This window comes from Lycium ferocissimum, chromosome 6 (genome assembly GCF_029784015.1).
Source record: "Lycium ferocissimum isolate CSIRO_LF1 chromosome 6, AGI_CSIRO_Lferr_CH_V1, whole genome shotgun sequence".
Classification (NCBI taxonomy): Eukaryota; Viridiplantae; Streptophyta; class Magnoliopsida; order Solanales; family Solanaceae; genus Lycium; species Lycium ferocissimum.
In genome coordinates this window covers 19454222-19526310 of record NC_081347.1, presented here as the reverse complement: position 1 = coordinate 19526310, position 72089 = coordinate 19454222, and the positions used below count along the sequence as shown (strand labels likewise).

The 72089-nt window shown below is 39.5% G+C and overlaps 1 protein-coding gene and 1 pseudogene across 1 annotated transcript; one reads left to right on the top strand and one right to left on the bottom strand.

Annotated features, from left to right (window-relative positions):
• The first annotated feature begins 17251 nt into the window (after window positions 1-17251).
• Window positions 17252-48612, top strand: LOC132061189 (uncharacterized). Its single transcript, XM_059454046.1, has 2 exons — window positions 17252-17365; window positions 48193-48612. The coding sequence occupies exons 1-2, from the start codon at window positions 17252-17254 to the stop codon at window positions 48610-48612; spliced, it is 534 nt and encodes a 177-aa protein (XP_059310029.1).
• Window positions 46922-47038, bottom strand: LOC132061742 (5S ribosomal RNA; annotated as a pseudogene).
• Window positions 48613-72089: the final 23477 nt, after the last annotated feature.

Sequence of the window (72089 nt, the reverse complement as noted above, 5' to 3'; positions counted from 1 at the left end):
AAGAACACAAAGGAAATTGATGATCAATATCAAACCATTCAAGTGAATCAAGAGTGTGAAACCCATTAAAGTCATCTAAGTCAAGAAATTCAAGAGAAGTGAACTAGGGTTTTGGTGCAAGAAGAGTATTCCACTCAAGGCTTGTTCTACACTATCTAAGGTAAGTTTTATGATCTTTTCATGTTGTTTGAAGTATTGAAAAGTTGAAACACTTGGATTGTAGAAGAAATAGAAAATGGGTCATAAATGTATGAATAGTGTCATTGTTGAGTAGTAGTTTGGAATGAATCATGAGTATGGATATGTAGTGATTATGAATATGTTATGAATGACATTTAGAACATGGAATGAGTATTATATGTGAAAGAACATGATAGTGAACTATGATCATGATTATGGAGAATTTGAAGTGAAATTGTGAAATGTGGATAATGCAAATGAATGATGATTGTTGTTTATGATATTGTGATTGTTGTTATGAATGTTTGGGAGTTGATATGGAATATGGAGGAAGTCGTATAAACAAAGGAAATGCTGCCCAATTTTCTCTAGCTTTAGTAAGCACGTTCTTATAATTGTTTAGCTAATGTCGATACGAATTCTCTTGAAGGTAGAACGTGTGCATTAAAGGAGAACGAGCAAGCGATAGAATAGTTAAACGACAAAGGTATGTGAGGCTAGTCCTTTCTTTCTAAGGCATGAATCTTATGGCATGAATTTCCTCCTTCTTCATGAATTTCCTATCTTCAAGAAAACTAAGAGTTGAATAGCCATATGAGATAAGAGATACACTATGAGTACGATAATGATGATGATAAGCTTAAGTCTAAAGATTCTAGAGTCCATGATATGATGTTCCTATAAAGCTAATGATGCTATCTATAATCTATTGATGTTGATCATTATATACACTCACCTTATATGCTAATTCCTTCAAGGTGAGGCAGAATGTTTATGAATGCTCCATAATGGAATCGGGGGTTCACGACCTTATGTCACCCCGATAAAGTATAGTTGTCTTGAATTTCCATGCATGCACTATGATGACTACATTATGATGGGTTATGATAAGTATATTATGATGAGTATATGATGATGATATTACACCGCGCCTATATGGCCGGGCAGTCACCGCTAAGGCGGGCAGCGTATACACCATGGCCAGATGGCATGGGCAGACACCACTAGTGGGCGGCATGAGATGGTACCCCGGACGCGGGAGGCCTGGACGCAGGCTAATGCTAATGATTATCACACCGTACCTATATGGTCGGGCAGCTTATACATTTATGCATACATGATATGATGATGATTATGAAAGTAAGCTAGCATGCATTATTTCTTTTATGATTCAGTCAGTTACAGATTGCTCCTCATTTGATGCCTCCTCATTTCATTGATGTTTCATTATTGTTTATGCCTTACATACTCAGTACAATGTTCGTACTGACGTCCGTTTTCTTTGGACGCTGTGTTCATGCCCACAGGTAGACAGGGAGGTGATCCAGACTCGTAGGAGCTATTAGCTGATTTGAGAGCACTCCATTTTTTCGGAGGTGCCATTGATTATTCTTTTGGTATATATGTATATATATGTTTTGGGCATGACGGGGTCCTGTCCCGTCTATATGTCTAGTACTCTAGTAGAGGCTCGTAGATACGCAGTGTGGGTAGTATGGTCTATATATATATATATATATATATATATATATATATATATATATATATATTTTATATAAGGGCTCTTATGTATATAAAGTAAATATGTTTCAAATGAAAAATAGTTTTCTATGATTATGAGCATAAGAAGTATGAATGAAAGCAGATGAGTAATAGAATGAGTGGTGCTCGGTGGTTAGCCCGGGTGCCCGTCATGGCCCTAGTCGGGTCGTGACAAAAGTGGTATCAGAGCGGTTCAGTCCTAGGAAGTGTCTACGAGCCGTGTCTAGTAGAGTCTTGTTTATGGTGTGTTGCGCGCCACGCTAATAAACAAGAGGCTACAGGGCATTTAGGAAAAATGACCATCTTTCTTCTTATGAGATCGTGCGATAGAGCCGTGTATAAGATTTTATCCTCCCTAATAGTGTGTTATGATTTCAGAAATGCCGCCAAAGGGAAAAGCTAAAGTCGCCCGAAGGGCAAGACTACGATGAAAAGGCGGGCGAAAGAGAGCCGCCAATGAATGTAGATGAGGGTGAATCACATAATGAGGCTCCATCTAATGCTTCTTCCACCCCGCCTATTACAGAAGAACAAGAAGGGGCTTCAGCTCCAGCTCCTATGCCTCCAGTTCCTCCACCGGCTACTTCGGGTCAACAAGTGACCGAAGCTATTCATTTATTGACGCAGTTAGTTGCCGCCCAGGCACAGCGGCAGAATGCGGGCCCAAGTGATCGGTCAGCTAGTACCAGAGCCCGTGATTTTATGAGTTTGAATCCTCCGGAGTTCTTTGGGTCAAAGCCGGATGAAGATCCGCAAGGCTTTATTGATGAGATGTTGAGGACATTAAAGATTATTCATGCCTCCGAGACCGAATCTGTGGAGTTGGCATCGTATAGACTCTGGGATGTGGCGGTCTTATGGTATAATAATTGGATAGCATCGAGAAAAGAGAATGCGCCTCCTCCCGTTTGGCAAGAATTTGTAGATGCTTTCATTCGCCATTATTTGCCACCCGAGGTCCGCCGAGCTAGAGCGGATAGATTTCTAAATTTGAAGCAAGGAAATATGAGTGCCCGGGAGTATAGCCTTCAATTTAATTCTTTGGCTAGATATGCCCGACTATGGTGGCCGACATAGAAGATCGGGTGCATAGATTGGTGAGTGGCTTAGGGCCACATTTGTTTAAGGATTGTTTGACGGCTTCATTGCCAGATGGGATGGATATTTCCCACATTCAAGCCCATGCCCAGAATCTAGAAGGACAACAACATCCGTAGAGGGGTGATCGTGATATTGATAGAGGGCAAAGCAAGAGGGCCAGATCTATGGGCACAGGTAGTGATTATAGAGGGGGATCAAGGCAGACATATTCTAGACACTCAGGCCAGTCGGTGACTAGTGCACCTCCCCGATTTACGGGTAGGAGATTTGATCGCTCCTTTCGTTCAGGACAGGGTCAGAGTTCGAGGGCCTCAGGTTCTCAGTTTGGGGGAGATTATAGCCAGAGGAGACCTCCGGTACCGCGATGCAGTCAGTGCGGTAGATTACATTCCGGACAGTGTCGCCAGGGTTCGGATGCTTGCTATACTTGTGGCCAGGTTGGGCACATGATGAGAGATTGTCCGTCGATGAGTGGTAGAGTTGGGGTCCAGCCCACAGGATCAGCGGCTGGTTCTTCTTCAGTGCGCCCGGTAGGGCAGACTCCCCAGATTCCAGCAGGCCGAGGTAGAGGCCGAGGGGGAGCATCTACTTCAGGTGCCACTCAGCCCCGCATATATGCTTTAGCCGGACGACAGGATCTTGAGTCCTCCCCAGATGTGGTTACAGGTACATTGTCCGTATTTTCTCATGATGTGTATGCATTGATAGATCCGGGTTCTACCTTATCTTATATTACTCCATATGTTGCTAATCGTATTGGGGTGAAACCCGAGCCAATTAAACCTTTTGAGGTATCTACTCCGGTTGGTGATCCCGTGATAGCTAGACAAGTATACAAAGATTGTATAATTGTGATATGTGACCGCCAAACTAAAGTTGATTTAGTTGAGCTGGAAATGTTAGATTTCGATGTGATTATGGGTATGGATTGGTTGGCCTCATGCTATGCTAATGTTGATTGCCGAATGAAAGTAGTTCGATTTCAATTTTCGGGAGAGCCCGTGCTTGAATGGAAGGGTAATATGGCAACTCCAAGAGGTAGGTTTATTTCCTACCTTAAGGCAAGAAAGATGATAGCTAAGGGCTATATTTATCACTTAGTCCGAGTTCATGACACCGAAGCAAAGTCGCCAACTTTCCAATCCGTTCCGGTAGTGAATGAATTTTCGGATGTATTTCCAGATGAACTTCCAGGCCTTCCTCGGAAAGAGAAATTGATTTCGCTATTGATGTGTTGCAAGATACCAAGCCTATTTCTATTCCTCCTTACCGAATGGCTCGGCGAAATTGAAAGAGCTAAAGGCACGGTTGAAAGATTTGCTCGAGAAGGGTTTATTAGACCCAGTTCATCACCGTGGGGAGCACCTTGTCTATTTGTAAGAAAGAAAGATGGCTCCTACGAATGTGCATTGATTATAGGCGTAGTTGAATAAGGTGACGATAAAGAACAAATATCCTCTTCTGAGAATTGATGATTTATTTGATCAGCTACAAGGTGCCAAGTGGTTTTCCAAAATAGACTTGAGGTCGGGTTATCATCAAGTGAGAGTTAGAGAAGAAGATATTCCCAAGACGGCTTTCAGAACGAGATATGGCCATTATGAATTTCGGGTGATGTCATTTGGGTTAACTAATGCCCCGGCCGTGTTCATGAATCTGATGAATAATGTATTCAGGCCTCTCTTGGATCTATTCGTAATAGTATTCATTGATGAAATTCTGGTGTACTCTCGCACGGAATCGGAACATGCCGATCATTTACGTATTGTTCTTGGAATTCTTCGAACTCGGGAATTGTATGCAAAATTTTCAAAGTGCGAGTTTTGGTTGAATTCTGTGACATTCTTGGGTCATGTTATTTCAGATGATGGCATTCGAGTTGACACTCAGAAAATTGAAGTTGTGAAGACTTGGCCAAGGCCTACGACGCCTACAGAAGTTCGTAGTTTTCTGGGATTGGCAGGTTATTATAGAAGGTTCGTAGAGGGCTTTTCATCTATTTCAGCCCCATTGACGAAGCTAACCCAGAAGTCAGCTAAATTTCAGTGGAATGATGCTTGTGAGCGTAGCTTCCAAGAGTTGAAGGACAGATTAACCTCAGCTCCAGTCTTAACACTCCCAGAAGGGCCAGATGGTTATGTTGTGTATTGTGATGCTTCTGGTGTTGGGTTAGGATGTGTATTGATGCAGCATGGTAAAGTCATTGCTTATGCTTCGAGGCAGTTGCGGAAACATGAAAAGAACTACCCAACTCATGATCTTGAATTGGCTGCGGTTATTCATGCATTAAAGATGTGGAGACATTACTTATATGGTGTTCATGTTGATATCTATACGGATCACAAGAGTCTTCAATACATTTTCAAACGAAGGAGTTGAATGCGGCAAAGGCGGTGGTTAGAATTATTGAAAGATTATGATGTGAATATTTTATACCACCCGGAAAGGCAAATGTAGTAGCGATGCGCTTAGCCGCCGATCAATGGGTAGCCTATGTGAAGTTCCTTCGGAGAAGAAAGAATTGATTCATGAGCTCCACCAACTAGCTAATCTTGGAGTACGTTTAATTGATTCAGGTGGTGCAGGAGTTAGTGTTAATAATCCCACAGTTTCGTCCTTGAACATGGAAGTAAAAGAGCGGCAATATGAAGATCCTCAATTGAGCCATTATAGAGATACATTTCATGAAAAAGAGAAGTCTCCATTTGAAACTTCTATAGATGGGATTCTTAGATACCGAGGCAGGCTATGTGTTTCGAATGTTGCAGAATTGCGTCGTCGAATTCTAGAAGAAGCTCATTATTCTCGGTATTCTATTCATCCAGGAGCGACAAAGATGTATCATGATCTCAAGTTGATATATTGGTGGGATGGCATGAAAAGAGACATAGCGGAATTTGTAGCTCAAAGCCCAAATTGCCAGCAAGCAAAGATCGAACATCAAAAGCCAGGAGGATTATTGCAAGCAATGGAAATTCCTACTTGGAAATGGGAAGTGATCAATATGGATTTTATTGTGGGATTACCTCGTTCCGAGGCAAGTATGATTCCATATGGGTGATCGTGGATAGACTGACGAAAGCGGCTCATTTTCTTCTGTCGAACCACATACTCGGCGAGAAGATTATGCAAGGTTGTATCTCAAGGAGATTGTGAGACTTCATGGTATTCCGATATCTATTATCACAGACAGAGAAGCACAATTTACAGCTAAGTTCTGGAAATCCTTTCAAGAAGGTTTGGGTACTCAAGTAAAGCTTAGCACGGCATTTCATCCGCAGACCGATGGACAGGCCGAACGTACTATTCAGACCTTGGAGGATATGCTACGAGCATGTGTTCTAGATTTTGGTGGTAGTTGGGATGACCACTTACCCCTAATTGAGTTTGCATATAATAATAGCTACCATTCCAGTATTCAAATGGCTCCGTATGAAGCTTTATATGGAAGGAAGTGCAGATCTCCAATTGGATGGTTTGAAATCGGAGAAGTACAACTAATAGGCCCCGAGTTGATTCAACAAGCAGTAGAAAAAGTCAAGGTGATCCGAGATCGATTGTTGACAACCCAAAGTCGCCAAAAATCTTATGCGGACAACCGCCGGCGAGACTTAGAATTTCAAGTTGATGATTGGGTATTTTTGAAGGTGTCGCCAATGAAAGGTGTGATGAGATTTGGTAAGAAAGGAAAGTTAAGTCCTCGATATATTGGACCCTATAAGATTATCCGCAAGGTGGGTCAAGTAGCTTATGAATTGGACTTGCCTTCAGAACTTGAATTAGTCCATCCAGTTTTCCATGTCTCAATGCTCCGCAAGTGTGTTGGAGATCCTACGAAGATTGTGCCAATAGATGATGTTCAAGTGACAGAAAAGCTAGTTTATGAAGAAGTGCCCATTGCCATATTAGATAGGCAAGTACGAAGACTTCGAAACAAGGAAGTGGCCTCAGTTAAAGTCTTGTGGCGAAATAACAATCGAGAAGAGATGACTTGGGAAGCGGAAGAGAAGATGAAATCCACATATCCGCATTTATTTCAGTCCCCGGAAGAGATCTATGATGAGACATCGAGATTATGAGGTATGTATGTTTTCTTTTTATGCATATGGGTCGTGTGTGGCCAATTTATATTGCTATTGTGTTGTGGCCCTGTGAGGCAATGTTATTATGGGTTGTTGTGATAGGATGGTAGTGCCATATTACAGGGGAGACTCTGGCAAAATTTTTATAGAATCCCCGATGACTTAACATTCGAGGACGAATGTTCCAAAGGGGGGAAGAATGTTACACCTCAAAAATTTCCCGTTAGCGTACAGTGAATAGACTAACGAAGGGCATGATGTATACGATGTTTTGATAAGTAAGAAATAGCCTTTAATGGTCCTAATTAAGATTTCCAAAGACATTCGAGGTAAGAGAAGAAAGTTGTTAAGGAAAGCAAGTCATATGTTGTGTGTCGGACAAGAATTACGAGTATCGAGTTAATGATGTTCTAATGATGCTTTGGGAAAGAGTTATAATGTCCCTTAGATTGATGTTGAAGTGTTAAACAAGTGTTAAGAAGGTTCCATAAGGATTGGAGATCAAACGAACGACGGAGAACATTTCTGGGAGAAGGAGTTATACGGCCGATTTATACGGTCTGTATAACATTATACGGTCCGTATAAGGGGCCGTATAACACCCAGAAGAAATGATGTCTGGCTAGTGGTGAACCACGACCACTTATACGGGCCGTGAAATGTTCCACGGACCGTATAAGTGTCCGTATGTGGAAGTCCGACACTTATCGGAATAAGTTCGATTATATAAATGTGTCTCTCACTTCATTAATTCATTTCATTTCTTCATCTCTCTCTCAAGACCTCTAGAAGGTTCATATCTTCATCCACAAGAACACAAAGGAAATTGATGATCAACTTCATCAAACCAACAAAAATCAAGAGTGTGAAACACATTAAAGTCATCTAAGTCAAGAAATTTCAAGAGAAGTGAACTAGGGTTTTGGTGTAAGAAGAGTATTCCACTCAAGGCTTATTCTTCCTACACTATCTAAGGTAAGTTTTATGATATTTTCATGTTGTTTGAAGTATTGAAAAGTTGAAACACTTGGATTGTAGAAAGAATATAGAAAATGGGTCATAAATGTGGAATAGTGTCATTGTTGAGTAGTAGTTTGGATTGAATCATGAAATATGGATATGTTGTGATTATAAATAGGTTATGAATGACATTTAGAACATGGAATAAGTATTGTATGTGAAAGAACGCGATAGTGAACTATGATCATGATTATGGAGAATTGAAGTGAAATTGTGAAATGTGGATAATGCAAATGAATGATGATTGTTGTTTATGATATTGTGATTGTTGTTATGAATGTTTGGGAGTTGATATGGAATATGGAGGAAGTCGTATAAACAAAGGAAATGCTGCCCAATTTTCTCTAGCTTTAGTAAGCACGTTCTTATAATTGTTTAGCTAATGTCGATACGAATTCTCTTGAAGGTAGAACGTGTGCATTAAAGGAGAACGAGCAAGCGATAGAATAGTTAAACGACAAAGGTATGTGAGGCTAGTCCTTTCTTTCTAAGGCATGAATCTTATGGCATGATTTCCTCCTTCTTCATGAATCTCCTATCTTCAAGAAAACTAAGAGTCCTTGTTCATGAATAGCCATATGAGATAAGAGATACACTATGAGTACGATAATGATGATGATAAGCTTAAGTCTAAAGATTCTAGAGTCCATGATATGATGTTCCTATAAAGCTAATGATGCTATCTATAATCTATTGATGTTGATCATTATATACACTCACCTTATATGCTAATTCCTTCAAGGTGAGGCAGAATGTTTATGAATGCTCCATAATGGAATCGGGGGTTCACGACCTTATGTCACCCCGATAAAGTATAGTTGTCTTTGAGTTTCCATGCATGCATTATGATGAGTATATTATGATGAGTATATTATGATGAGTATATTATGATGAGCATATGATGATGATATTACACCGCGCCTATATGGTCGGGCAGTCACCGCTAAGGCGGGCAGCGTATACACCATGGCCAGATGGCATGGGCAGACACCACTAGTGGGCGGCATGAGATGGTACCCCGGACGCGGGAGGCCTGGACGCGAGCTAATGCTAATGATTATCACACCGTACCTATATGGTCGGGCAACTTATACATATATGCATACATGATATGATGATGATTATGAAAGTAAGCCAGCATGCATTATTTCTTTTATGATTCACAGTCAGTTACAGATTGCTCCTCATTTGATGCCTCCTCATTTCATTGATGTTTCATTATTGTTTATGCCTTACATACTCAGTACAATGTTCGTACGACGTCCGTTTTCTTTGGACGCGTGTTCATGCCCACGGGTAGACGGGGAGGTGATCCGGACTCGTAGGAGCTATTAGGCGATTTGAGAGCACTCCATTTTCCGGAGGTGCCATTGATTATTCTTTTGGTGTATATTATGTTTTGGGCATGACGGGGTCTGTCCCGTCTATATGTCTAGTACTCTAGTAGAGGCTCGTAGATACGCGGTTGTGGGTAGTATGGTCTCACAAGTTCTCTCATATATATATATATATATATATATATATATATATATATATATATATATATATATATATATTTGATAGCCGAAAGGGCTCATGTATATAAAGTGAATATGTTTCAAATGAAAATAGTTTTCTATGATTATGAGCATAAAATGTCATATGTATATATATTCTTATACTCAGATCATATAATCTTCATCCCTGACCCGAGCCTAAAATTTGCTCAGCGCGTTCGCACCCCGTGGTGGCGCGTTCGTGCTGAGTTGGCCCTTGGCCTTCTGCGCGTTCGCGCCACTCCCAGGCGCGTTCGCGCAGACCATTTTCCTGGCCTGCCAGCCCGACTTGTAATGTCCATATCTCCTTGCCCCAATGTCCTATTGAGGAGCGATTTGTTACGTTGGGAACTGGACTTCATGAACTTCACTCTGGGCTTTGCTTTGTCTCAAAACTCGCCATATACTAAAAGATATTCTTCCTCCAAGTTGGGCCAAGTTTGCTCATCATATTTTCTCCAAAGTCCGACAGACTTAATTTCCTTGATTCACTTGCCTGCCAATCCTTTCGGTACTTCTCATACATGATCTTAAACCCTTACAACCATAAAATAGGCACATATCACTTCAGCATTCACAATTAAGCAGTTAACACCTACGGAACTCAACGTCCGAACTGCGAAGTGTAACATTCTTCCCCCCTTAAAAACATTCATCCTCGAATGTTGTAGTTACAAATCCACGACGTTTTTACTGATGTCTTGAAGTGACTGTCCTTCTCTTATACTCCGATCGCCTTATTTTTAACATAGGTTGGTCAACCTCTTCTCTCGCAATCATTTAGAATCTCCAACCGTGAGGTTCACACGCTTCTAATTTCCCTCATCCTTCCTTTATGTCTAAACCTGTAGGTCTCCTTAGCACACCTCCCAGGGGGGTCACCCATCCTATTACTACTCTGGCCCAAGCACGCTTAACCTCGAAGTTCTGATGGGATCAGGTGCATTAGTGCTGGTATGATCACATCCATCCTACTGCGTGGCCTTTATCACGTGACCTAAAACAAGTTGAAGTTCTAACGGATCCCAAGAAAAATTCCGGTCATGCATCTCCCTCCGAATTGGAAAAGTTCCTCATGTTACTGACCATGCAAATGTTGTTGTAGTCTTTGGAACTCCCTATTACTTCTCGATTTTCCCATTGTCGGGTCTCATAGTTTCTCTAATACCTTAGTCAGTCCTTGTGCTCGTACTCAAGCTTACTTGCTTCGCCCCTTAAAGGCTTTACCTTATGGTGTTGTATTCCGTTGCCATTCTCGATCGAAATTTCATCCCATAATAATCCTTTCGTCCTCGCTTTTTATACTTTCCCAGTCACTTCCCCTTCCATTCATTGGCTGTACATTTCAATCATACTTGCAACACTCTTACCATATCTGACTTATAATCCTTTTAACCAATACTTACCTCTATGCTGATTTCTTTAACTGCCATTTTCCCTGCAATCCTAATATCACCATTCGCTTCCTTTGCCAGTACCATTCTTCGGCTGAATCAAGGGTTAGTGCAGGGAATTAAATTTCCTATGACTTGGCTCTCATCGCACGATCTTAGATATGAAAGAAGGGTAACCATCCTAAATGCACTGTAGCCTTCTGTTTATAAATGTGGCGCGCAACACATCATAAATAAGACTCTACCTGCAGGGAATTTCATTTCCTATGACTTGGCTCTCATCACACGATCTTAGATATGAAAGAAGGGTAACCATCCTAAATGCCCTGTAGCCTCCTGTTTATAAATGTGGCGCGCAACACACCATAAACAAGACTCTACTGGACACGACTTTGCAGACAACCCCTAGGACGAACTGCTTTGATACCACTTCTGTAACGACCCAAATCGGAGGGCAGCGACTGGCAGCGAAGACCCTACTCAGCTGGGTGCCATACTACTCTTCCATCCAGGAATCACAACTTTTCGTGAACCTTTAATCTACGAAATGACGTTTCTGTCAGGTAAAAAAAAAAACTTCTCAAGAAAACTCTTTCGTCAAATCAGGGACTTCTTCCTTATCATTAATTCAAAGAAAACCTTTAGTCACAATAAAATCTATCAAAATAAAATAAAGCATAAAAACACATCGGCCTATATGGTCGCTTTACATAACTGTCGACTCCTCGACGCCCTATCCACAGGACACTGTCTGCAAAAGTCTCTAACATACACGACATACCATAATATAAGTACTCTGACTCGGCAACACTCCGAACTGAGATGGAGCTCACCAATCCACCGATAGCCCGGAAACATCCTATAGCCAACGTCTTCTACTCATCCGTATACACCGCGTGGTACGAAACGCAGCCCCCGAAGAAAGGGGTCGGCACGATTTAATTGTGTGCGAGTATGTAAGGCATGAGTAACATCGTAGTAAGAAGTATAGAACATAACAGGGGATGAAAATGACCCGTACATTTGATTGCCTCTTAAGGCGGATACCATAAATGCAACTTTACCCTTTTTAAATCAATATGAACATAAAATCATGGAAGACATCTAAAACATTTTAATGAATGTGCAAAGATAAATTAAAACATCACCAAATAGGCCACAGCGTCACCCCCTGTCAACTGTGCCTTATATATATGTACATCCTGCAATAAAGTACACGAGCGTCCCCCGTCAACCGTGCCATATATATACATATCACAACAAAGGCCACAAAGACGCCACCGTCAACTGTGCCATATATATACATATCACAACAAAGGCCACAGCACACCCCTGTCAACTACGCCATATATATACACATCACAACAAAGGCCACAGTGTCACCCCCTGTCAACTGTGCCATATACACACACAACAAAGGTCACAGCGTCACCCTCTGTCAACTGTGCCTTATATATATACAACAAAGGTCACAGCATCACCCACTATCAACTGTGCCTTATATATATACAACAAAGATCACAGTGTCATCCCCTGTCAACTGTGCCTTATATATACAACAAAGGTCACAGCGTCACCCCTTGTCAACTGTGCCTTATATATACATAAAGAATGAAAATGAAATAATAGAACTCTGTAATGTCACAAAATAGCTATATACATATATTATACTCATGGCATGCATAGGAGTTCAAATAAAAACTATCGCTCTATCCCACCTTAAAGGAACAATTTATAAGGTGGGATCAACAACAATGAAATTAATCGAGAAAATCATGAAATAGCTTAACATTTTTATGTCATCGTTGAAATCATATTTGAGACCTTTAAGCATAAAATCATGCTCAACGTAATCCTCATAAAAAATATTCTCATTTTTAACATCATAAGAAGCTTTAAGAGTCATAAACTTCTAGCTTTTGAAATCAAGGAGGATGTGGAAATACTTATGGAATCAAACCATAGGAATCATGCCTTTGAAAGAAAGGGACGAGCCTTAACATACCTGTTCGACCTCCTATTAGCTACGCTTATTTGTCCATTAAGAGGATTTACACTAACGTTAGACTCATCATCGCATACTTGTACCAAGTTTCTCATCAAACTATTTTATATTCTGCCGAAAATCATGCAGCATCTCCCCTGTTTATATGCCTAGCCCGAATTCTCAATTAAACAACCAACAACGACAACAATAATGTCAACATCAATAAGATCATTTTCAACACCAAATTATTTCATAGAACAGCCCACACGCTGTTTTCCAACTTCCATAATCAACCAACCCATTATACAATCATTTAACCATTCTATCTTCGTGAATAAGTTGGTATTTACAAAAATAGGAGAAGATCCATACCTTTCTCCCTTTAATATTGTTGTATCTTCACTTCTCCACCCTAAGTTTAGGCCGCAACACGCCCCTACATGATTCTGCAACAATAACTATACGCTATCCGGACCGAAATTTGGGAATTATACCTGGTTTGGGCTAAATTTTGGTTTGGGGAGTTGGGGAGAACTCTCCAGAATTTTGGAGAGTATTTGGGGTGTTTGGTGAAGAAAATGAGGGGTTAGCCCCTTTAAATAATGCTCCAGAATCTGCCTGCACCGCCTCTAAAATTGTTCAGCACGATCGCGCCACCTTTGGGCGCGAACTTGACCACACACTTATCCCTTTATATACCTTTCGAGGGCTGGAAAAGCCCTCCAGAAAGCCTCGGACATGGAGAAGCTTTCCAAAAAGATAACTTAAGAATAGAATGGATTTGCGCGTTTAAAGGAATATTTCACGAACTTCAGAGCCGATACTACAAATAACAAGAGAAGAAAGGTGCTCGAGGAGGAAGAAACCCAAGGAAAGTTAAGGGTGAAAGTAGGAAAGGTACACTAATGGGTTGGTCGAAGGAAGAGAGTATTTAGGAGTAAAGTAACTGGAAATCTTTAACCATGGGAGTAAGAAGGATACTTTAACGAGTTGGCGGTAGGAAACCGATTACTCATCAAGGAAAGAACGAGGATGATGAGTCGACCCAATTGGTTAGAAAATTAATGACATGGAACAAGTATTCATGTGAAGACCGAGAGATTCGATCATAGAGGAAATGAATGAAATGTAAGGAACGTGCATGGAAGACCACCCGGCCGTAGCATCAGAAAGATAGATAAAGGTTCGATGAAAGAGGATAGAGAGAGTGTAAACTGTAAGAATCCTGTGCTAAGAGAAAAAGTATCAGGACGCTCGAAAAACTTGGATGCACAGCTGCCACACAAACGCGTAGTTAGGAAGGATTATGAGTAAGTGAGCTAAATGGACGAAAGGACTAGTAGTGGATGGAAGGGTATGGAAATGTTGAAAAAAGAAAATGATGATATAGACATAAATGGAAGAAGAACTCAAGACAAGCAGAATTTTAGATATGTTATAAGCAAAGTCAGGAAGAAAGACGGGGAGTAAGGTATAATCGAAGACTTCATAAAAGGACGTGGTGAATCCCGATGTCCCCATTAACTTGTGGGTCCAGGACACCGTTAGTCATAAAAGACAGAGGTATGAAAAGACGAAAAAGAAGGCATCGAAATTGGATACCCTTATGAGTATTCCAACTAAACACAATAGTGTAACTAGCAAAAAGGATAAACAAGGCAGACCATACGATGACAGAACCCCGACCTTGAACACAATAGTACGTTGCTCGATGAAAGCCCTCGTTACTGCAAGTTAAGTGAGGCCCATATGCTGGGGTTTTATAAAGGACATACAAAGAGATATATGAATAGTACATGGAAAGTTGAGCAAGTCCTAAGAAGGACTCTGAAGCCAAATATGGGCATAAGCCCTCCAAAAGGACGATTTAAGGAAACATTTTCGGATGATCTGACTTGGAGGGGGAAAATATACCCTCATAAGTTTGGAATTTGGAAAAACACCAAGCATGTAAGTTGTATATAATTGAAAATTCTTTCCAACCATAGGTTGTGGGCCCTCACACAATATCGGAATCAAAAGTTATGGCCTTTTTACTGAATGAACCCGCAGGTAGAAAAGTTAAGCCTGCGCGAACGCGCCCAAAGGTGGCGCGATCGCGCTGAACAATTTTAGAGGCGGTGCAGGCAGATTCTGGAGCATTATTTAAAGGGGCTTACCCCTCATTTTCTTCACCAAACACCCCAAATACTCTCCAAAATTTACGGAGAGTTCTCCCCAACTCCCCAAACCAAAATTTAGCCCAAACGTGTATAATTCCGAAATTCCAGTCCGGATAGCGTATAGTTATTGTTGCAGAATCATGTAGCGGCGTGTTGCAGCCTACACTTAGGGGGAGAAGTGAAGATAAAACAATATTAAAGGGAGAAAGGTATGGACCTTTTCCTATTTTTTATAAATACCAACTTATTCACGAAGATAGAATGGTTAAATGATTGTATAATGGGTTGGTTGATTATGGATGTTGGAAAATAGCGTGTGGGATGTTCTATGAAATACTTTGGTGTTGGAAATGATGCTATTGATGTTGATATTGTTGTTGTCATTGTTGGTTGTTGAATTGAGAATTCGGGCTAGGCATATAAACAGGGGAGATGCTGCCCTATTTTATTTGAGAATATAAAATAGTTTGATGAGAAACTTGGTACAAGTATGCGATGATGAGTCTAACGTTAGTGTAAATCCTCTTAAATGTAGACTTGCGAGCTCGGATAAATAAGCGTAGCTAATAGGAAGTCGAACAGGTATGTTAAGGCTCGTCCCTTTCTTTCAAAGGCATGATTCCTATGGTTTGATTCCATAAGTGTTTCCACAACCTCCTTGATTTCAAAGCTAGAAGTTTATGACTCTTAAAGCTTCTTATGATGTTAAAAATGAGAATGTTTTTTATGAGGATTACGTTGAGCATGGTTTTATGCTTAAAGGTCTCAAATATGATTTCAACGATAACGCAAAAATGTTAAGCTATTTCATGATTTTCTCGATTAATTTCATTGTTGTTGATCCCACCTTATAAATTGTTCCTTCAAGGTGGGATAGAGCGATAGTTTTTATTTGAACTCCTATGCATGCCATGAGTATAATATATGTATATAGCTATTTTGTGACATTACAGAGTTCTATTATTTCATTTTTGATTGTGCACTGCACTCATTTTCATTCTTCATGTATATATAAGGCACAGTTGACAGGGGGTGACGCTGTGACCTTTGTTGTATATATATAAGGCACAATTGACAGGGGGTGACGCTGTGACCTTTATTGTATATATATAAGGCACAGTTGACAGGAGGTGACGCTGTGACCTTTGTTGTATATATATGAGGCACAGTTGACAGGGGGTGACGCGGTGACCTTTGTTGTGTGCGTATATGGCACAGTTGACAGGGGGTGACGCTGTGGGCTTTGTAGTGAGGTGTATATATATGGCACAGTTGACAGGGGGTGTGTTGTGTCCTTTGTTGTGATGTGTTTATATATGGCACAGTTGATAGGGGGTGTGATGTGGCCTTTGTTGTGATGTGTATATATATGGCACAGTTGACAAGGGGTGACGTTGTGGCCTTCGTTGGGATGTACATATATATAAGGCAGAGTTGACAGGGGGTGACGATGTGGCCTATGTGGTGATGTTTTAATTTATCTTTGCATATTCATTAAAATGTTATGTACACATTGATTTAAAAAGGGTAAAGTTGCATTTATGGTATCCGCCTTAAGAGACAATCAAATGTATGGTTCATCTTTGTCCCCTGTTATGTTCTATACTTCTTACTATGATGTTACTCGTGCCTTACACACTCAGTACACTATTCGTACTGACCCCCTTTCTTCGGGGACTGCTTTTCATGCCGCGTTGTGTGCGTACAGATGTGTAGAAGACGTTGGCTATAGGATGTTTCCAGGCTATCACCGGATTGGTGAGCTCCATCTCGCCCGTAGTGTTCGCCGAGTCGCAGTACTTATATTATAGTATCTCGTGTATGTTAGAGACTTTTGCGTTGCATAAAGTGTCTAGTGGATAGGGCGTCGAGAAGTCGACAGTTGTGTAAAGCTACCATATAGGTCGATGTGTCTTTATGCTTTGTTTCCTTTGTAAAGATTTTATTTGTGACTAAAAGTTTTCTTTGAAATAACGATAAGGGAGAAGTTGTGACTCCTGGATGGAATAGTTGTATGGCACTCAGCCGAGTAGGGTTTTGGGTGCCAGTCGCGGCCCTCCTGTTTGGGTCGTGATAGAAGTGGTATCAGAGCAGTTCGTCCTGGGGGTTGTCTGCAAAGTCGTGTCCAGTAGAGTCTTGTTTATGGTGTGTTGCGCGCCACATTTATAAACAAGAGGCTACAGGGCATTTAGGATGGTTACCCTTCTTTTAGATCTAAGATCGTGCGATGAGAGCCAAGTCATAGAAAATGAAATTCCTTGCACTAACTCTTGATTTCAGCAGAGGAATGGTATTGACAAAGGAAGTGAATGATGACATTGGGATTACAGGGACAATAGAATTTGAGGGAATCAGCACAGAGGTAAGTATTGTTAAAAAAAGATTATGAGTCAGATATGGTAAGGATGTCGCAAGAATGATTGAAATGTATAGCTAATGAATAGAAGAGGAAGTGACTAGGAAAGTACGAAAGGACGATCGATAAAGGTTCAGGCATATTCAGAGTCATGACACAAGAGGTAAGCTTATTTGCATTTATGATTGTTTTCTGGATTGCTTATACAACTTCTAGATGTGATGTTGCTTGGCCGATGAAGGAAGTAAAGATTGTATCGACCTTAGGAACATGTGGTATATTTTTAGCTAACCCTTGTAAGAAGACTTTGCCTCGAATTTTTTTTTCAGATGGGTATTGTGAAGGTTATTTGATGATAGAGAAATTAGGTGCAATGTCGATTTATGTGTAAGGAGAGAAGAGAGTAGGTGTATAAGTGAAGGTAAAATATCGCAAGGATCGATTCAATTGCTGCAGGAAGGTAAAGGATGTGAGGTTGATTCTTTTAGACAAGGAGATAGGGTACGAGTACGAGTACGAGTACGAGTAAAGATTTCTAAGTAAAGATCTATTGTCGGGATTCACAGTTAGGATGTGGAAAAGTGTGCCAGGAAGACCTACAGATTTAGACATACGAAAAAGGGAATATGAGAAACCAGAATAGCCCGAGGGAAAATTAGGAGCATATGAGCTTTGCAATTAGAATTTCGAAGTGGTTGTGAGGTATGAGTCTTGTTAGTCGGTCAAAAGAGGGGAGATGTATTAAAGCTACAGATTCAGGACAAAATCAAATGGCAACGGGATATCTCGCAAAAACAAAAAAGGGGTGTTGAAAAGAGATAGAAAGATAAGTCACAAATGGCTACATCGAGTATTATGTATACCCTTATGATTGATGTTACGACGTGTCAAAAGTATTGATTGTGTTGTATATCAAAATTGAGGTAGCAAGCGCTACAAAGGGAATCAAGATTGGGTTTTCTCGAGAATTAAATTCAGATAGCGGTAGTTCGACTAATAATATAAGAAGGTGCGTTAGGAAAAAGAAGGTTATGATATCATGAAGGGGAGAGAAACTTGGACAAGGAAAAAAAGAATACCCATTGAGGATCAAATAATATATAATTGAGGAAAAGGTCAGGATGAAAACAGGAAAGCAGACGATAGGATCAAGCTTGAATAAATCAACAGGAGATAGAGTAAGATTGTGCGTGACCAAGGATGAATGTGAGGACTCCAGAACCAACCTATGCATCCTTATAACCAGAATTAAGGAGGTGGTAAATAATGGGCACTCTGCCAAAATTCTCCAACAAAAAAAATTCTTATTAAAGGACAAGGACCAAAGATTTAGGAGATCACGAAGATTATACGTCTATGATGGTTACAGATTGATTAGTGGGAAAGTATGGGACTAGATGATATGGAATGATAAGATGAAGATGACACTATAAGTGGACATTGGGCGTTAATTATTGGAATAAAAAGTACTATTCCGGCTGGACAGATAGTTGGGTACATCATCGTTTCGAGTATCCCTAGGGATTATTATAGGAAAGATTTGAGATTTAAAGTAGTATTTTGGGTAATGACAAGTAGGGAACTTGAAGGATTCGTAAGTGAAAGAACAAAAGCAATGACGAAAGGATTATTATGGGATGAAATTTCAATCGAGAATGGCAATGGAATACAACACCATAAGGTAAAGCCTTTAAGGAGGGAAGCAAGTAAGCTTGAGTATGAGCACAAGGGCTGACTAAGGTATTGGAGGAATTATGATACCTGGCAATGGAAAGATCGAGAAGTAGTAGGGAGTTATGAAGCAAGATGAGCTAAGGAATGCAAGGAGAAGCAATGAAAGTAGACGGAGATAAGGTGGCAAGAAAATGATTCAAGGATATTGCGATTGGTCGAAACAAGCTGGTGACAATGAACCCTCGTGAAAATTTGAGCCGCTAGTTATATCAATTGTAAGAGTGTATGACATAGAACTATATAAACAATCACCATGATGAGATGGCTAACAGAATGGTGTGAGGACGATAAGGAGGATACCATTGATAGTTGACAAATGGAATTTTTAAAGGGACCGATAACCAAAGTACTTATGGGTAACTGTGGTTACGAAGTTTTACCGCTACAAGGAATCTTAAAAATTAGCAATGGGAAGTAGTTGTATGTGTTAATTGATGGCTTTTATTCGAGAGTTCCAAAGGCCAAAGCAGCATTTGCTTGGTCAGTAAAGTGAGGGATTTTTCTAATTCAGAGGTAGATGCATGATCGAGAATTTTTTGGGAATCCGTTAGAATTTCAATTTGCTTTAGGTCTCGTGAAAAAGGCCACGCGATAAGATAGATGCGATCATACCAACACTAATGCACCTGATCCTATTAGAACTTTGAGGTTAAGTGTGCTTGGGCTAGAGTAGTACTAGGATGGGTGACCCCCCTGAGAAGTGTGCGAAGAAGTCCTACAGGTTTAGACCTAAGAGAATGGTGAGGAACTAGATCAGCTTGAGGGAAATTAGAAGTGTGTGAACCTCACGGTTGGAGATTTTCAACGATTGCGGAAGATAAGGTGGACCGACTGGATAGAGAGAGGGAAGACGTATACGGTTACAAAATTAGGACGAGTTTGAATAGTATTAGGGACACTTGGTAAGTAAGGTGTTAGTAAAAGGATACGATAGGTTATGTGTGGTTATGTTAACTAGTAAAGATAATCAATGAGGTTATATGTTAAAGGTAGTGACCGAACACGGTATTGAAGTTCAGGTTGCAAGTTCCAAAGGGCAAATTGACATTATTTTCTCTGAAAGTTAGGATTGGGTAAGCCTAATGCAATAACATCAGAGTATACAGAAAGAATGGAGTAGGTAGTATAGAACACAAGACGAAGGTAAAGGGTTTGAAATTAGATTCGATAAGTGGGCGGAGGACAAGAATAACGAATGAGGATGTGAATTGGGAGAAAATAAGCAGGGTTACAAAGGTACCAAGGGATTTGTGGTTCTTGAGGGGTATTTGAAGGGAAATGTGTAGTCATATTGACACGATTATCTCGGAAACGGAAAAGCCTTCCAAAAATAGAACAGATTTGTACTTCTGAGAGGACATTCTACGAACTTCCGGGCTAATACTATAAAGTGGCAAATGGAGAAGAGCACTTCGAAGAAAAAAAAGACTCAAGGAAGGGGCCATTGTCCACTGATAGAGAAATGAATAGCAAGTAAGGGGGAGTACTTGCAAGTCGGCGAGTAGCCATAGCCATAGCCATGGCGAACCAAAGCCACCTTTACAGGAACTGAATGTTAGTTCAGTTATATAAGAACAGAAGGCTATAGCATTATGAAAGAGTTCAATAAAGAGCTAAGGGAGAATGAGAAGAGGTTGACCAACTTATGTTAAAGATAAGGCAATCGGAGCCTAAGAGAGGGGCAGTCACTTCAAGACATCAGTAAAAACGCCATGGAGTTGTAACTACAACATTCGAGGACGAATGTTTTTAAGGGGGGAAGGATGTTACACCCCGTAGTTCTGCACGTTGAAATTTTTTTTAGGTGTTAGCGATTCAATTGCAGACATCAGAGTTATTGTCAAGAAGATGCCAGATCATAGGTGCGTGTTTTATAATTATAAGAGTTCGAGTTCACGTAACAGGTTATAGAAGGATTGAAAAATGAGTGAACTAAGGAGATTAAGCTTCCGAGGCTTTGAAGGAAAGTTGGGCAAGGTCATAAATTTTGGTCTAACTGGGAGAAAGAATATCTCTAAGTATATTAAGAGTTTTGAAGTGAAACAAAAGCCTAAAGTGAATTTCGGGAAGTCTAGTTTCCAACGCGACAAACCGCTCCCCAATAGGACATTGGGGTAAGGAGATATGGACGTTACAAGTCATGCTGGCTGGCCAGGAAAATGGTCTGCGCGAACGAGCCAGGGAGTGGCGCGAACGCGCAGGAGGCCAAGGGTCAACATAGCGCAAACGCGCCACCACGAGGCGCCAACGCGCTGAGAAATTTTGAGGCCCGGGTTAGGGATGAAGATTATACTATAAGAGTGTAATAATAATATACATATGATGTTTGGAGACCATATGGCGTAAATCATTTAGTACGTTGCTGGATTAAAGCCCTCGTTACTGTAAGCTAAGTGGGGCCCATATGATGGGGTTTTATAAAGGACATATGAAGAGATATATGAGTAGTACATGGAAAGTTGAGCAAGTCCTAAGAAGGACCCTTAAGTCAAATATGGGCATAAGCCCTCCAAAAGGACGATTTAAGGAAATATTTTCGGATGATCTGACTTGTAGGGGCAAAAACCCCCTCATAAGTTTGGAATTTGGAAAAACACCAAGATTGAAAGTGGTCGATAATTGAAAGAGTTATGACCTTTTTACTGAATGAACGCGCATGCAGAAAAGTTAAGCCGATGCGAACGCGCCCAAAGGTGGCGCAATCGCGCTGAACAATTTTAGAGGCGGTGCAGGCAGATTTTGGAGCATTATTTAAAGGGGCTAACCCCTCATTTTCTTCACCAATGAGGGTGGAGAAGTGAAGATACAACAATATTAAAGGGAGAAAGGTATGTATCTTTTTCTATTTTGGTAAATACCAACTTATTCACGAAGATAGAATGGTTAAATGATTGTATAATGGGTTGGTTGATTATGGAAGTTGGAAAACAGCGTGTGGGCTATTCTATGAAACACTTTGGCGTTGGAAATGATGCTATTGATGTTGATATTGTTGTTGTCGTTGTTGGTTGTTGAATTGAGAATTCGGGCTAGGCATATAAACAGGGGAGATGCTGCCCGATTTTCGGCGGAATATAAAATAGTTTGATGAGAAACTTGGTACAAGTATGCGATGATGAGTCTAACGTTAGTGTAAATCCTCTTAAATGTAGACTTGCGAGCTCGGACAAATAAGCGTAGCTAATAGGAGGTCGAACAGGTATGTTAAGGCTCGTCCCTTTCTTTCAAAGGCATGATTCCTATGGTTTGATTCCATAAGTGTTTCCACAACCTCCTTGATTTCAAAGCTAGAAGTTCATGACTCTTCAAGCTTCTTATGATGTTAAAAATGAGAATGTTTTTATAAGGATTACGTTGAGCATGATTTTATGCTTAAAGGTCTCAAATATGATTTCAACGATGACGTAAAAATGTTAAGATATTTCATGATTTTTTCGATTAATTTCATTGTTGTTGATCCCACCTTATAAATTGTTCCTTCAAGGTGGGATAGAGCGATAGTTTTTATTTGAGTATAATATATGTATATAGGTATTATTTGACATTACAGAGTTCTATTATTTCATTTTTGATTATGCACTGCACTCATTTTCATTCTTCATGTATATATAAGGCACAGTTGACAGGGGGTGACGCTGTGACCTTTGTTGTATATATATAAGGCACAGTATATAACGCCTGCTAGTCACGGGTCAATATGCATATATGCAAATGAATTTAAAACATTTTAATGAATGTGCAAAGATAAATTAAAACATCACCACATGTGCCACAACGTCACCCCCTGTCAACTGTGCCTTATATATATGTACATCCCAACGAAGGCCACAGCGTCACCCCCTATCAACTGTGCCATATATATACACATCACAACAAAGGTCACAGCACACCCCCTGTCAACTGTGGCATATATATAGACATCACAACAAAGGCCACAGCACACCCCTTGTCAACTGTGCCATATATATACACATCACAACAAAGGCCACAGCGTCAAATTAAAATGTTTTAAATTCATTTGCATATATGCATATTGACCCGTGACTAGCAGGCGTTATATACGCATATATTATGTATATTATATATATATATATATATATATATATATATATATATATATATATATATATATATGTATGTATGGGGTATGGGGAAAGGGCGAGGCACTATAAACGCCTGGCCACCTGATTAGCTGGTGCATAGTGATGATGATTATGATGCCCGAAGGGGCCTATATGGGATAGGGATCGAGCTGAACGTTCCTAGGCACTATGACCTATGCATTGCATATCATACGCCCTCAGAGACATTTTTAGTAAGCAGAGATATATAGATATGTTCAGAGAGTAAGACATACAGATGCATTCATATAGATATGTTCGTATATTCGTACATACGGATGTATTCCGTCGCCGCCTTTTTAGTTTACGATTCTCAGATTTTCTTCATAACTCCTATGTGTATGTTACTCTTCTGCCTTACATACTCAGTACATTATCCATACTGACTCCCCTATTGTTTGGGGGGGCTGCGTTTCATGCCTGCAGGTTCAGATAGCTACGAAGACAGATTGCATCCTTAGGCTACTTCTTCAGCTTGACAATGAAGCACTCCTCTCATGCCGGAGTTCTTTTCAGACACAGTATATGTTTCATGTTTATGGGTAGGGCAGGGGCCCTGTCCCGTCCACAGCATGTCCAGTATGTCAGTAAAGGCTCATAGACGCTTATATTCAGTCAGACAGTGTGGCCCGCTCAGCACATGTTTGGTTACATAGTTTTATTAGGTAGCCTTGTCGGCTTGTACCCCGGTTCAGTTTAGTGATGCGTATGTGTGTGTGTGTGTGTGTGTGTGTATATATATATATATATATATATATATATATATTTATCTTTTGAGTGCGGTGACCCTCTAGTTTATGACATCTATCAGTCAGCAAATCATGTTGTGAGCGACCTGAGGTGACGTGAATGAGCATGAGCGTATATGTCATGTACATTTAGTGGCATCTAGGAGGTCGGCTCGGGTGTCCGTCACGATTCCTCCGGTTGGCGCGTGACGAGATGTTGCCCGATTTTCGGCAGAATATGGAATAGCTTGATTTGAAATTTGGAATAAGCGTGCAATAAAGAGGCTAATGTTAATGTAAATCCTCTTAAATGTAGACTTGCGAGCTCAGACGAATAAGCGTAGCTAATAGGAGATTGAACAGGTATGTTAAGGCTTGTCCCTTTCTTTCAAAGGCATGATTCCTATGTTATGATTCCATAAATGTTTCCATAACTGCCTTGTTTTCAAAAGCTCGAGGTTCATGACTCTTAAAGCCTCTTATGATTAGCTACGCATATTTGTCCGAGCTCGTAATTCTACATTTAAGAAGATTTAAACTAACGTTAGACTCATCATCGCATACTTGTACCAAGTTTCTCATCAAACTATTTTATATTCTACCGAAAATCGGGCAGCATCTCCCCTGTTTATATGCCTAGCCCGAATTCACAATTCAACAACCAACAACGACAACAATAATATCAACATCAATAGCATCATTTCCAATACCAAAGCATTTCATAGAACAGCCCACACGCTGTTTTCCAACTTCCATAATCAACCAACCCATTATACAATCATTTAACCATTCTATCTTCGTGAATAATTTGGTATTTACAAAAATAGCAAGAGATCCATACCTTTCTCCCTTTAATATCATTGTATCTTCACTTCTCCACCCTAATTTTAGGCCACAACATGCCGCTACATGATTCTGTAACCATAACTATATGCTATCAGGACCGAAATTTGGGAGTTATACCTGGTTTGGGCTAAAATTTAATTTGGGGAGTTGGGGAGAACTCTCTAGAATTTTGGAGAGTTTTTGGGGTGTTTGGTGAATGAAATGAGGGGTTAGCCCCTTTAAATAATGCTCCAAAATCTACCTTCACCGCCTCTAAAATCGTTCAGCGCCATCGCGCCACGTTTGGGCGCGTTCGCGCAGGCTTATCTTTTTTGCCTGCGCATTCGTTCAGTTAAAGGTCATAACTTTTGATCTCGATATCGTGTGATGGTCCATGGCCTATGGTTGGAAAGCTATTTCAATTATATACAACTTTAATTCTTTGTGTTTTTCCAAATTCCAAACGAATGAGGGCGTTTTTTCCCCTCCAAGTCAGATCATCCGAAAATGTTTCCTTAAATCGTCCTTTTGGAGGGCTTATGCCCATATTTGGCTTAAGGGACATTCTTAGTACTTGCTCAACTTTCCATGTACTACTCATATATCTCTTCATATGTTCTTTACAAAACCCCATAATGTGGACCCCACTTAGCCTACAGTAACGAGGGCTTTAATCCAGCAACGTACTAACTGATTTACACCATATGGTCTCCAAAAATCATATGTATATAATTATTACACTCTTATAGTCTAACCTTCACCCCTAACCCGGGCCTCAAAATTGCTTAGCGCGTTCGCGCCTCGTGGTGTCGCGTTCGCGCCTCGTGGTGGCGCGTTCGCGCCTCGTGGTGGCGCGTTCGCGCTTTGTTAACCCTTGGCCTTATGCGCTTTCGCGCCACTCCCTGGCGCGTTCGCGCAGACCATTTTCTTGGCCTGCCGGCATGACTTTTAACGTCCATATCTCCTTACCCTGATGTCCTATTGGGGAGCGGTTTATCGCATTGGAAACTAGACTTCCCGAACTTCACTTTAGACTTTTGTTGTACCAAACCTTGCCCAACTTTCCATCAAAGCCTCAGAAGCTTAATCTCCTTAGTTCACTCATTTTTCAATCCTTTTATATCTTGTTACGTGAACTCGAACTCTTAAAATTATAAAACGAGCAGATGTCTGCAATTGAATCGCTAACACCTAAAAAAAATCTCAACGTGCAGAACTACGGGGTGTAACATCTTTCCCCCCTTAAAAACATTCATCCTCGAATGTTGTAGTTACAACTCCACGACGTTTTTACTGATGTCTTGAAGTGACTGCCCTTCTCTTAGGCTCTGATTGCCTTATCTTTAACATAGGTTGGTCAACCTCTTCTCATTCTCCCTTAGCTCTTTATTGAACTCTTTCATAATGCTATAGCCTTCTGTTCTTATATAACTGAACTAACATTCAATTCCTGTAAAGGTGGCTTTGGTTCGCCATGGCTATGGCTACTCACCGACTTGCAAGTACTCCCCCTTACTTGCTATTCATTTCTCTATTAGCGGACAATGGCCCCTTCCTTGAGTCCTTTTTTTCTTCGAAGTGCTCTTCTCCATTTGTGACTTTATAGTATTAGCCCGGAAGTTCGTAGAATGTCCTCTCAGAATTACCTTTGCAACCCTACTTATTTTCTCCCAATTCACATCCTCATTCGTTGTTACTGCCCTCTAGTTCCACTTATCAGAATCTAATTTCAAACCCTTTACCTTCGTCTTGTGTTCTATACTACCTACTCCATTCTTTATGAATACTCTGATGTTATTGCATTAGGCTTACCCAATCCTAACTTTCAAAGAAAATAATGTCAATTTGCCCTATCGCACTTGTTACCTAAACTTCAATACTGTGTTCGGTCAATACCTTTAACATATAACCTCATTGATTATCTTTACTAGTTAACATAACCATATATAAGCTATCGTATCCCTTTACTAACACCTTACTTACCAAGTGTCCCCAATACTATTCAAACTCGTTCTAATTCTGTAACTGTATACGTCTTCCCGCTCTCCATCCAGTCGGTCCGCTTTCTAATTTCCCTCAAGCTGATCTAGTTCCTCACCCTTCTCTTAGGTCTAAACTTGTAGCACTTCTTAGCACACTTCCCGGGGGGGTCACCTATCCTAGTACTACTCTAGCCCAAGCACGCTTAACCTCAAAGTTCTGATGGGATCAGGTGCGTTAGTGTTGGTATGATCGCATCCATCCTACTGCGTGGCCTTTTTCACGAGACCTAAAGCAAATTGAAGTTCTAACGGATTCCAAGAAAATTCCCGATCATGCATCTCCCTTCGAATTAGAAAAATCCCTCACTTTACTGACCAACCGAACGCTACTTTAACCTTTGGAGCTCTCGATGACAAGCCATCAATTAACACATACAACTACTTCCCATTCCTAAAGTTTAATATTTCTTGTAGTGGTAAAACTTCTTAACCACAGTTACCTATAAGTACTTTGGTTATCGGTCCCTTTAAAACTTCCATTTGTTAACTATCAATGGTATCCTCCTCATCATCCTCGCACCATTCTGTTAGCCATCTCATCATGGTGATTGTTTATATGGTTCTATGTCATATACTCTTACAATTGATATAACTAGCGGCTCAAATTTTCACGAGGGTTCATTGTCACCAGCTTGTTTCAACCAGTCGCAATATCCTTGAATCCTTTTCTTGGCACCTTATCTCCGTCTACTTTCATGGCTTCTCCTTGCATTCCTTAGCTCATCTTGCTTCATAACTCCCTACTACTTCTCGATCTTCCTATTGTCAGATATCATAATTCGTCCAATACCTTAGTCAGCCCTTGTGCTCGTACTCAAGCTTACTTGTTTCCCCCCTTAAAGGCTTTACCTTATGATGTTGTATTCCATTGCCATTCTCGATCGAAATTTCATCCCATAATAATCCTTTCGGCATCGCTTTTATTCTTTCACTTACGAATCCTTCAAGTTCCCTAGTTGTCATTACCCAAAATACTACTTTAAATCTCAAATCTTGCCTATAATAATCCCTAGGGATACTCGAAACGATGATGTACCCAACTATCTGTCCAAAATCGAATAGTACTTTTTATTCCAATAATTAACGCCCAATGTCCACTTGTAGTGTTATCTTCATCTTATCATTTCATCATCTCACCCCATACTTTCCCATTAATCGATCTGTAACCATCATAGACGTATAATCTTTGTGATCTCCTAAATCTTTGGTCCTTGTCCTTCTTTGGAGAATTTTGGCAGAGTGCCCATTATTTACAACCTTCTTAGTTCTGGTTATAAGGACGTCTAAGTTGATTCCGGAGTCCTCACATTCTCCCTTTGCCATGCACAACCTTACTCTATTTCCTGTTGATTTATTTAAACGTGATCTTATCGTCTGCTTTCCAGCTTTCATCCTAACCTTTTCCTCAATTATGCATTATCTGGCCCTCAATGGGTATAAATTTTCCTTGTCCAAGTTTCTCCCTCTTTCTTGATATCATAACCCTTTTTTTTTCCTAATGCCTCTTCTTATGTTGTTAGTCGAGTTACCGCTATCCGACTTTAATCCTCGAGAAAACCCAATCCTGATTCCCTCTGTAGCACTTGCTACCTCAATTTTGATATATAGCACAATCAATACTTTTGACATGTCGTAACATCAATCATAAGGATATACATAATACTCGATGTAGCCACTCGTGACTTATCTTTCTATCTCTTTTCAACACCCCTTTTTTGTTTTTGCGAGATATCCCGTTGCCATTTGATTTTGTCCTGAATCTGTAGCTTTAATACATATCCCCTCTTTTGACCGACTAGCCAGACTCATACCTCATAATCACTTCGAAATTCTAATTGCAAAGCTCATATGCTCCTAATTTTCCCTCGGGCAATTCTGGTTTCTCATATTCCCTTTTTCATATGTCTAAATCTGTAGGTCTTCCTAGCATATCTTTCTATATCCTAACTGTGAATCCCGGCGATATAACTTTACTTAGAAATCTTTACTCATACTTGTACCCTGTCTCCTTGTCTAAAAGAATTAACCTCACATCCTTTACATTCCTGCAGCAACTAAATCGGTCCTTGCGATATTTTATCTTCACTTGTACACCTACTCTCTTCTCTCTTCACACGTAAATCGACATCGTATCTAATTTTTTCTATCATCAAATAACCTTCCCAATAACCATCTGGAAAAAAAAATCGAGGTAATGTCTTCTTATAAGGGTTAGCGAGAAATATACCACATGTTCCCAAGGTTGGTACAATCTCTACTTCCTTCATCAGCCAAGCAACATCACATTTAGAAGTTGTATAAGCAATCCAGAAAACAATCATAAAAGCAAACCAGCTTACCTCATGCATCACGACTCGGAATATACCTGAACCTTTATCGATTGTCCTTTTGTACTTTCTTACTCACTTCCTCTTCCATTCATTAGCGATACATTTCAATCATATTTGCGACATCCTTACCATATCTGACTCATAATCCTTTTTACCAATACTTACTTCTGTGTTGATTCCCTCAACTTCTATTGTCCCTGTAATCCCGATATCATCATTCACTTCCTTTGTCAATACCATTCCTCTGCTGAAATCAAGAGTTAGTGCAAGGAATTTCATTTCCTATGACTTGACTCTCATCGCACGATCTTAGATGTGAAAGAAGGGTAACCATCCTAAATGCCCTGTAGCCTCTTGTTTATAAATGTGGCGCGCAACACACCATAAACAAGACTCTACTGGACACGACTTTGCAGACAACCCCGAGGACGAACTGCTCTGATAACACTTCTGTCATGACCCAAACCGGAGGGCCGCGACTGGCACCCAAAACCCTACTCCATTCTTTCCGTATACTCTGATGTTATTGCATCAGGCTTACCCAATCCTAACTTTCAGGGAATATAATGTCAATTTGCCCTATCGCACTTGCTACCTGAATTTCAATACCTTGTTTGGTCAATACCTTTAACATATAACCTCGTTGATTATCTTTACTAGTTAACATAACCACACATAAGCTATCGTATCCCTTTACTAACACCTTCCTTACCAAGTGTCCCCAATACTATTCAAACTCGTCCTAATTCTGTAACTGTATACATCTTCCCTCTCTCTATCCAGTCGGTCCACCTTATCTTTCGTAATCGTTGAATATCTCCAACCGTGAGGTTCACACACTTCTAATTTCCCTCAAGCTGATCTAGTTCCTCACCCTTCTCTTAGGCCATATCTAAATCACAACAAAGGTAGGACTTCTTAGCACACTTTCCTTATAGGAGGTCACCCATCCTAGTGCAATGCATATTAATAGAACCCAAGCACGCTTAACCTCAAAGTTCTAATGGGACATATAGTGTTGGTATGATCGCATCCATCCTACTGCGTGGCCTTTTTCACGAGACCAAAAGCAAATTGAAGTTCTAACGGATTCCAAGAAAATTCCCGATCATGCATCTCCCTCCGAATTAGAAATATCCCTCACTTTACTGACCAACCAAATGCTACTTTAGCCTTTGGAACTCTCGATGACAAGCTATCGCTTTACATACAACTACTTCCCATTCCTAAAGTTTAAGATATGCCTAGTAGTGGTAAAACTTCTCCAACTACACGCTTATCCGTACCCATAAGTACTTTGGTTATCGGTCCCTTTAAAACTTCTATTTGTTAACTATCAATGGTATCCTCCTCATCATCCTGGCACAATTCTGTTAGCCATCTCATCATGGTGATTGTTTATATGGTTATATGTCAAATACTCTTACAATTGATATAACTAGCGGCTCAAATTTTCACGAGGGTTCATTGTCACCAGCTTGTTTCAACTAATCGTAATATCCTTGAATCCTTTTTTTCTCCCTTTAATATTATTGTATCTTCACTTCTCCACCCTATGTTTAGGCCGCAACGCGCCGTTACATGAATCTGCAACAATAACTATACGCTATCCGGACCGAAATTTGGGAATTATACCTGGTTTGGGCTAAAATTTGATTTGGGGAGTCGGAGAGAACTCTCCAGAATTTTGGAGAGTATTTGGGGTGTTTGGTGAAGAAAATGAGGGATTAGCCCCTTTAAATAATGCTCCAGAATCTTCCTGCACCGCCTCTAAAATTGTTCAACGCGATCGCACCATCTTTGGGCGCATTCGCGCAAGCTTAACTTTTCTGCCTGCGCGTTCGTTCAGTAAAAAGGTCATAACTCTTGATGCCTATATCATGTGAGGGCCCATAACCTATGGTTGGAAAGCTCTTTCAATTATCTACAACTTTGATTCTTGGTATGTTTCTTAATGCCAAACTTATGAGGGCATTTTGGCCCCTATAATTCAGATCATCCGAAAATGTTTTCTTAAATCGTCCTTTTGGAGGGCTTATGCCCATATTTGACTTAAGGGTCCTTCTTAGGACTTGCTCAACTTTCCATGTACTACTTATATATCTCTTCATATGTCCTTAATAAAATCCCGTCATGTGGGCCCCACTTAGCTTACAGTAACGAGGGCTTTAATCCAACAACGTACTAATTGATTTACACCATATGGTCTCCAAACGTCATATGTATATAATTATTACACTCCTTATAGTATAACCTTCATCCCTAACCCGGGCCTCAAAATTGCTCAGCGCGTTCGCGCCTCGTGGTGGCGCGTTCGCGCTGTGTCGACCCTTGGCCTTCTGCGCATTCGCGCCACTCCCTGGCGCGGCCTGGCCTGCCAGCATGACTTGTAACGTCCATATCTCCTTACCCCAATGTCCTATTGGGGAGCGGCTTGTCGCGTTGGAAACTAGACTTCCCGAACTTCACTTTAGGCTTTTGTTTCACTTCAAAACTCTTAATATACTTAGAGATATTCTTTCTCTCAGTTAGACCAAAATTTATGTGCCAAACCTTGCCCAATTTTCCTTCAAAGACTCGGAAGCTTAATCTCCTTAGTTCACTCATTTTTCAATCCTTCTATAACCTGTTACGTGAACTCGAACTCTTAAAATTATAAAACGAGCACCTATGATCTAGTATCTTCTTGACAATAACTCCGATGTCTGCAATTGAATAGCTAACCCCTAACAAAAAATCTCAACGTGCAGAACTACTGGGTGTAACATCCTTCTCCCCTTAAAAACATTCGTCCTCGAATGTTGTAGTTACAATTCCACGGTGTTTTTACTGATGTCTTGAAGTGACTGCCTTTCTCTTAGGCTCTAATTGCCTTATCTTTAACATAGGTTGGTCAACCTCTTCTCATTGTCCCTTAGTTCTTTATTGAACTCTTCCATAATGCTATAGCCTTCTGTTCTTATGTAACTGAACTAACATTCAATTAACATTCAATTCCTGTAACGGTGGCTTTTGTTAGCCATGGTTATGGCTACTCACCGACTTGTAAGTACTCCCCCTTACTTGCTATTCATTTCTCTATTAGTGGACAACGGCCCCTTCCTTGATTCTTTTTTTCTTCGAAGTGCTCTTCTCTATTTGCCACTTTATAGTATTAGCCCGGAAGTTCGTAGAATGTCCTCTCAGAAGTACAAATCTGTTCTATTTCTAGAAGGCTTTTTCGTTTCCGAGATAATCGTGTCAATATGACTACACATTTCCCTTCGAATGCCCCTCAAGAACCAGAAATCCCTTAGTACCTTTGCAACCTTGCTTATTTTCTCCCAATTCACATCCTCATTCATTATTATTGCCCTCCAGTTCCACTTATCAGAATCTGATTTCGAACCCTTTACCTTTGTCTTGTGTTCTATACTACCTACTCCATTCTTTCCGTATACTCTGATGTTATTGCATCAGGCTTACCCAATCCTAACTTTCAGAGAAAATAATGTCAATTTGCCCTATCGCACTTGCTACCTGAACTTCAATACCGTGTTCGGTCAATACCTTTAATATATAACCTCATTGATTATCTTTACTAGTTAACATAACCACACATAAGCTATCGTATCCCTTTACTAACACCTTACTTACCAAGTGTCCCCAATACTATTCAAACTCGTCCTATTTCTGTAACTGTATACGTCTTCCCTCTCTCTATCAGTCGGTCCACCTTATCTTTCGCAATCGTTGAAAATCTCCAACCGTGAGGTTCACACACTTCTAATTTCCCTCAAGTTGATCTAGTTCCTCATCCTTCTCTTATGTCTAAACCTCGTAGGACTTCTTAGCACACTTCCGGGAGGGGGGGTCACCCATCCTAGTACTACTCTAGCCCAAGCACGCTTAACCTCAATGTTCGATGGGATCAGTGCATTAGTGTTGGTATGATCGCATCCATCCTACTCGTGTGGCCTTTATCACGAGACCTAAAGCAAAGTTGAAGTTCTAACGGATTCCAAGAAAATTCCCGATCATGCATCTCCCTCCGAATTAGAAAAATCCCTCACTTTACCGACCAAGCAAATGTTGTTTTAGCCTTTGGAACTCTCGATGAAAAGCCATCAATTAACACATACAACTACTTCCCATTCCTAAATTTTTAAGATTCCATGTAATGTAAAACTTCTTAACCAAGCTTATCTATAAGTACTTTGGTTATCGGGCCCTTTAAAACTTCCATTTGTCAACTATCAATGGTATCCTCCTCATCGTCCCCACACCATTCTGTTATCCATCTCATCATGGTGATTGCTTATATGGTTTTATGTCATATACTTTTACAATTGATATAACTAGCGGCTCAAATTTTCACGAGGGTTCATTGTCACCAGCTTGTTTCGACCAATCAGAATATCTTTGAATCCTTTTGTTGCCATCTTATCTCCGTCTACTTTCATGGCTTCTCCTTGCATTCCTTAGCTCATCTTGCTTCGTAACTCCCTATTACTTCTCAATTTTCCCATTGTCGGGTGTCATAATTCCTCCAATACCTTAGTCAGCCCTTGTGCTCGTACTCAAGCTTACTTTCTTCCCCCTTAAAGGCTTTACCTTATGGTGTTGTATTCCATTTCCATTCCCAATTGAAATTTCATTCCATAATAATCCTTTCGTCATCGCTTTTGTTCTTTCACTTACGAATCCTTCAAGTTCCCTACTTGTCATTACCCAAAATACTACTTTAAATCTCAAATCTTGCCAATAATAATCCCTAGGGATACTTGAAATAATGATGTACCCAACTATCTGTCCAGCCAGATTAGTACTTTTTTTATTCCAATAATTAATGCCTGATGTCCACTTGTTGTGTCATCTTCATCTTATCATTCCATATCATCTTGTCCCATACTTTCCTATTTATCAATCTGCAACCATCATAGATGTATAATCTTCGAGATCTCCTAAATCTTTGGTCCTTGGCCTTAAATTTTATTTTGGGGAATTTTGGCAGAGTGCCCATTATTTACAACCTTCTCAGTTCTAGTTATAAGGACGTATAGATTGGTTCCGGAGTCCTCACATTCATCCTTGGTCACGCACAATCTTACTCTATCTCCTGTTGAATTACTCAAGCTTGATCCTATCGTCTCGCTTTCCGCTTTCATCCCGACCTTTTCCTCAATATATATATTATCCGACCCTCAATGGGTATTCCTTTTTCCTTGTCTAAGTTTCTCCCTCCTTCTTGATATCATAACCTTCTTTTTCCTAACGCTCCTTCTTATATTCTTAGTCGACTTACCGCTATCCGACTTTAATCCCCGAGAAAACCCAATCCTGATTCTCTCTGTAGCGCTTGCCACCTCAATTTTGAAATAAAGCACAATCAATACTTTTGACATGTCGTAACATCAATCATAAGGATATACATAATACTCGATGTAGCCACTCGTGACTTATCTTTCTACCTCTTTTCGACACCCCTTTTTTATTTTTGCGAGATATCCCATTGCCATTTGATTTTGTCCTGAATCTATAACTTTAATACATCTCCCCTCTTTTGACCGACTAGCCAGACTCATACCTCACAATCACTTCGAAATTCTAATTGCAAAGCTCATATGCTCCTAATTTTCCCTCAGGCTATTCTGGTTTCTCATATTCCCTTTTTCATATGTCTAAATCTGTAGGTCTTCCTAGCATACCTTTCCACATCCTAACTATGAATCCCGGCAATATATCTTTACTTAGAAATCTTTACTCGTACTCTTACCCGTACCCTGTCTCCTTGTCTAAAAGAATCAACCTCACATACTTTACCTTCTGCAAAGAATTGAATCGATCCTTGCGATATTTTACCTTCACTTATACACCTACTCTGTTCTCTCCTTACACATAAATTGACATCGCACCTAATTTCTCTATCATCAAATAACCTTTACAATACCCATCTGAAAAAAAAAATTCGAGGTAAAGTCTTCTTATAAGGGTTAGCTAAAAATATACCACATGTTCCTAAGGTTGATACAATCTCTACTTCCTTCATCGGTCAAGCGACATCACATCTAGGAGTTGTATAAGCAATCTAGAAAACAATCATAAATGCAAAATAGCTTACCTCTTATGTCACGACTCGAAATATACCTGAACCTTTATCGATCGTCCTTTTGTACTTTCCTAGTCACTTCCTCTTCCATTCATTAGCTATACATTTCAATCATTCTTGCGACATCCTTACCATATCTGACTCATAATCCTTTTTACCAATACTTACCTCTGTGCTGATTCCCTCAACTTCTATTGTCCCTGTAATCCCAATATCATCATTCACTTCCTTTGTGAATACCATTCCTCGCTGAAATTAAGAGTTAGTGCAAGGAATTTCATTTCCAATGACTTGACTCTCATCGCATGATCTTAGATATAAAAGAAGGGTAACCATCCTAAATGCCCTGTAGCCTCCTGTGTATAAATGTGGCGCGCAACACACCATAAACAAGACTCTACTAGACATGACTTTGTAGACAATCCCTAGGACGCAACTGATCTGATACCACTTCTATCACGACCCAAACCGGAGGGCCGCGACTGGCACCCACGACCCTACTCGACTGAGTGCCATACTACTATTCCATCCAGGAGTCACAACTTCTCCTTTATCGTTAATTCCATAGTAAAAAAAAAAGAAAACCTTTAGTCATTAATTCAAAGAAAATAGTCTTTAAAAAAAAACAAAGCATAAAAACACATCGACCTATATGGTCGCTTTACGTAACTGTCGACTCTCGACGCCCTATCCACAAAACATTGTCCGCAAAAGTCTCTAACATACACGAGATACCATAATATAAGTACTCCGACTCGCAACACTCCCGGACCGAGATGGAGCTCACCAATCCAAACTGATAGCCTGGAAACATCCTATAGCCAACGTCTTCTACTCATCTGTATACACCTGCGTGGCATGAAACGCAGCCCCCGAAGAAAGGGGGTCAGTACGAATAGTGTACTGAGTATGTAAGGCATGAGTAACATCATAGTAAGAAGTATAGAACATAACAGGGGATAAAGATGACCCGTACATTTAATTGCCTTTTAAGGCGGATACCATAAATACAACTTTACCCTTTCTAAATCAATATGTACATAAAATCATGGAAGACATCTAAAATATTTTAATGAATGTGCAAAGATAAATTAAAACATCACCACATAGGCCACAGCGTCACCCCCTGTCAACTATGCCTTATATATATGTACATCCCAGCAAAGGCCACAGCGTCACCCCCTGTCAACTGTGCCATATATATATACACATCACAACAAGGGCCGCAGCACACTCCCTGTCAACTGTGTCATATATATACACATCGCAATAAAGGCCACAAGACACCCCGTCAATCGTGTTATATATATACACACATCACAACAAAGGCCACAAGACACCCCCGTCAATCGTGCCATATTTATACACATCACACCAAAGGCCATATACACATATATATACACATCACAACAATGGCCACAAAGACACCCTATCAACCGTGTATATATATATCACAACAAAGGCCAAAGTTGTTATATATATATATATACACACATCACAACAAAGGCCCCACCCCCCGTCAACCGTGCCATATATATATATACACAACAAAGGTACACAACAAAGGTCACCCGTCACCGTCCACTATGACTTATATATACACATGAAGAATGAAAATGAGAATGAAAGAAAGTGCATAATCAAAATGAAATAATAGAACTTTGTAATGTCACAAAATAGCCATATACATATACTATACTGGTGGCATGCATAAGAGTTCAAATAGAAACTATCGCTCTATCCCACCTTAAAGGAACAATTTATAAAGTGAGATCAACACAATGAAATAATTCGAGTATATCATGACATATCTTGACATCTTCACGTCATCGTTGAAATCATATTTGAGACCTTAAGCATAAAATTCATCCTCACGTAATTCTTATAAAAACATTCTCATTTTTAGCATCATAAGAAGCTTTAAGAGTCAAAAACTTCTAGCTTTTGAAATCAAGGAAGTTATGGAAGCACTTATGGAATCATACCATAGGAATCATGCCTTTGAAAGAAAGGGACGAGCCTTAACATACATGAAATTCACATTGCGGCTTTTCTGCCTATTTTTGATTTCGCAATCTACCTATACGACCATTCATACTATGGTTAGAGTCACTATTATATACGTATCCTAGACCTTCAAATTAGACCTCCTTAAAATCTGTCGAAATTCGAGCAGCACCTCCCCTGTTTATATGCCTAACCCGAATTCATAATTCAACAACCAACAACAACAACAACAATACCAACATCAATCATAATATTCCCAATATCAAAATACTCCATAAACATCTCATATGGGGTTCATCCCATATTTCCACCAATCAACCACTATACGGCTATTTAACATTTCTATCTCCGTAAATAAACCAAAATTAACATTAATAATAAAAGATTCATACCTTACTCCCAATATTATGGATATATCTTCACTCCTCCACCTTGATCTTAAGCCACAACACGTCACTACACAATTTTGTAGTTGCAACTGTATGTCGTCTGGACCAGAATTTGGAAATTATACTTGGTTTGGGCTAAAATTTGGCTCGGGGAGTTGGGGAGAACTCTCCAGAATTTTGAAGAGTTTTTTTGGGGTGTTTAGTGAAGGAAATGAGGGGTTAGACCCTTTAAATAATGCTCTAGAATCTGCCTGCATCGCCTCTAAAATCGTTCAGCGCGATCGCGCCACCTTTGGGTGCGTTCGCGCAGGCTTAACTTTTCGGTCTGCACATTCGTTCAAGAAAAGGTCATAACTCTTAATTCGAATATTGTGTGAGGGCCAACGACCTATGGTTAGAAAGCTCTTTCAATTATCTACAACTTTCATTCTTTGTGTTTTTCCAATCACAAAGGTATGAGGGCGTTCTTTCCCCTCCAATTCAGATCATCCGAAAATGTTTCCTTAAATCGTCCTTTTGGAGGGCTTATGCCCATATTTGGCTTAAGGGTCCTTCTTAGGACTTGCTCAACTTTCCATGTACTATTAATATATCTCTTCATATGTCCTTTATAAAACCCCATCATGTGGACCCCACTTAGCTTACAGTAACGAGGGCTTTAATCCAGCAACGTACTAACTGACTTACACCATATGGTCTCCAAACGTCATATGTATATTATTATTACACTCTTATAGTAAAACCTTCATCAATTACCCGGGCCTCAAAATTGGTCAGAGCGTTTGTGCCTCGTGGTGGCGCGTTCACGCTGTGTTGACCCTTGGCCTTCTGCGCTTTCGCGCCACTCCCTAACGCGTTCGCGTAGACCATTTTCTTAGCCTGCCAGCATGACTTGTAACGTCCATATCTCCTTATCCCGATGTCCTATTGTGGAGCGGTTTGTCGAGTTGGAAACTAGACTTCCCGAACTTCACTTTAGGCTTTTGTTTCACTTCAAAACTTTTAATATACCTAGAGACATTCTTTCTCCCAATTAAACCAAAATTTCTGTCCCAAACCTTGCCCAACTTTCCTTCAAATCCTCAGAAGCTTAATCTCCTTAGTTCACTTATTTTTCAATCCTTCTATAACCTGTTACGTGAACTAGAACTCTTAAAATTATAAACGAGCACCTATGATGTGGCATCTTTTTGACAATAACTCCGATGTCTGCAATTGAATAGCTAACACCTAAAAAAAATCTCAATGTGCAGAACTACGGGGTGTAACATCCTTCCCCCCTTAAAAACATTCGTCCTCGAATGTTGTAGTTACAACTCCATGGCGTTTTTGCTGATGTCTTGAAGTGACTGCCCTTCTCTTTGGCTCTGATTGCCTTATCTTTAACATAGGTTGGTCAACCTCTTCTCATTCTCCCTTAGCTCTTTATTGAACTCTTTCATAATGCTATACCATCGTTCTTATATAACTGAACTAACATTCAATTCCTGTAAAGGTGGCTTTGGTTCGCCATGGCTATGGCTACTAGCCGACTTGCAAGTACTCCCCCCTACTTGCTATTCATTTCTCTATTAGTGGACAATGGCCCCTTCCTTGAGTCCTTTTTTTCTTCGAATGGATCTTCTCCATTTGCCACTTTATAGTATTAGCCCGGAAGTTCGTAGAACGACCTCTCAGAAGTACAAATCTATTCTATTTCAGGAAGGCTTTTTCATTCTTGAGATAATCGTGTCAATATGACTACACATTTCCCTTTGAATGCCCCCCAAGAACCGTAAATCCCTTGGTACCTTTTGCAACCCCCGCTATTTTCTCCCGCTCACATCCTCATTCGTTGTTATCGTCCTCCGGGGCCCACTTATCAGAATCTAATTTCGAACCCTTTACCTTCGTCTTGTGCTCTATACTACCTACTACATTATTTCCGTATACTCTGATGTTATTGCATCAGGCATACCCAATCCTAACTTTTAGAGAAAATAATGTCAATTTGCCCTATCGCACTTGCTACCTAAACTTCAATACCATGTTCGATCAATGCCTTTAACATATAACCTCATTGATTATCTTTAGTAGTTAACATAACCACACATAAGCTATCGCATCCCTTTACTAACACCTTACTTACTAAGTGTCCCCAATACTATTCAAACTCGTCCTAATTCTGTAACAGTATACGTCTTCCCTCTCTCTATCCAGTCGGTCCACCTTATCTTTCGCAATCGTTGAAAATCTCCAACCGTAAGGTTCACACACTTCTAATTTCCCTCAAACTGATCTAGTTCCTCACCCTTCTCTTAGGTCTAAACCTTTAGGACCTCTTAGCACACTTCCCAGGGGGGTCACCCTCTGTCAACTGTGCCTTATATACATGTACATCCCAAGAATACGCGCTCGTACACCCCTATAAATCGTGCATATATATACACATCACAACAAACGCCACAACACACCCCCTGTCAACTGGGCCATATATATACACATCACAACAATGGCCACAGCGCACCCCCTGTCAACTGTGTCATATATATACACATCACAACCAAGGCCACAAACATCACCATCAACCGGCCTTGTAATACACAACAAAGGTCACAGCGTCACCCCCTGTCAACTGTGACTTATATATACATGAAGAATGAAAATGAGTGTTATGCATAATCAAAATGAAATAATAGAGCTCTTTGTAATGTCACAAAATAGCCATATACATATACTATACTCATGGCATGCATAAGAGTTCAAATAAAAATTATCCCTCTATCCCACCTTGAAGGAACAATTTATAAGGTGAGATCAACAACAATGAAATAAATTGAGTAAATAATGAAATAGCTTAACATCATAAGAAGCCTTAAGAGTCATAAACTTCTAGCTTTTGAATTCAAAGAGGTTATGGAAACACTTATGGACTCATACCATAGGAATCATGCCTTTGAAAGAAAAGGGACGAGCCTTAACATACATGTTCGACCTCCTATTAGCTACGCTTATTTGTCCGACCTCGTAAGTCTACATTTAATAGGGTTTACACTAACGTCAGAATCATCATCGCATACTTGTACCAAGTTTCACATTAAACTATTTTATATTCCCGCTCGAAAATCTAAAAGATCTCCCCTGTTTATATGCCTAGCCCGAATTCTCAATTCAACAACCAACAACGACAACAACAATAACAACATCAATAGCATCATTTATAATACCAACGTATTCCATAGAACAGCCCACACGCTATTTTCCAACTTCCATAATCAACCAACCCATTATACAATCATTTAACCATTCTATCTTCGTGAATAAGTTAGTATTTACAAAAATAGGAAGAGATCCATACCTTTCTCCGTTTAATATTTTTGTATCTTCACTTCTCCACCATAAGTTTAGGCCATAACATGCCACTACATGATTCTGCAACAATAACTATACGCTATCCGGACCGAAATTTGGGAATTGTACCTGGTTTAGGCTAAAATTTGGTTTGGGGAGTTGGGGAGAACTCTCCAGAATTTTGGAGAGTTTTTGGGGTGTTTAGTGAAGAAAATAGGGGGTTATCCCCTTTATATAGCGGCCCAGGTTCTGCCTGGACCGACTTAAAAATCCTTCAGCGCGTTCGCCTATCTTTTGGGCGCGTTCGCGCTGGGTTAGTTTTTCTGCCTGCGCGTTCGTTTAGTAAAAATGTCATAACTCTTGATCTTGATATCGTGTGATGCTCCACGAACTATGGTTGGAAAGCTCTTTCAATTATATACAACTTTCATTCATGGTGTTTTTCCAAATTCCCAACTTATAATGGCGTTTTGGCCCCTCCAAATCAGATCATCCGAAAATATTTCCTTAAATCGCCCTTTTGGAGGGCTTATGCCCATATTTGGCTTAAGGGTCCTTCTTAGGATTTGCTCAACTTTTCATGTACTACTCATATATCTCTTCATATGTCCTTTATAAAATCCCGTCATGTGGGCCCCACTTAGCTTATAGTAATGAGGGCTTTCGTCAAGCACCGTACCACCTGATTTACACCATATGGTCTCCAAATGTCATACGTATATTATTATTAAACTTTTATAATATAACCTTCATCCGTGACCTGGGCCTCAAAATTGCTCAGCGCGTTCGCGCCTCGTGGTGGCGCGTTCGCGCTGTGTTGGCCCTTGGCCTTCTGCGCGTTCGCGCCACTCCCGGGCGCATTCACACAGACCATTTTCTTGGCCTGCCAGCATGACTTGTAACATCCATATCTCCTTACCCCGATGTCCTATTGGGGAGCGGTTTGCCGCGTCAGAAACTAGACTTCCCAAACTTCACTTTAGGCTTTTGTTTTACTTCAAAGCTCTTAATATAATCAGAGATATTCTTTCTCCTAGTTAAACCAAGAATTTCCGTACCAAACCTTGCCCATCTTCCTTTCAAAGCCTCGAAAGCTTAATCTTCTTAGTTCACTTGTTTTCCAATCCTTCTATAACCTGTTACGTGAACTCAAACTCTTATAATTATAAAACGAGCACCTATGATCTTCCATCTTCTCGCTGCAATTGAATAGCTGACGCCTAACAAATCTCAACGTGCAGAACTACGGGGTATAACATTCTTCCCCCCTTAAAAACATTCGTCCTCGAATGTTGACCACTCCACGACGTTTTTACTGATATCTTGGAGTGACTGCCCTTCTCTTATACTCCGGTCACCTTATCTTTTACATAGGTTGGTCAATTTCTTCTCGTTCTCCCTTAGCTCTTTATTGAACTCTCTCATGATGTTATAGCCTTTTGTTCTTATATAACTGAACTAACATTCAATTAACATTCCATTCCTGTCAAGGTGGCTTTGGTTCGCCATGGCTATGGCTACTCGCCATCGTGCAAGTACCTCCACTTACTTGCTCTTCAGTCTTCTACTAGTGGAAAGCTCCCTTGCTTGGCTATGGCACCTTCCTTGAGTCTCTTTTTCTTCGAAGTGTTCTTCTCCATTTGCCACTTTATAGTATTAGCCCGGAAGTTCGTAGAATGTCCTCTCAAAAGTACAAATCTGTTCTATTTCTGGAAGGCTTTTCCGTTTTCGAGATAATCGTGTCAATATGAGTACACATTTCCCTTCGAATGCCTTTCAAGAACCAAAAATCCCTTGGTACCTTTGCAACCCTGCTTATTTTCTCCTAATTCACATCCTCATTCGTTGTTACTGCCCTCCGGTTCCACTTATCAGAATCTGATTTCGAACCCTTTACCTTCGTCTTGTGTTCTATACTACCTACTCCAAGAACGCCCTCATACGTTTGGAATTTAGAAAAACACAAAGAATGAAAGTTGTAGATAATTGAAAGAGCTTTCCAACCATAGGTCGTGGGCTCATACACGATAGCGGGATCAAGAGTTATGACCTTTTTACTGAACGAATGCGCAGGCAAAAAAAACTAACCCCACGCGAACGCGCCCAAAGGTGGCGCGATCGCGCTGAACGATTTTAGAGGCGGTGCAGGCAGAACCTGGATCGCTATATAAAGGGGATAGCCCCCCATTTTCTTCACTAAGCACCCCAAAAACTCTCCAAAATTCTGGAGAGTTCTCCCCAACTCCCTAAACCAAATTTTAGCCCAAACCAGGTATATTCCAAAATTCCGGTCCGGATAGCGTATAGTTGTGGTTGCAGAATCATGTAGCGGCATGTTGTGGCCTAAACTGAGGGTGGAGAAGTAAAGATACAACAATATTAAAGGGAGAAAGGAATGGATCTCTTCCTATTTTTGTAAATACCAACTTATTCACGAAGATAGAATGGTTAAATGATTGTATAATGGGTTGGTTGATTATGGAAGTTGGAAAACAGCGTGTGGGCTGTTCTATGAAATACTTTAGTGCTGGAAATTATGCTATTGATGTTGATATTGTTGTTGTCGTTGTTGGTTGTTGAATTGAGAATTTGGGCTAGGCATATAAACAGGGGAGATCTTTTGCCCGATTTTCGGCAGAATATAAAATAGTTTGATGAGAAACTTGGTACAAGTATGTGATGATAAGTCTAACGTTAGTTTAAATCCTCTTAAATGTAGACTTGCGAGCTCGGACAAATAAGCGTAGCTAATAGGAGGTCGAACAGGTATGTTAAGGCTCGTCCCTTTCTTTCAAAGGCATGATCCCTATGGAACGATTTTAGAAATGCTTCCATAACCTCCTTGATTTCAAAAGCTAGAAATTTATGACTCTTAAAGCTTCTTATGATGTTAAAAATGAGAATATTTTTATGAGGATTATGATGATGATGATTTTATGCTTAAGGTCTCAAGTTATGATTTCAACGACGATATGAAAATGTTGAGCTAATTCTCGATTTTCTCGATTTATTCCATCGTTGTTGATCTCACCTTATAAATTGTTCCTTGAGCGAGATAGAGCGATAGCTTCTATTTGAACTCCTATGCATGCCATGAGTATAATATATGTATATGGCTATTTTGTGACATTACAAAGTTCTATTATTTCATTTTGAATATGCACTGCACTCATTTTCATTCTTCATGTACATGTATAAGGCACAGTTGACAGGGGGTGACGCTGTGACCTTTGTTGTGTATATATAAGGCACAGTTGACAGGGGGTGACGTTGTGGCCTTTGTTGTGATGTGTATATATATGGCACAGTTGACAGAGGGTGACGTTGTGGCCTTTGTTGTGATGTGTATATATATGGCACAGTTGACAAAGGGCTGACGCTGTGGCCTTTGTTATGATGTGTATATATATGGCACGGTTGACAGGGGGTGTGCTGTGTCCTTTGTTGTGATGTGTATATATATGGCACAGTTAACAGGGGGTGTGCTGTGGCCTTTGTTGTGATGTGTATATATATGGCACAGTTGACAGGGGGTGACACTATGGCCTTTGCTGGGATGTACATACATATAAGGCACAGTTGACAGGGGGTGACGTTGTGGCCTATGTGGTGATGTTTTAATTTATCTTTGCACATTCATTAAAATGTTTTAGATGTCTTCCATGATTTTATGTACATATTGATTTAAAAAGGGTAAAGTTGCATTTATGGTATCCGCCTTAAGAGGCAATCAAATGTACGGGTCATCTTTATCCCCTGTTATGTTCTATACTTCTTACTATGATGTTACTCATGCCTTACATACTCAGTACACTATTCGTACTGACCCCCTTTCTTCGGGGGCTGCGTTTCATGCCACGCAGGTGTATACAGATGAGTAGAAGACGTTGGCTATAGGATGTTTCCAGGGCTATCGACCGGATTGGTGAGCTCCATCTCGGTTCGTAGTGTTGCCGAGTCGAGTACCTATATTATGGTATCTCTTGTATGTTAGAGACTTTTGCGGACGTTGTCCGTGGATAGGGCGTCGAGGAGTTGTGATTGTGTAAAGCGACCATATAGGTCGATGTGTCTTTATGCTTTGTTTCCTTTGTAAAGATTTTATTTGTGACTAAAGGTTTTCTTTGAATTAACGATAAGGGAGAAGTTGTGACTCCTGGATGAAATAGTTGTATGGCACTCAGCCGAGTAGAGTTTTGGGTGCCAGTCGCGGCCCTCCGGTTTGGGTCGTGACAAATATTTTCCAGTTCGTCAATCCGTAGACATTGTTACCAACATGTGTTCTGATTACAATACATATGTAGAGTATGTTTGCCTTTGACTATGTAGTTTATTTTTGGTTTTGGCATCTTGAGTATTTTCTTAATTTTGTCTTTTGCCCTCTTTTTCTTCTAACTCTTTTCCGTATTGTAGTTAAATAAGTTTATTAATTACTCTATAGTTTGTGTTGCATGCAACAGAAATTCAAGTCACCAACTCACTTTTATTGATGGTTCATTTGAAAATAAACCCTCTTTGCCAATTATCATGGTGGCTATCTATATAGGTCATTTGTCTTGGATAAAAGATCATTAATTTTCACACCCAAACTCTTTGTTCTCATGATTTTTGGAAAGAATTGTTGTAATATGAGTTGTTGCCTCTATATTTACTTTATTCTTGTGGATTTTATATGCAATATGGTGATGAATTTGTTTTCTATATGGGAATTTTTGTAAGAAAATTTGGATTAGAGAAATGGATTTATCCGGTGATTTTGGAGATATCAATTATTGGTTTTAATAGTTCTATACTATAAAGTAGGATATTGTTCGATTAAAGGCCAAGCAAGATTCGATGTTAATTAATCATGTTAGACAAGATTCGCTGTTAATTAACATGTCACAAAAAAAAAATTATAATATACTCATAAAAAGCAATTAATACTTTTTTGACAAATACAACTACAAAAATCAAATTAGTTTATAGTTTATTTTATGAAAAACACCCGTTGTTCGAATTAATTTGATAAAACAAACGAACTCAAATTAAATTAGATTTTTTGCTGTAAAGAAAGATCATTGTTTATTCGTAGAACACGGGGTATATCTTTTCTTTTCACCATATCAGGTGATATATCTAACAAGCATCAGCTATACCAACATATAAGTTTTACATATGCAGTTGTCGTTATACAAAAATATGATAAATATATTTATATATTTGGCTTCAATTCTCTAAATTGTGCAAATTTAGCACTACCCCTTTCAGTGACTGTGATTGTTTGAACACAATATTATACATGTTCAAGGTCAATTTACGCATGACACAATATTATACATGTTCAAGGTCAATTTACGCATGACATTTACCTCATTTATTCCCAACTCTAGGAAGAAGAAGCGGTAATAGAAATCAAAGCCAAAACCTTGTGGAGGAAGTTCAATTATAGTATCGCTGGCGGGCAATTTTGTATTTGATCAAACTGAGGTTGGCATTCGGTTCAATTGTTATCTTTGTATGCATGTGGATTATCATATGCTGATTCATTTGTCGAGGTCAACATGATTGGATGTCCTCTTATTTAAAATTTTGTCTTAATGATATTAATATTATTTTATAAAAATACATATTACATGACTCGGCATACACATGCATCGCACGCAAGGAGGAACTAGTGTGTGTATATATATATATATATATATATATATATATATATATATATATATATATATATATATATATATATATATATATATATATATATATAGATACATATATATATATATACATATATATATACACACTAAGTATTTCCAAATATTATTCGAACTCATCCTAATTCTAGAGCTGTGATGCACCTTCTTTCTCTTTGCCATTCTAGTCCGCCTTATCCTTCGTGACCTTTTAGGGTTTCCAACCACTCCGCATACTCCAATTTCCCTTAAGCTACTATAGCTTCTCATCTGTTCCCTCTGTCTGAATTTATAGGACTATTAAAATACTTCCCAGGAGGTCACCCATCCTAGTACTACTCTCGCCCAAGCACGCTTAAATTCGAAGTTCTGATGGGATCCGGTGCGCTAGTGCCGGTACGATCGCATCCACCCTACTGCGTGACCTTTATCGCATGACCTATAACAAGTTGAAATTCTAACGGATTCTAATAAATTCTCGTAATGCACTCCGGATTAGAAAGGACCTCTTACTCTTCCGACTAGCAAATGCTATTTTGGTCTTTGAAATCCTCAATAATCACCTTCAATCCACATGTATGACTACTTTTCATCCTAGATTTCAAGATTCCCAATGGTGACGAAAACATCTTAATCGTAGTTACTTGTAAATACTTTGGTTATTGGTCCCATTAGGATTTCCGCTCGTCACTATTGGGTAATAATCTACAGTAAGTGCACACACATAGGATATTTCAATAAAAGAGTCATATACCTATAGCCGATTGGTCCGTAGCCTGATTTGGTGGGCTATAGAGTGAAGTGTGCTCTTCATCATTATCTTCCCACTACTAGTCTAGCCTTTGTCATCTCCCCCATCCGAATCAGAAGGATACGGATAATCCGGCAGCTCCTGTTTTACTGACGGCCAGGATTAGGGGTGGGCACGGTACGGTATATACCGAATACCATACCGATACCGAAGTTTTTAATACCGCGGTTTCGGTATTACGGTATTTGGTATGAATTTAAATTTTCTTTGGTATTCGGTACGGTATTTGGTATTTATAAAATGGATACCAAGATACCGTATACCGTACCGAAGTTTATACTACACATATACAATCCATATATATTATATTTACTACTACTAAATATATAGACTAGATTTCATAGAAAAAATTACATCACATCTCATTTAATGCCAATTTGTATCTGATAGAAAATTGTACCATCAAAGCTAACCTTTTATCCAAAAGTACTAAATTTTCTTGAGCACAGTAGCTTTGTGTCAGGGCAAAGTCCTTTCATTTCATGAAAGGTCTAAGACTTAAGTCTACAGAGATAGATAGAAAGTCATCAAACTTCCAAAGCACTCTTCTCTATTTTGTGTCTCTTTAGTCGTCTTTGGTCCATAACAAAAAATTTGAACTTTCAAGACTGAGATCTTCCACCTTTAACTGTTGTTTCCGATATATATTATTCCAGGTAAACTCCATTTCTCGCTCTAAATCTTCTTCTCCGTTTCTCTTCTTTCCTCTCGCTTAATTGTTTATGCTTTTGCTGATTATTTTTGTTCATATAGATAGCAGAGCTTGAAGCTATAATAGATGAAAGTGGGGGTTCAAATGAAATCACAGCTACAAGTGGACCTGATTCAAACAGAAGGAAATCCATAATGGAAAGATCTGTTGTATGGGATCATTTCGAAAAGATCTATGGTCCTAACGAGGAACCGACTGTAAAATGTAAGTACTGTGCTTTTCCATATCCAAATTTTAAGATTAAAAATGGTACCTTGGGATTGAATGGTCATATGGGTAGGTGCTCGAAATTTCCCCATAATGTTGAAACTAATCAAAGGCTATTAGGCTTTCAAAAAATTCAAGGTGGTAAAAAGTCGAGTGAGGGAATGCTTGTCCCTTGGAAATTTGATCAAGAATTGTGTAGGGCTGCTTTAGCTAGGATGATAATCGTTGACGAACTACCTTTTCGCTTTGGTTGAAAAGGAAGGTTTTAAGAATTTCATGAATGTCGCACAACCTCAATTTCACATTCCCTCCTGTAAAACAATAACTAGGGATTGTTTTGACCTATATACTGAAGAGAAACACAAACTGAAGAGACTTTTGACAGAAACACGACAAAGAGTTTGTCTTACTACGGATACATGGACCTCATTGCAAAGAATTAATTATATGTGTCTCACGATTCACTATATCGACAAAGATTGGACTATGCGTAAAAGAATAATAAACTTTTGTCCAATTGCTAGTCATAAAGGTGAAGATATAGCATGTGATATTTCAAAGTGCTTGCTTGATTGGGGTTTAGAAAAAGTCTTCACGTTACGGCTGATAATGCTAGTTCAAATGACGTCGAAAGCTGAAAGAATTGTCTAAGCAATTTAGTAAATGGGGAACTAATATGACGGACGGTAATCACCTTCATATGAGATGTATGGCTCACATTCTCAATCTTGTTGTTCAAGATGGTTTGAAAGAAGTGGGCGATTCTGTGAAACGTGTTAGACAAGTAGTAAGATACATTAGACAATCCCCGGCAAGGTTGAATAAGTTTAAAGAATGTTGTGAACTTGAAAAGACAATATGTACGAAATCATTATGCCTAGATGTTCCAACTAGGTGGAACTCCACTTATTTGATGTTAAAAGTGGCACAAGAATTCGAGGATGCATTTGTAAGTTATGGTGATATTGATCGTGGATTGTTGCATTATCTTCTTACTCATGTTTGTGAAGATGGAAAATCTGCAGGTTCACTTTTAACCACTGATTGGGAAAATATAAGGCATATGGTAACATTTCTTGAAACTTTCTACGAACTTTTCAAGGTCTCGTGTTTGCTTTATGTTACATCAAATGTTCACTTTATTGAAATATGTGAGCTTCATTATGTTACGAAAGGTTTAATAGAAAGTGAAGATTCTGATTTGAGTTCAATGGCAACCAACATGAAAAAGAAATTTGACAAATATTGGGGTGAACCGGAAAAGATGAATAAAATGATTTTTATTGCTTGTATTTTGGATCCGCGCTACAAGGATGAGTATGTTACTTATGCACTAGTGAGCGGTATGGAGAAGAAAAAGGAGAAAAAATAATAGGTGATGTGAAAAAGTACATGATTTCTTTGTTTAATGAGTATGCAAAACAACATTCAAAAAAGTCTCAAAGTTCATCATCTTCATCTGTTTCTTCATCTAGTAACACATTGGACTTACTAAGTGTAAGTAGTCATCAAAGTCAATCTAAAAAATCAGTTGCAACATTTATGCAACAATTCAAGAAACATAAAGCTGAGAGTGGTAGTTTGGATGCTAAAACAGAGTTAGACAAGTATCTTGGTGAAGCAAGTGAGAATGGAAGTGATGGTACTGATATCTTGCCTTGGTGGAAAATGAACTCACCTATATTTCCTATTCTTGCTGAAATGGCTCATGATGTGTTAGCAATTCCCGTTTCTAGTGTGGCTTCAGAGAGTGCATTTAGTACGGGAGGGCGTATTCTTGATTCTTTTAGGAGTTCATTGACTCCCAAATTGGTGCAAGCTCTTGTGTGCTCTCAAGATTGGATTCGAGAGGACTCACGTCCGGTTGGAGTCGAGGAAGATTTAGATCATTTGGAGCAATTTGAGCTTGGTAAGAATATTTCGTTTGTATGAGCTCTCTATTGATATTGCAAATAGTTTATTTGTTTACATTGAGGCCTAGAAGCTGCCTTTAATTTGTCTCTGTTATTTTTCCAAGACATTAAGAATCGAAATGGTGGAAATGGCCTATTCTCTCTGCTGCTGAATGAATTTTTTGGTATAAAATTGTATAGGACTGAAGATTATGCTTAATTTTGGCTAATGTTGTTTAGACTTTGGAACTTTGACTACTCTATCGTAATTCAAATGTCCATTGTGTAATTGATTAACGAAGAAAAATATTTGTACTTTCTTTTAAATATGTCTATTTGCGTATGGTGTCAGTTTTATATAATTGAGAAAAGTCGAAGGCATAATCCTTTATTACATGAGTATAAACGTAAGTCGAAGTCAAATAAACTATGGTTACCGAAATACCGTACCGTGAAATACCGAAATCGAACTTAAAAATACCGAACCATACATAATTATTTTGGTATGGTAATGGTATGGTATTTTTAAAAATCGAATACCGAAGTTACCGAACCGAAGTTTCAAATACCGTACCGTACCATACCGTACCATGCCCACCCCTAGCCAGGATAGAGGGCTAGAGTAATCAGTAACACTCACCGGGGTAGCTGGTCTGACGTAGTGCTCTACCATAGGAGCAACTGCTACGGCCTCGGAATCTCCTTCTCTGGTGTCTAGTACGAACCCTCAGACGGGTCTGTGTCATAACTATCCTCCGATGGATCCTCCTCTATAGAAGTTAGAAACTCTGGAGGAATCATCGCTAGGTCCTCAGAGGGATCAGTCTATGGAATAGCTGAGGCTCTTTATGCTCGACCCCGGAGCATGTGGTCCTGGATCTACTCTAGGGGCCTTCTTAGCACCCCTACTGTCCGAGGCTGATCTCTTTATCTTTTGTTAGTCTACACTTACCTACAGGAAAAAAGGTTCAGAAGCGATCTTTCCTAGACTCTGGCTCTATCGCACAATCTAAGATAGAAAGAAAGGTCAATTATTCCTAAATGCCCTGCAGCCTCCTGTTTATAAGTATGGCCGGTTTCACACCTATAAACAGGACTCTACCGGACATGGTCTGTAGACAATCCCTAGGATGAACTGCTCTGATATCACTTTTTTCACGACCCAAACCGACAAGCCGTGACGAGTACCCGACCACTACTGATCGAGCACTTCCAACCCGTATCTGCTCTATATTAGATAACCTGGTGGCCTAACTTTAACTAATTCTAAACGATACTGCCCGCTATAGCGTTCGTATAATGAGCACTACCACAAAGCTTGTAAACCATGCATGTAGATACGTATTAACAGGCATACATACAAGAGACAACAACAGGACCGATTTGGCCACTACACGTACTGTACACAAAATAATAGCTAACAGGATAGCACGGCGTTTCTACTGTACATAACCGTCTACAAACCTCTATGGAGTATAACTGTAGAAGAGACAGGACAAGGCGCTGTCATACCCATATATGTACATATCAAAATAGCATACCAAAGGGTTGTAGCTCCGGACCAAGTGGAGCTTGTTGGCTGGAACTGGAAAGAGGTCCTACTAGTCTGGCTCACTCGGCTGGCTATCTGAACCTGCGGGCATGAACGCAGTGTGCACAAGAAAGGACGTCAGTACGAACAGAGTTATGATTATGTAAGGCATATATGATAACATAATAAGGAAATATAGAAGACATAAGAAGAAAGTATAACTGTAACTGCTTGACTCTTAAGGTGGCATCATGTATGCTCACTTTTCCCTTTTTAACATATTATACATGCATACATAAACTGTCTGAATCAAATAACATCATTAGCCCGCGTCCGGGGTAATCATCTCATGCCACCCACTAGTGGTGTCCACCCATGACATTTAAACACGGTGTTATTATCGTTATCTATAGCCGCCCACTACGCCCAGCGTAGTGGTGTCTGCCTATGTCGTTTAGACACGGTGTAATCATAAGCCGCCCACTACGCCCACCGTAGTGATGTCTACCCGGCCAACTAGGGCCGGTGTAATCATACCTAAAAATAAGCATGCGTGAGAGCCCAATTAAAAGCTACCACTCTATCGGAGTGACGTAAGGTCGGTAACCTCCGATTATATTATGGAATGATCATCATCGCTATTTCTCACCTCGGAGGAACGAATAATATGAGATGAGATCATCATCAATGAATAAAATTGAGAAAATCAAGAAATAGCTCAATAATCTCATAATGGCATTAAAATCATAAGCTTGGGACTTTTAAACATGAAATCATCATCATCATAATCATCATAAAAATATTCTCATCTTTGACATCGTCATTATCATTATAAACCGGAGGGTCCAATCGACACCCAAGACCCCACTACAAAATCGAGTGCCATATTACTATTCCATCTAGGAGTCACAACTTTTTGTGGACCTTTAATCTACGAAATGACTTCCATCTAGGAGTCACAAAATTTTGTGGACCTTTAATCTAAGAAATGATGCTTCCGCCAGGTAAAAAAAAAAAAAAACTTTTCAATAAAACTCTTTCATTAAATCAGGGACTTCTCCCTTATCGTTAATTCAAAGAAAACCTTTAGTCACAATAAAATCTTTAAAAAAAATAAAGCATAAAACACATCTACCTATATGGTCGCTTTACACAACTGTCGACATCTCGATGCACTCTCCACAGGACACTGTCTACAAAAGTCTCTAACATACACAAGATACCATAACATAAGTACTCTGACTCGGCAACACTCCGAACTGAGATGGAGCTCACCAATCCGGTGAGGCTACACGGGAACATCCTATAGCCAATGTTTTCTACTCATCTGTATACACTTGCGTGGTATGAAATGCAGCGCCCTAAGGCAAAGGGACGTCAGTACGAACAATGTACCGAGTATGTAAGGCGTTAACTGAAATAATATATCTTAACTCGAATGATAAAAAGAGTAATGGACTCAATCGTACATCGTAACCAACTCGATAAACATGCGTGTGCATATGAACTTTTGATGCGGATGATGTATGTGTGTACGTGTGTGTCTATATATATATATATATATATATATATATATATATATATATATATAATGCATGCCCTCGCCGCTTCTCGCGGCCCCTTCGTGCATAATAGCATAATGGCCCCTTCGGGCATCATAATCATCGTATACCGGCTTTTTTTCGATCAAGTGGTTTGCGCATATAATATATATATAGCCCTTTTCCCCTTCCCCATGAAATGATGTCGTGCATGTATGTAAATATGAAAATGCATGAAAATCTTTGAAAACCATCAAAAGACTCCCTTCGGAGAACCTTTTGGTTCAAAACGGGAACTTCTTCCCTTTTCTTAAAAATGGAAACTTCTTCCCCTTTTTCTCAAAAATGGGAACTTCTTCCCCTTTTCATTTGTCTCCTTCGAGACTCAAAAATCAAATGTGACATGCATAAGAATAAGGAAACCTTAAGAATGTCCCCTTCGGGAATTAGACATCTTTATGAAATCGCACAACTTATGGATGCCCCTTCGGGACTTAAGAAGTCAATGAACTTAGGATGTCCTACATCTAGGAGTGGATTCATTATGGATATCTTTATGCTTCGCACTTAACATACCTGGAAGCTCGCTTCTCGACTTTCCACCCTACCTCCTGTCTTGAAATCTAATATAAAACCATTCATACTATTGTTAGGCCCGTTGTTATATACTTATCCTAAGCCTCCAAATAAATCTTTCTAGAATCTACCAAAATTTCGGCAACATCTCCTCTGTTTATATGCCTAGCCCAAAATCTCAATTCAGCAACCAACAACAACAACAACAACAATACCAACATCAACAACAATATTATCAACACCAAAATATTCCATAAACATCCCACACGATGTTTTATCCAATTTCTCGACCCATAAATTCATTATACGCTCATTTAGTAACGTTTCCTCCGTAAATAAGCTTAAATCAATACTAATAAGGAAAGACTCATATACCTTTCACCTGCTAGAATTGCAATATCTTCGATTATCATCTTGAATCCAAGTCAAGCTTCGCCGCAATTCGATATTATAATCGCAGCTATGTGTTGTCCGAACTTAAATTCGGGGATTTCACTTAATTTGCATTAAAATCTAGTGGACGGAAATTGGGAGAATTTTCTAGAAAAGTTGGGAAATATTTGGAGTATTCTTAGGCTGAAAAATGAGGTTTAGGATCAGATTTGATCCTTAAATAGCGGGTCAAATTCGGGGGACCGTTAAAAGTTCATCGTAGCGGCCGTTACGTAGCACGTTTTGCTCTATCATCCTAACTTGTAACGTTCATAATTCTCCACTTCAATGCCGTATCGATGAGCGGTTTGTTGCGTTGGAAACTAGATACGACGAACTTTATTTTAGGCTTTTACTTTGCTTCAAAACTCCTCATCTACTAAAAGATATTCTTTCTCCAAGTTGAGCCAAAATTGCCCCTCATATTTTCTTCCAAGTTCCAACAAATTTAATTTCCTTAATTCACTTGCCCTTCAATCCTTCCATAGCTTACTATATGAACTTAAACCCTTATAACCATAAGATAGGCGCATATCACTCCAATGTTCAGGATTAAATAGTTAACACCTACGGAACTCAAGTAACTTGTTAACTGATTTACTCCATACGGTCTTCAAATGTCATATATATATTCTTATACTCAGATCATATAATCTTCATCGCTGATCCTTGTATAACTTTGCTCTCCCTTGAGCTCATACTAAGCCATCTACAGTCTTGGTAACGCGAAATTTTCCGGGGTGTAACATCGAAATCATCGTTATCATTGTAAAAACATGTCCATCATTGTTGTCATAAGAGCTTAGAGAATCATAAATCTCTGGTTTGGAAAATACGGACATTTTAGAAAACATTTATGGATTATCAGAAAAGGAGTCATGCATTTGAATCATGAACTTCAACTTTTGAAAGTAAGGAGGTTATGAAAAATATGTAGGGAATTATAACATAGGAATTTATAGAACTAGGATCATCGTCATCATAGAACACACTTATCTTTAGCATCACAAAAACTCTAAGAATCATGAATCTCTAGCTTTTGAGAATAAGAAGGACATTTTAGGAAACATATATGGGTTCACAAAAAGGAATCATGCCTTTGGAAAGAAAGGGTCTAGCCTTAACATACCTAAAAATTCATGCCTCGGCTCTTCCACCTATTTCCGATCTTGCAACCTACATATAAGAGCATTCATGCTATAATTAGGTCCATTGTCATATTTTTATCCTAAGCCAACACATAAATCTTTCTAGATTCTCGCCTGAAATTTCGATAAAGATCTCCTCTCGTTTATATGCCTAGCCCAAAATCGTAATTGACAACCAACAACAACAACATCAATACCAACATTAACAACATCACTTTTAACACCAACATGTGCCATAAAACAGACCACACGCTGTTTTCCAACTTTCATAACTAACCAACTTACTATACAATTATTTAACGACTTTGTCTCCGAGAATAAATCGGTATTAAAGTAAACAGAAAGAGATCCATACCTTATTCTTGTTAAAATAGCAATATCTCCGATATCCACTTGAATCCACACTAAAATCCACCGCACAACAATACTAGAATCACGATTATGCGCTACCCGAGCCTCGACTAATCAAAATCACTCCAATTCCTCACTTTTTTATGATATAAATGCCCCTATATATTTGCTGAGCTTAGAGAGATGTTATTTCATGAAAAAAAATGGGTCTTGACCCTTATATAAGGGGTTGAAGTCGGTGGAAACCGACTTAATCACTGACCTTTGCGAACGCGAGGGTCTCTCGCGAACGCGATGGTCTAGAATATTTATGGCCATCGCGAACGCGGGCCCCTGTCGCGAACGCGTAGGGCAAGTCTGCCCAGTTCAACCAAATTTTTGTTCTTCACCCGTTCAACCTCCACTCCTTTCGATACTTCTCATATATGATCTTAAACCCTCATAACCATAAGATAGGCGCATATCACTCTCGATCGTAATTAAAACAACTAACACCTAACAAACCTCAACATCCAAAATGACGAGGTGTAACATTCGATGGCGCGAACGCGCAGACCCTTTTTCCTGACCTGCCACCCTGACTTATAACGTCTATATCTCGTCACCCCGATGTCATATCAAGGAGCGATTTGTTGCATTGGAGGATAAATTTCATGAACTTCGCCCTAGGCTTTTGCCTTGCCTCAAAATTCGTCATATTCTAGAAGATGTCCTTTCTCCAAGTCGGACCCACGAACATAATTTTCGCAATTCACCTGCTTTCCAATTCTCTCATGGCTTACTACATGAACTGAATCTTCACGATCATAGCATAAATGCATGCAACCATACCTATCCTTAGGAGTAACTCCAAGGTCCATACTTGGGGCGACCAGCATTTACGAATTTCAACGTACCGAACTACGGGGTGTAACAATTGTTGACAGGTTGACTAAGTCTGCCCACTTTATTCCAGTGAAGATAACTTATGATACAGAGAAGTTAGCTAAGGTTTACACTCGGGAGGTGCTTAGACTCCACGGTGTTCCTATCTTTATCGTGTCCGACATGGGCACCACGTTCACATCTAGGTTTTGGGAGTGTTTGCATGAGGAGTTGGGTACGAAGTTAGATCTTGGCACAACCTTTCATCCTCAGACTGACGGGCAGTCTGAGCGGACTATTCAGGTTCTTGAGGATATGCTTCGTGCGTGTATGATAGATTTGAGGCATTGTATAGAAGGATACATTCGAGGTGAGACCGTGGGGCACTGACCTTCTGAGAGAGTCCCTAGAGAAGGTGAAGGTGATTCAAGCCAAGCTTTTGGCAGTGCAGAATAGGCAGAAGGACTATGCGGACCGCAATTTCCGAGATCTTAAGTTTGAGGAAGGAGAGAAAGTGTTGTTGAAGGTCTCACCCATGAAGGGTGTGATGAGATTTGGAAAGAAGGCCAAGCTTAGCCCGAGGTTCATTGGTTCATTTGAGATTCTCAAACGTGTGGGAGAGGAGGCTTACAAGTTGGCTTTATGTCCGGGTTTATCAGGCGTTCATCCGGTGTTCCATGTGTCGATATTGAAGAGGTACCATGGTGATGGTTCCTATATCATCCGTTGGGATTCGACTTTATTGGATGAAAATTTGTCGTATGAGGAAAAGCCCGTTGCTATCTTAGACAGGGATATGCGCAAGTTGAGGTCCAAGGAAATAGCTTCTGTGAAAGTTCAATGGAAGAATCGACCAGTGGAAGAAGCTACTTGGGAGACGGAGTACGATATGCGTAGCAAATACCCTCAGCTTTTCGCTGAGTCAGGTAACTCCTCCCTAGTTTTCTCACCCGTGTCCGTTCGGAGATGAACGGTGTTTTAATTGGTATCTGGTGTAACGACCCTTCCGGTCGTTATGAGAAATTAGGACTCCATTGGGATTTTCAAGGCTGCGGATGGATTCGTGGGCATCTTTTTGTATGTGTGCATGTTTGGTGTTGTGTTTTTGAGGTCTTGGATGAAATGTGGGGTGATAGGGGAAAAAACTGGAAAAAAGGCGAGCGCACTGCCCAAAACGGACTGCTGTGGTGGTGGGTGGACCGCTTTTAGCGGCCTGCCACTTGTCGGGTGGCCGCTGTGGCGGACGATTGACCGTTATGGTGGTACCGCTACAGCGGTGAGTCTATCGCCATAGCGATGAGCAGACCGCCATAGCGATGAGCGAATTTCCTTTGGGACCACTGTAGCGGGTTGATGACCGCTATAGCGGTCGACGAAACACAGTAACCCGAATTTTATATACTCAGTTTTATTTTCTCCTCTCATAAAACACCAACACACTTCCCAACAAGCACCTAGAGAATATTTTCAAGTTAGGGCAAGATAACCTTGAGAGGTAAGTTCTATTACTTTTCATTCTATCATTCCCTTTCCCTTCATTATTGTAATTATCTTCATGGGTCTTAAATGGTGAAAGTGAAGTAGAAACCCTAGAATGTCAATAAACCTTCTAAACTTGATGGGTTGAGGTTACTATTGCTTATTTATCATGTAAATGGATTGATTAATTGATATTTATCATAAATTGAACATTTAGAATTGTAAACTAAGTGATTTGAGACCTAGGGTTCTATAAAAATGGTGTCTTCGCCATAGAAAACTATTTGTAATGGGAATGTTTGATAGAATTTTGTATAATTTGATGGTAAATGAATACTAGGTGCCTTGATAGGTTGTTTATCACCTAGAAAATCATCAACCCTTAGAATAAGGAAAAGGAAGGGTATTCTTGCTTTAGTGTTTGTAAATTGAGCAATGTGACTCACTGAGCTGTTACACCTTGGAAATTTTTCGTTAACATACGGTGAATAGACTAATGAAGGGCACAACGTAGACGATATTTTGATAAGTAAGAAATAGCATTTGAAGATCCTAATCAAGATTTCAAAGACATTCGAGGTAGGAAACGAAAGTTGTTAAGGAAAGTAAGGTATATGTTGTGTGTCGGGTAGGATTTATGAGTATCAAATTAATGATGGCTTAAAGATGTTTTGGAGAAGAGTTATAATTTCCCTTAGATTGTTAACGAGGTGTTAAACAAGTGTCAAGAAGGTTCCATAAGGATTGGAGATCAAACGAACGACGGAGATCATTTCAGGGAAAAGGGGTTATACGACCAACTTATACGGTCCGTATAACATTATACGATCCGTATAAGGGTCTGTATAACACCCAGTAGAGATGATGATTGCTTAGTGGTGAACCACGACCACTTATACGGGCCGTGCAATGTTATACGGACCGAATAAGTGTCCGTGAAAGTCCCAACGGGCTGATTAAGTTGCAAATATAAATACATGTTCCCACTTCACTAATTTCATTTCCCACACTTCTTCATCTCTCTCAAGACCTCTAGAAGTTTCTACATACTTCATCTACAAGAAAACAAAGGAAAACAAAGATCAATATCAAGAATTCAAGTGAATCAAGTGCATGAAGCTCACTAGGGTCCATCCAAGTCAAGAATTCTCTTGGAAGTGAAGCTAGGGTTTTGGCTCAAGTGAAGTATTTCCACTTAGTCTTACACTATCTAAGGTAAGTTTTATGGTATTTTTGTGTTGTTTAAGGTATTGAAAAGTTGAAACACTTGGATTGTAGAAGGAAATAGGAAATGAGTCATGAATGTAAGAATAGTGTCATTTTTTGAATAGAAGCTTGGATTGAGTCATGACTATTGATATGTTGTGATTGTAAGTAGGTTATGAATGACATTTAGAACATAGGATGAGCATTATATTTGAGAGAACGTAATAATGAACTATAACCATGATTATGGAGGAATTGAAGTGAAATTGTGAAATGTGGATAATGTAGATGAATGGTGATTGTTGCCTATAATATTGTGATTGTTGTTATGGATGTTGGGAGTTGATATGTAATATGAGGAAAGTTGTATAAACAAAGGAAATGCTGCCCAATTTTCTCTAGCTTTAGTAAGCACGTTCATATAATCGATTAGCTAATGTTAACGCGAATTCTCTTGAAGGTAGAAACCTGAGCATTGAAGGAGAACGAGCAAGCGGTAGAATAGTTAAACGACAAAGGTATGTGAGGCTAGTCCTTTCTTTCTAAGGCATGAATCTTATGGCATGATTTTTTTCTTCCTTCTCCACGAATCTCCTACATTCCGGAAAACTAAGAGCCTATGTTCGTGAATAGCCATATGAGATATGAGATGCATTATGAGCACGATAATGATGATGATGAGCTTAAGTCTAAGATTCTAGAGTTCATGATATGATGTTTCTACAAAGATAATGATGTTAACTATGATCCATTGACTTTGTTTATTGTATACACTCACCTTATATGCTAATTCCTTCAAGGTGAGGCAGAATGCTTACAAATGCTCCACAATGAAATCGGGGATTTATGACCTTTTGTCACCCCGATAAATTATAGTTGTCTTTGAGTTTCTATGCATGCATTATGATAAGAACATGATGATGATATTACACCGCGCCTAGATGGCCGGGCAGACACCGCTAACACGGGCAGCATATACACCATGTCTAGATGGCATGGGCAGACACCACTAGTGGGCGGCATGAGATAGTACCCCCGGACGCGAGAGATTTGGACGCAGGCTAATGATTATCACACTGTACCAATAAGGTCGGGCAGCTTATAAATTTATGCATACATGATATGATGATGATTTTGAAGTAAGCCGGCATACATTATTTCTTTTATAATTGACAGTCAATTACAGGTTGCTCCTTATTTGATGCTCCCGTATTTCATTGACGTATTACTATTGTTTATACCTTACATACTCAGTACAATGTTCGTACTGACGTCCGTTTTCTTTAGACGCTGTGTTCATGCCCACAGGTAGACAGGGAGGTGATCCAGATACGTAGGAGCTATTAGCTGACTTGAGAGGACTCCATTGTCCTGGAGGTGCCTTTGATTATTCTTTTGTGTATATATATGTTTTGGGCATGACAGGGTCCTGTCTCGTCCATACGTCTAGTACTCTAGTAGAGGCTCGTAGATGCGTATGTGTGGGTTGTATGGTCTCACAGTTTCTCCTCGTATGTATATACATTATTTTGATTTTGATAGCCGAAGGGCTTATGTATATAAAGTAAATATGTTTCAAGTGAAAAATGGTTTTACTATGATTTGAGTATAATATTAACGAATGAATGCTTGATGTGTATGATGAGTAATAGTATGATCGGTGCTCAGTGATTAGCCCCGGGTACCCGTCATGGCCCCTAGTCGGGTCGTGACATGAGCCTTCTATTTTTAGACCGTGAACGTATTAAGGCTTTGAGGAAAGGAAAGGTTGTAGCGCAAGTAACTTGCGTGTTCCAGCTCTACTTTGAGGTAGGTTACAGTTTGCTTAAGTTAGATTTTGGTTAGTTAATTGTATGTTTGGTGATCTCCTTAGGAGAAAGCATGTTTTCATGCATGGTATTGTATGGTTAATTCCTACATGAATGTGATTAATTGATTGTGTAGGCTCAGTGCCATTATTCCTGTGTGATTAAATCCACAGTGAATGTGTTGTGATGAGGAGTTAATTTAATTTTCTCAAGCGTATTGTGACATAAAATGATAAGTTGATTCTTGATATTGGAAAGGTAACAAATATTGTTCTGTAAGAGGTATGGAAAGGCACTCATGTGAACTAGATTATTGGCTCGTGGTCCGAGGATCGTTCCGAAAATGTGAGGTAATTTGATATGTCCCGCGATCGAGGTTTGTTCCAGGGCGGATGTTTGTGCTCGGGTCCGAGGAGTGGATCCTGAACGGGTGGTACATGGATACCATGGGTCTGCTGCAGGTCATGGCTACTGAGCTAAGACATCAGCTAGCATGTATGTACAACGAGTGAGGCTATTGTGGTAAACTTATTTCCGTTGTGACTTACGTGATTGTGATGCTTGACATCTTGGTGATTTGATTGTGATTGTTCTTGGTTGACTTGCTATGATTTATTGATATTCATGACTGTTTACTGGCTTGTTTTTATTCTATCAATTTTATGAAATATGCATGATACTCATCTTATTCGGCCTATGATATCTACCGGCACATAGTGTTTGTACTGATACTACCTTCTGCATTCTTTGAGTGCAGATTTTGATACGAAGACCGTTGCTCGTCCTCACATTGAGCGTGGAGGATAATTGTTGACAAATTTTAGGGTGAGCTTCTTTCCATGCGTGCCGCCCGAAGATCTTCTTGCTATGATGTTTTTTCATACTCTAAACATTATGTTTACTAAATTGCTAGACTTTTGATTCTTAGACATGTTTTTAGCTTAGAGTCTTGTACGATAACTTTCGAATTTTGGGGAATTTGTAACATTTAGACTTCCGCACTTGTTGCAGTATTTTATGGCATGGCTTACTTTATTTATTTTGATGCGTGAATGAGCTTAATCGTTTGACTTGTTTATTATAAAATCAGTCTTGAATGAATAGAGATCTTGTGTGTTGGTTCGCCCACTAGGATTTAGTTGGTGCCAGTTATGGCGGGTTAGGTCGTGACACTTTTAGGCTTACCAATGCACCGCTGCATTTGTAACTTTGATGAATAGCCTTTTTAGGCCATTCCTAGATTCGTTTGTGACTGTGTTTATGGATGACATCTTGGTGTATTTCAAGAGTAGGGAGGAGCATGAGAGCCATCTTCGTTCTATTCTTGGGTTATTGAAGAAACATAGCCTGTTTCCTAAGTTTTCTAAGTGTGAGTTCTGGTTGGAGTCTGTAGCATTTTTGGCCATGTTTTGTCTAAGGATGGGATTATGGGCCATCTTCTGAGACAATCTTGTTGTTGTTATTATTGTTGTTTGGGAGTTATTTTTAAATTTGGTGGAAGTCGATAAAATAGGGGAAGTGCTGCCCAAATTCCACTAGCTCGTTATTTGCACTAGTTTGAACTTAAGGGTGTTTTCAAGGCTTAACCTTAGTATGAACCCTCTTGAATGTAGATTTGCGAGCTTGGGAGAAGAACGTTAAGTAGTTAAGGAGACATAAAGGTATGTTAAGCCTAACCTTTTCTTTCTTAAGGCATGATTCCTTTGTAGTGAACCTACACATGGTATCCATAATATCCCTAAAAATGCTAGAATTGATAAATGTTGTCCATGATGATGATGATTCCATTTCTAGAGATACCAAAGCTTAAAGTTTCTTGATGTTCTCAATTATTGAGCTTGTTCCATGATTATTGATTCTATTCATTGTTGTTGACCTCATTTTATGATAGTTGTTCTTCCACGGTGAGATATAGCGATGATGATGATGATTCCATAATAGAAATCGGGGGTTTACCGACGTTACGTCACTCCGATAGATTTATAGCTATTATTTGGGTTCTTATGCATACTTTATATAAGTATGTATTTTCTCACACCGCGTCGCGCTGTAGTTGGCCGGGCAGGCACGTAGATGTGCACACCACTGCAATGGGCAGGTTATGATGTTACCCCGGACACAGGATGATATGATATATGGATCGGGTTGCACGTTCCGCAACACTAACACTTATATTATATATGTATGTATGAAAATGTTTTTTTTTTTAAAAAAAAAAAGGCTAAGCATGCATGACATCCGCCTTAACAGGTACTTAGATGTTCAGGCTATCTCTCTTATCTCATGCTTTCTCATATCCTTATTATGTTGTTATTCATGCCTTACATACTCAGTACATTATTCGTACTGACACCCTTTTACTTGTGGACGTTGCGTTCATGCCCGCAAGTAGGGAGGGAGACGGACCAGACCTCTAGACTGCTTCATCAGCGATTGTACAGGAACGCTCCATTTGTTCTGGTGCTACAGTTCAGCTGGTACTATTCTTTTATGTATATATGGGCATGGCGGGGTCCTGTCCCGTCTTCATGATATTATGCACTCCTTGTAGAGGCTCGTAGACAAATGTATATAGTTGGATGTTCTGTAACCTTATCGGTTCATATTTGTGTATATCATTTTTGGCAGCCTGGTCAACTTGTACATATAGGCATAGTTGATGATGTTTAAATAGACGTGCATATGTTTATTGAACTCGTGTCTCTTAAAGTTTATGATATTTATGAGTTAGCTGTGTGGTCCACCTAGATATGATTATGAGATCGATGTTAGAAGCTACTCAGTAGGTTAGCTCCGGGTACCCGTAGCGGACCTCGGGTTGGGTCGTGACACAGTAAATTGTGGAGGAGAAGGCACCCTGCAATCTTCACTAGGGCTAGGCATAAAAATCAAAAATCGAATTACCGAACAGAACCGGCTATTTCGGGATTTCAGTATTTCGATTTTAGGGAATAAAAGTAAAATATTCGGTATTTCGGTTTCGGTATTCGGTATTTATAATTATACCATTCAGTAATACCGAATACCGAATTAAAGGCCCATTTTATTAAGTCAATGGTCCAGCCCAATAGGCCGACCCATCCGTTCACTTCACACCATTAGACACTAAAGACCCTCATCGACCTAAAATTCCTAATCTTTTCACATTTCACTTCACACCAATGACACTAAAGCTTCTCTCCTCTCATTTCCCTCTTAACACACACGCAAGAGCTCTTATCCCTCCAACAAGGCAACAACCCTAATTCTCACTTTTACAATTTTAAGGTACACCTCTATTGCTTTAATATACTACATTCGTAGTTCCCTTGCAATTTATTTTTAGATTTCATTATACATTCCGCTACTCTTGGTTTTATCTTTCGTTATTGTGAGTGTTGTTTCTGAATGCGATTTATTTAGCTTTTTTGTACTGTTATTTTGGTTGGTTTTGATTTTTTGTTGAAAATCCCTGTGTATTCTAAGCCTAAACGTGAAGTACAACTCTGGAAAAAAAAGTTGTGTTCTTGTAATGTGCATTAACTGATATTTATTGACCTTTTCTAGTGTAAATGATTATTTAATATGCCAACTGATTTAAGCAAAGGCATGGTTCTCTTTCTTTTATGAATTTCTCACTTGGTTTTTCACAGTAGATTTTGCTCCTCTTAAACTCGTGCACAGAAAGAAAAATATTTGGTGTTTGTAAGAGTACTGCTTTGAAAATTATCTACACTGTTATTCTTTTGTTGTTGGAAGTCCGTATTATGAGATCTTGGACTAAGAATTGATAAGTAGCCCTTTTTGGGGTTGTCTTTTGTTACTTAAGGATTGTTAAAGATCTTACCGAGAATGTCTTCAATTCCGCAACTTCATCGATTTGATATACGCTTTTCGCCCAATTTATTTTAAGAATCTGTCGCAACTGTTACTAATTATGTTTCTTCCTTCTTTTTGTATTAATCTTGACTAGACTCATTCTTATTAAGTATTAATCTAGTTTTAATTAGTGCTCTTTAGGATGAAAAGTTTGATTATTCCCCCCAAAGTTTGGTTGTCTGATGATACTTGCAATTTATTGACCCCTTTCATAGGATACTTGCGTTCTAATACAATGGACTTTGACTTCAATATGGTATTACCGAATACCATACCGAATCGAAGTTTGATTTATCGATTACCGAATTACCGAACCGAAGTTTGAAAGTTCGGTATTTGGTATATACTTTCAATTATCGATTAGCGAATTACCAAACGCGAACTTTAAAAATACCAAACGACCACCCCTAATCTTCACAGCAATCATGTTTTCTATATGGAAAAGTGGGCATACACACACGGTAGACAAGCTGATCACCACCAGGAAGCCTTTGAAACAAGGACTGAAGTTGTTCAAACAGAAAGGAACCTTGTCAAGAAAGGAACGAGAAAGAAAGGAGCAGGTCCTCAAAATAAAGGATCTCGAAGGAAGAAAAGGAACATGATGCCCAAGTGGGCTAGAAGAACCTTAATCCATCCTTTCTACAACTTTAAAGGAACTACGCTAGTTTGGGTTCCCAAATCCAACTACTGACATCGCCTAAAGTAGTGGGAGAGAGAAAGAGCAGTCAACATAAATTGATAAACCATGACAGCTCCAAGATGCAAGAATAAGGTCAAAAGGTCTCCTTTCAAAGCCCTTATAGCAGGATGTGTGTCGTATGGAGATGAGTTTTTTTTTCTTTCTCTCAAATGGTGCAGGAAGGGATCTCTCAATGGCTACAAAGGAGGTTAGGTACATCGCTGAAAAGTATTTTTTGGCTATATCTAACTCACTTTTGTACCATTACAGGCATACATACATGGGAGGATCAGGAGAACTTAAGCGCAAGAAATTCTGCACAGTTCACAGTGATTGCTGATATATTCAAATTGTCGCTCAGAGACCTGGTCTCCGTATCTCAAGTCAGTAATTCCTTTAGTACTCATAAATGTATTTGAACTATAAGATTGCCAAATAAAATATATATCCTTTCCTCTTCCAAGATCTTTCAAAATAATATCTGTGCCAAATCGTCACTTAAACCAATCCTTTTTCCTCTGCTACACCTATTCCAAGAGTGTCAACTCAACCTGTTTAAAAGACATCCTTCTCATCCTGTCCTCTATTCACTTCCCCAAACCTTCAAAGCACAGAGACGAGGTTCTTTCAAGAGGAGAAGTAGTAAAAAGAACCTACAAAATCAAAAGGTTCTCTTTGGGAGCATTTTTTTATGTCAGGTTGAGAGAGAGGAGCTAAAAATGAAGGATTTGATAGAAATGGTGGAATTCCCGGAGCGGAGCTATCTCTTTACTCAACCACCTATCTATGAAGCAGAAGTGGTTGAATTCTATAAGAATCTGCTCTGCTCTGATAATGCTCTGGCCCTAACAGTGAATCTGACAGAGTGTGTGCTCACTAAGTCGACACTTGGGAAAATCTTAGGAGTAAAGACAGCGAGACTGAGAGCTGTAGTAGATAAGAGATCTCCAGAGTCCCAGAAAGTCATTGTTAAAACAGAGGGTCAGCAACAACAGCTGGTCTTCGAAAGAGTGAGCTTAAGCCTGAGCATCAACGAGCTTTCGAGTTTGTTAGCTAGGGGCTTTTGCCAAGGATGGAGGGATGATCTATCGTCATGGTATCAGACCTGGGTCTGATGCAAGCTCTTACATTTTTTTTAACCAATCAATTTATCGGCTATCATGGTCGAGAGAATGAGTAAGGTGGCACAAATTATGCAAGGATGACCTAGTCTCCGATATGGATTTTTCCTAACGATAGCCCTTGCGCACTTAATATAAGAACTGGTAGAGCCTCCTTAGGAACTAAGGACCATGTGTTCTCTCTAGCCACCTTGAAGGATTGTAAGCTTGTGCCACAGAGACCAAGTGCAAGAAGTCCATCCACTCTCTGAATTCTAATTGAAGCTCAAGAAGCGGAAAGTGCAGAGATCAAGCAACTCAAGGAGAAAAATGCCCTTCTAAAAGCCCAACTGACTGAATGACTGAAAGAATCAGATTCCGGGCAAGAAGCAGAAGAAGAAATTGAGAATCTACGAGCAGAGAGGGATCAGTTAAGAACTCAAGTAGACGCACTCAAAGATAAGATGACAAAGGATCATCAAGCCCATAGAAATTGACCCATACTTGCTCAGCCCCTTCAAGCTTCTACACTATCCAGAAAATCCTTCCTAGCCCCCTTCCTTTTTGCATAAAATTAAAGTCACCTTTTTTTTTTTTTTTGAATTTTGGCAGATTTGCAGTTTAACTATCATTTGTGTATACTGAATTGATTACTATCTGCACTTATGTCGATCTTTCAATTGGCATATTGTTGTGTTCCTATGCATTATTGCTAGCTTGCTTTCCTCTATCTTACTTATGATGATGTTGCCCCTGTGGCTCTAAGTTAATATATCTGAACTTTTTATTGGCTGTGTGTCACGCCCCGAAACCCACCCTAGACGTGATTGGCATCGGACGTCATGAACAACATCGAAAGGACCTAAAAGATGCAATAACGACACTTGAACCCGCCAGGTTCAACATTCGCCTCCAACAGTTTAATAAATAAATTTAAATGAATCATGATATAAGAATAAAATTAGCGGAAGTCTTTAATAACGTAAACCTCAATCGAAGCGTATCACATGCCCAAGAGTTAAACAACTCAACAACTACCCACAAGAATGAATACTATGGAGCTTCTAATATAAAGAATGACTATCTAGCACATCGGGACACAGCCCGCTAAAATGCTAAAATGATGAATAAATATAATGAGGGTGCCCCACGAATGAACATGTGGGCTCACCAAGTCAGCAGCAACAGCAAGTCCTTTCTAAGCGCCTGAAGTATCAAGAACCTGCTCTTCTCTGTTGCCTAACATACCACCAAAAACAATAATGGTATGCCTGAGTACTTCATACTTAGTGAGTGCCTCGGGGACAGTAAGTAATATGAAAATAGAGTACAGTAATACATAAAGAAATCAGTCCTGAAAATCATGTAAAACCAATGTAAAAACAGTTATTTCTCAGCAAGAATTATCAAAACCGATTATAAAGACTCTTGTCAAGTATGCCTTTCAATTGATCACGATTATCAACAATAATTCCATGAGAAAATAAGAATATCACACATGCCAATACAGGCCCAAGAATCAAGCACATCGAAGGGATGACCGTAGAGGTTCCCTAGTTACAGCGCACCACATCGGAATATGTAATTTTCGGTGGCTATCCTTCCTCCCAAATATCTAGACAAAAATCGTACTCCGGGTAGCGAACCCGATAGTGGCCACTCTTCCTCCCGAATGGCTAGGCAATTACTACACTAGGATCCATAATGGCTACCCTTCCTCCCGAGTAGCTAGGCCAAACACAACAACAAAGTTCATAGCATATAAGCCGATTCACAATTTGTCTCAAAGTATGTCACACCATCAATTAACATTAAGGTTCATTGTGCCATTACAAAGATCCATAATTTCATAGATAATCTTGAAAACGTTTCCACCTCCTTAAATAAGGTTCAATTATTATAGTTCATCATAAAACACCATTACCAACCCTTAACCATTATTGATGACCATCTCTTATAGAGGAAAACGATTAGAATTACGTATACATGTATAGAGTATAATACAATCAGGGTTTAATGTGGGCTTGTCCCTTCACGCACACTAACCACAATCAAAGCATGAAATAGGGTTCCAAAAGTATGAAAGGTTCACCTTTTTATTCAATAAAGAACTTTTGGGAAAGGAGACATACATTCCAAAATAAGGTTTTCAAAAAAAAGAGACATTCCTTAATTAAGCCTTACGTAACTCAACAATTCACTTTTACAACAAAGACCACCCAAAACCCTAGCTTGAGTCAACTTGAGAAGGATTACTCGCAAACCCTAGGTTTTTCATTTAAGAATCATGTTAAGAGTCATGGCTTTAATGCTAGGATTGATTAATAATGTTAAAGATGTTCTTACCTTTATGTTTGGAGACGTGGAGAAAAGATTTTTGTCCTTAGGGTTTATGGGAATGAGAATAAGTCATAAAAATAACTGAATCCTGCTATTTATATACACAGTTGTCGGCGGGTGGAATACGGCCAGAAATATGGACCGTATTTCAAAATGCGGACCATATTTTGTGGTTGTATTTAACGATTAACAAAAACAATGAGCAGTCTTGGGAACGAGTGAAATACGGACCGTATTTCAAAATACGGGCCATAAACTCTAGCTATATTTTATGATAGCAAAAACAGTGAGATACCTAGGAAGGTGGTGAAATACGCCCAAGGAATACGGACCATATTTCAAAATACGGGCCGTATTCTTGGACGTATTTTATGATAGCAAAAACAGTGAGATACCTAAGAAGGTGGTGAAATACGCCCAAGGAATATGGATCATATTTCAAAATACGGGCTTTATTCTTGGCCGTATTTTACATTTAACCAAAAGTGTAAAGTCCAACCCTCCAATACACTTTCACACTTAACTCGGATTTAAGAAGTGTCACACTGTGCTTAAATCTTTTACGATGATGCCAAAAGGGGGAAGATATAATTGTGAGATAAAAGTGAAGTGAGGGTAAAACTGAACCAAACATGCGGTGATTAAGGGGAAGACATGTCGAAAAACTCACAACTGTGGGAAGATGTGCTAAGCAAAGGGGAAGAACTGAAAGATTGATATGTGATTATATTATGGCAATTCTTGTCTTCTAATTCAAAATGGTATTAAGTTGCTAACTTGTTATAGGTACATTGATAATAATGGTCTGCTTCGCAAGGGAAACAAGTGGGAAGCTGACTCTTAGGGGAACATCAGTCTATGAGTTTGTCATCATCAAAAAGGGAAAAATTGATAGTTTCAAGTGTATTCGTGTTTTGATGATTGTCAAACTGGTTCAGAACTAGATATGCCTAGTCCGTATTCTGTTCTCTGTGCACCTTGCACCATCAATAAAGAACAGCTATAAAGCAGAGCCGCTTAATGCACACAAGTACAGTTGTGACTTGGCCCATGCTTTAGGCCAGAATGAATGAGTGGTCTCTATCCATCCCACATGCTCCCACTATATATACAACATGATGACAATATATTCAATATCACTTGAAAAACCTAATCTAACTTGTGCAAAAGCTGGCGCCGCAAGAACTCAAGTGACCGCAGAACAAAGTTACTTTCAAGCTGAAGAACCAGATCTCGATATGAGCTTATTCTGTGTTCTTTAGGTTGTTGTAAATCTTTGTTCATTTGAGCTTAATTTAAACCTACCCTTTTGTGATAAGAAGCTATTTGTAGGTGTTTTGAAAAATCTCAAAGTGTACTTGCTGGAAGTGTGTTTCCTCAAGCTTTTGAGTGGTGCATTAGGCTAGAGTTACTCTACGTGTACTAGTGATCCTTGGCTAGAGTTAGTCAAGTGGAGGTACTTGCAATCAGAGTATTGTAAGTGTGGAGGGACTACGGGGGTTATTTCCTAGGTTGTAAAAGCGTTATTGTAAGGGTGAGGGATTATGGGAGTTAATCTCCAGCTAACAATAGATTTATAACCTAAAGTTGCTCGATTAGTGGAGGTGAAATCCTACAGAGGTTGGTTGTGGCTTTTAATCCCTTGACCAAGGAGTTTTCCACGGTAAAAGCATGCTTTCTTTACTTAATGCACTGCATAAGGGAACTGGTACACATTCAGGTCCCTCCATATACTATTCTTGGACACACAGCCATCTAACAAGTTATATCAAATCGGGTGCTTTCTAAAAGGTTAACACCTAGAAAGGATCTATGAAATGGAAGCCTCACCGATTATGGAAGAATGACAGTCATTCACTAGACCTCCCAGATTTAATGGAAAGTACTATGGGTGGTGGAAGACTAGGATGCACGACCTCATCATGACTGAAGACTCAGAGCTATAAGATGTCATCTGTGATGGTCCCTAAATTCCAGTTCACACAAGCGAAGACAGTAAAGAGACCACTGTCAAAATGAAAAAGGAATACAATGAAGCTGACAGAAAAAAGATTGGAAAAAACTATAAAGCCAAGAAGATTCTCGTGTGTGGAATAGGATGGGATGAGTACAATCGAGTCTCAGCTTGTTCATCAGCCAAAGAGATCTGGGAAGCTCTTCAAACTGCCCATAAAGGAACAACTTAGGTAAGAAATTTCAAGATTGACATGCTCACCACGGAGTACGAGATGTGAATCCATTCATGAGATGCACGCCAGATTTACCTCCATAATCAATGATCTCCACTCTCTCGGAGAAATCATCACAACCACCAAGCTGATAAGAAACTTGCTTGGTGTATTATTACTTGACTCATGGGATAGTAAGGTAAATGCTATCTCTGAGACCAAGGATCTCAGCAAATTGACAGTCGATGAGCACATTGTCTTAAGACTCATGAAATAAAGATAATCATGAATAAGGAAGAAAAGAATGAGGTGAAAAAGCAGAAGAGCCTAGTTCTCAAAACAGCAAGAGGAGACTCAAGAAATGACGAGTCAGAAATGGCCTATCTCACGCAGAGATTTCACAAAATGTTCAAAAGAAGTTGGAGATTTCCTAGAACAAGAGGCTCCTGTAGAAACTTCAAGGGAAATGACTACTGTTGTCATATATGCGAGAAATCTGATCATTTCATGAAAGATTGCCCTTAAAACAAGCAGGACAGTTATGACAGGACTGCAAAGAGGAACCAGGTCCCTGACAGGAGTTTTAGAAGGAAGGAGTGCGTCGATGAGATTGTGAAGCAATCACTTGCAACATGGGGATACTCCTCAAGTGAGTCGGAGAGTGAAAATGACAAAGAGGAATTGTCCATGATGGCAATTAATGATGGAGAAACTACGCATAAGTCAAACGTTGCACTCACGACTAAATTTGACAC

Bases quoted from the DNA above. Each gene is read 5' to 3' on its own strand.
- LOC132061189 (XM_059454046.1), top strand. From the start codon at position 17,252: ATGAAATTCCTTGCACTAACTCTTGATTTCAGCAGAGGAATGGTATTG. The intron at 17,366-48,192 runs GTAAGTATTGTT...TTGTTCATATAG, and splicing joins TTGAGGGAATCAGCACAGAG to ATAGCAGAGCTTGAAGCTAT.